Source organism: Oryctolagus cuniculus, chromosome 11 (genome assembly GCF_051225735.1).
Source record: "Oryctolagus cuniculus isolate XC-2025 breed Fujian yellow rabbit chromosome 11, ASM5122573v1, whole genome shotgun sequence".
In the NCBI taxonomy this organism is placed as follows: Eukaryota; Metazoa; Chordata; class Mammalia; order Lagomorpha; family Leporidae; genus Oryctolagus; species Oryctolagus cuniculus.
In genome coordinates this window covers 3,781,932-3,843,840 of record NC_142877.1, presented here as the reverse complement: position 1 = coordinate 3,843,840, position 61,909 = coordinate 3,781,932, and the positions used below count along the sequence as shown (strand labels likewise).

The 61,909-nt window shown below is 58.2% G+C and overlaps 1 protein-coding gene across 4 annotated transcripts; it reads left to right on the top strand.

The window, feature by feature from the left end:
* The first annotated feature begins 1,273 nt into the window (after nucleotides 1–1,273).
* On the top strand, nucleotides 1,274–49,693 carry VAPB (VAMP associated protein B and C). Of its 4 annotated transcripts, none has more exons than XM_070051394.2 (6): nucleotides 1,274–1,566; nucleotides 28,522–28,674; nucleotides 41,007–41,110; nucleotides 45,752–45,832; nucleotides 46,955–47,134; nucleotides 49,443–49,693. In XM_070051394.2, exons 1-6 carry the CDS (start codon nucleotides 1,509–1,511, stop codon nucleotides 49,599–49,601), a joined length of 735 nt encoding a protein of 244 aa, XP_069907495.2. In that variant the 5' UTR covers nucleotides 1,274–1,508; the 3' UTR covers nucleotides 49,602–49,693. The 4 variants fall into 4 exon arrangements, with proteins under 4 accessions (XP_069907495.2, XP_089163087.1, XP_089163086.1 ...); XM_089306960.1 differs by lacking the exon at nucleotides 1,274–1,566 and adding an exon at nucleotides 17,847–18,187; XM_089306961.1 differs by lacking the exon at nucleotides 28,522–28,674 and having other exon boundaries at nucleotides 1,368–1,566.
* The last annotated feature ends 12,216 nt before the right edge of the window (nucleotides 49,694–61,909 follow it).

Sequence of the window (61,909 nt, the reverse complement as noted above, 5' to 3'; positions counted from 1 at the left end):
CGAGTGTGTAAAGTAGAATTAGAAAAAAAGTCACCTCTAAAGAAGCAAGAAAGGAGAGGACAAAACCAACCAACAAAGCCCTCAGGACAAACAGAAATGACCATGGTAGAAATACAGTCCAGGCATTCAGTGACTATAACAAGTGTTAGTGGTCCAAACGCTCAAGCTGAAAGACAGAGATGATTTTTTAAAAACACCTTTATTGTGAAGAACGTGGAGCACACAGAGAAGTGGGGAGAGCAGCATGAACAGCGCTGGCGAACCGGACAGGCGGGGCCGGCCGAGCGCACCCGGGACCGGGTACCCGACAGGCACCGCCCGAGGCACCCGGGGCCGCGTACCGGACAGGCGGGGCCGGCCGAGCGCACTGGAGCCCGCGTACCGGACAGGCGGGGCCGGCAGAGCGCACCCGGGACCGCGTACCGGACAGGCGGGGGAGGCCGAGCGCACCCGGGACCGGGTACCCGACAGGCACCGCCCGAGGCACCCGGGGCCGCGTACCGGACAGGGGGGGCCGGCCGAGCGCACCCGGGACCGCGTACCCGACAGGCACCTCCCGAGGCACCCGGGACCGCGTGCACAGGGGCCGTCGGGGTGACAGAATGAAGTGGCTCTAAAGGCAACAAGGATGCCCAGCGTCCACTTCCGAGGGGACGCGGATCTGGGCCCCGGCAGCGTTCAGCCACGCACTGCGTCTGCCTCTCCGCACCCGGCCACGGTCGCGGGGTGCAGATCTGCCCCCTCTTAGCCGACGGCTTTTCTACACATCTGTTACATGTTTAACGCACAGTGGCTTTTACGTGAAAAGCACCCGGTAGAGCGGCGGAAAACGAGCGGGCAGTAGCTGGCAGTTGGTTGTACCTCGCCCGGACCGCGCACTTTCTAACAAGTTCCTCCCCCAGTGTTCACAACCTCGGCGCCTGGCACCGCGGGAGCCAAGTGCAAGTGTGCATTAACTGTCCCCGTCCCGCTGGTGGTCGCCACGGCCGGCCCCCAGCGGGCCGTCCACCCGCAGCCTCGGCCCTGGACTGCCGGCCCTGCAGGGCACCCTCCGACCCCGCCCCCGAGCGCCGCCAAGCCCCGCCCCCCGAGGCAGCCCCGCCCCGCGCCGGTGCCGCGCCTGCGCGCCGGCCGCCCCCCCCCCCCGCGGGCCTCCGCGCGCGCAGCCTCTGGCCCCGCCCCCCGGAGCCGGCGCAGGGCGCAGCTTCCCGCGGCCCGAGCCAGCCAGCCGGCCGGGTGCGTGCGTGCGTGCGTGCGTCGCGGCGTGCGTGCGTGCGTGCGTGCCGTGAGCTCGCCGGGCACCGCGGCCTCGCCCTCGCCCTCCGCCCCTGCGCCCGCAGCGCGTCGGCCGCCCCCGCCCCGCCCGCCGCCCCCCGCCGCGCCCGGCCCGCGCCCCCGCCGCGCCCCCGCCGCGCCCCGCTCTGTCGCTCTCCCGGGGGGCGCGGCCTTGGCGCTCGCGGCGCAGGTGACCTCTCGGGTCTGCTGGCCGGAGGTGCCCGCCGACGACCATGGCGAAGGTGGAGCAGGTCTTGAGCCTCGAGCCGCAGCACGAGCTCAAATTCCGAGGTAAGCCCGAGGCCGCCGCCGCCCCGCGCGCGCCTCCGCCCCGACGGCGCCGCTGCGGGGCCCGGCCGGCCGGCGGGGGCCTTCGAGGCCCTGGCCGAGGCCCGGGGCTGCGCCGGCCGGGAAGGGGCCGCGGTGCGCGGCGCCAGCCTGGCCCCTGCTGCCCGGCCCGCTGCGGACAGCCGCGGGGGCCAGGCCGAGAGGACCGGGCCTCGCCAGGCGCGGCCGACGTCCAGCACGTGCCCGACGGCGCGGTGCAGGCCCTCCTGTCCCCAGGACAGCCTGGCGCTGGGCACCAGGAAGCCGCGAGCCACACCTCCCCCGTGGGAGGCTCCCGCGCGGGCCGCTCCGCTGTCACGCGTTCGTGTCCGTGTCGCGGGACCTTGTCTGACCTGGCGTTCCCGCCCAGCGCACGTCCTGGGCGTGGGTGGACAAGACGGACGAGGCCTCCGCCCTCGGAGCGCTCCCCGGCCGCCGCAGGACACCGGATCCCGGGAGGAAGTGGCGCTGGCCGACTGGACAGGTCGCCGCTGCGTCGCCGTGGCCCGGCCAGCAGCGGGGGCTCCGTCAGGCGTCTGCGCGGGGCTGGCCGCGGGCACCGGCTTCTGTGGCCTGCGGTGCCCAGTTGGCAGACGGGGCACGTGGACCCCCGCTTCGGAGCGCGCACTGCCCGTTGTGCTGCCCGACCCCTGGGCCTCGTCCGGAACTGTGGCTGCTGGAGTCCCGGTGGAGCGTGGAGTGACCCCGAGGTGGGAGCCCGCGGCGGCCTCGCGCCTTCGGTGGGAACCCAGCAGAGGCCACGGGGACCCTCGCCCCGCGGCCTGCGGCTGCGCCTGCGCATAGGGCAGACGTTTAGGGGAAGCCACGCTTTCCAGTTGCGATTTTTTTTTTCCTGGGAGTGAGTGAACTGCAGCTCCCAGTCAGCCAGCGCCGCTGCCGCGCGTGTTTCTGCACGCGTGGGGTGTGCGGGGTCCGGCTCCGTGTGCGCGCGCGCTGCCTTCGTTCGGTGCGTCTGGGAACGGGTGAGGCAGGCCAGGCAAAGCCGTGACTCGGGTGCGCCCGAGATAACGTTTAGACCCGACCGTGTCGTCACCCGACGTTGGGTCCCTCCGGGCGAGCGGCGTGTGGCTTGACCTGGCGAAGGGGCCTCGGGACGGGCGTCCAGGGAGCCGACGCGGACGCGACGAGCTGTCTGCGGTGCCCGGGACAGCTGGCCTGTGCGCCCCTGGGAGTTGGCGCCTCCGCGCCTGCGGTCCACGGACGTTTCCCGAGTGCCTGTCCCACGCCAGAGGAAGCAGGACTGCCCCACTCGCTGCCCCCAGCGCTTGAAGTCAGGAGGCGGCGGTGGTGCGGCCATGCGAGGTGGTGCCGGGTGCTCCAGGCCATGCGAGGTGGTGCAGGGTGCTCCGGAACCGGGGCCGTCCGAGCTGCGCTGCGCGGGCGCAGTGGAGGCAGGCGGGACGTGGGGGCCCTCCCGCGGGGCAGGGGTGCCGAGTCAGCTGGTTTCCTGGGACACGGCGGCGTTCCCATGACGGCGGCAGAGGACACCTGTCAGGGTTGCAGGACGACGTGCACACAGGGCTGGTAGTGGACAGGAGGTGCCGCTGCTGTCCAGGGGGAGGCGACTCCCCCCACCCCCGGCCCTGGTGCTGTGTCCTGTGTGACGTCACGGAGACAGGCCCTGGTGCAGAGAACTCCAGTTTCTGTCCCGGTTCCTCATGTGAAGATGCGTGAGCTCGGGCTGACCAGGTCACTTCCAGCGCCTGGTGCCACTGGTGACTTACGGGGTGACACTCGAGGCGGCCCTGTCTCCTGTGGAAGTTTGGAGGGAGTCGCGGTAGAGGTGTTACCCTGCTCGCAAAGTGCGTGGTTCTGTACGGTGGTCAGCCGTTGTATATTACAACCCTGGAGGTGGTGGGCGGTGGCTGAATAATATCTATGGAGGTCAGAGGTCAGCGGCTGTATATTACCGTGTGGAGGTCAGTGGTCAGTGATTGTATTATACTCTGTGGAGGTCAGAGGTCACTGGCTGTATAATACTCTGGAGGTCAGAGGTCAGTGGCTGAATAATATCTATGGAGGTCACAGGTCAGTGGCTGTATAGTACTCTATGGAGGTGGTGGTCAGAGGCTGTATAGTACTCTATGGAGGTTGATGGTCAGTTGTATAATACTCTATGGAGGTCAGAGGTCAGTGGCTGTATAGTACTCTTTGGAGGTGGTAGTCAGCAGCTGTATGATACTCTGGAGGTCAGAGGTCAGTGGCTATATGATACTGTGGAGGTCAGAGGTCAGCAGCTGTGGAATACCTTATGGAGGTGGTGGTCAGTGGCTGTATAATACTCTATGGAGGTCAGAGGTCAGTGGCTGTATAATACTCTATGGAGGTCAGAGGTCAGTGGCTACATGATACTGTGGAGGTCAGAGGTCAGCAGCTGTGGAATACCCTATGGAGGTGGTGGTCCTGTGGTACCGTATGGAGTACTGGAAGCACAGGGCTGTAGAGAGTGCCAAATGCCCAGTGCCCTGTGCAGGTTGGCAGGTGTGTGGTGCTATACGGAGGACTGAGTGCAGGGCTGCACATTGTTGTAAAGTACTGCAGCGAGTACTGAGTGCACAGTGCTGCGGAAGTGGTTTGGTGGCACAGTACTGTTCACAGCATTGAGTACAGAGTGCTGTGCAGAGTGGTGGTTGTAGACAGCTGGTTTCTCACTTCCACTGTTCTACCTGGAAGGCGTGGCAGTGGACGGTGATCTCTGTGGCCACAGGCTGACTGATGTCACGGTGGCCAAAGTCACTGGATGCTTTTGCCAGGAAAGTGGCCGAGAGAAGGTGTGGGGTCCGCCTGCTGAGCCTGTTAGCCTGTGACTTGAGAAGAGGCGTCTGGTGCATGTGTGAACCACGTCGTGGGCCTTTTGTTTGTTGGGTTGTTGTTTTAAACTGAACAGCAGGACGATAAAGTTAGAATAAAGACTCAGTGCCTGGGGCGGACCCTGGAGTGTAGTGGGTTAAGTTGCCACCTGCAGTGCCAGCATCCCGTATGGGCACCGGTTCAAGTCCCAGCTGCTCCTCTTCCGATCCAGCTCTCTGCTGTGGCCTGGGAAAGCAGTAGAAGATGGCCCAAGTGCTTGGGCCCCTGCACCCACGTGGGAGACCTGGAAGAAGCTCCTGGCTCCTGGCTTGGGATCTGCGCAGCTGTGGACATTGCAGCCACTGGGGAGTGAACCCGCGGATGGAAGACCTCTCTCTCTCTCTCTCTCTCTCTCTCCGCCTCTCCGCCTCTCCGCCTCTCCGCCTCTCCGCCTCTCCGCCTCTCCGCCTCTCCGCCTCTCCGCCTCTCCGCCTCTCCTCCTCTCTCTGTGTAACTCTGACTTTCAAATAAATAAATAAATCTTTTAAACAGTGCCCTAGCCTGCTGTGTGGATAGAGCATTCGTTTCAAGGTGAGAAGTGGCACCTCTAACGGGCCCCTTGCAGGCTGCTCGAGGTGACAGTTCTGAACTCTGGCCCTTCACCCCGATGGATCCAGCCTCTTCTTTGCACCCCCTATGTTTATTTTCTTTTTTTTTTTTTATTTTTATTTTTTTATTTTTTGACAGGCAGAGTGGACAGTGAGAGAGAGACAGAGAGAAAGGTCTTCCTTTTGCCGTTGGTTCACCCTCCAATGGCCGGCGCACCGCGCTGATCCGAAGGCAGGAGCCAGGTGCTTCTCCTGGTCTCCCATGGGGTGCAGGGCCCAAGCACCTGGGCCATCCTCCACTGCACTCCCTGGCCACAGCAGAGAGCTGGCCTGGAAGAGGGGCAACCGGGACAGAATCCGGCGCCCCGACCGGGACTAGAACCCGGTGTGCCGGCACCACAAAGCGGAGGATTAGTCTAGTGAGCCACGGCGCCGGCATGTTTATTTTCACTTACTTGAAAGCAGAGCGACAGACAGATCGTTCATCTGCTGGTTGAGCCCCAGATGTCTGCAGCAGCCAGCACTGGACACCTGCTTGGGATGTCTGATTGCAGGCAGCGGCTTTCCTCGCTGTGCTACAGGCCAGCCCCGAATCCAGCGCACAGGCTGACTTTGCTCAAGAAAGTGATAATTTTTAAAGGTTTACTTCCAAAGAATACTTTTTTTTTATTTTTAAAGATTTTATTCATTTATTCGAGAGTAGAGTTAGAGAGAGAAGGCAAGACAGAAAGGTCTTCCATCCGCTGGTTCGCTCCCCAGATGGCCGCAACAGCCTGAGCTGGGCCGATCTGAAGCCAGGAGCTTCTTTCGGGTCTCTCACGTGGGTGCAGGGGCCCAAGGACTTGGGCCATTTTCTGCTGCTTTCCCAGGCCACAGCAGAGAGCTGGATCGGAAGTGGAGCAGCCGGGACTTGAACCGGCACTCGTATGGGATGCTGGCGCCTCAGGTGGAAGCTTAGCCTACTGCGCCACAGCGCTGGCCCCAGATAGTGGTAAGTCAACTGCCTGTCGTTCATCTTCTAAGTGAAGCCTAAGCTGAGGGTGTGGGGTTGTCAACCATCACATTCTGAGCATAGGGGGTTGTCAACCATCACATTCTGAGCATAGGGGGTTGTCTACCGTCACATTCTGAGGGTAGGGGGTTGTCTGCCATCACATTCTGAGGGTGTGGGGTTGTCTACCGTCACATTCTGAGGGTGTGGGGTTGTCTGCCGTCACATTCTGAGGGTGTGGGGTTGTCTACCGTCACATTCTGAGGGTAGGGGGTTGTCTGCCGTCACATTCTGAGGGTGTGGGGTTGTCTACCGTCACATTCTGAGGGTGTGGGGTTGTCTGCCGTCACATTCTGAGGGTAGGGGGTTGTCTACCATCACATTCTGAGGGTGTGGGGTTGTCTGCCGTCACATTCTGAGGGTGTGGGGTTGTCTGCCGTCACATTCTGAGGGTAGGGGGTTGTCTACTGTCACATTCTGAGGGTGTGGGGTTATCTACCATCACATTCTGAGGGTGTGGGGTTGTCTGCCATCACATTCTTTCGGACACTGGGAATTTGTGTGCTTAAATTTAAGGCTGTCCCGTAAGATAGGAGAACACAGATTTACGTGACCTTGAAGATCAGTGTGCTGCATTGCTGATGCAGGAGAAAGGGGAGACCTGGCGGCTGCGTGAGGCTGGCCCTGCTCCGTGGTTGCTCCATCAGACACACGAAACCCTCCACACCAGTGGGAGCTCCTTCAGGCGGGAGAAGTTTCTGGAAACCTGTGGCGTGTGTGTCAGTGTGGTTGTCCACTGGTGCTGTGTTCTAGCTCTCAGGCCTTCCAGGGCGTGATCCTTTCTGTCTGTCTCCTGCCTGGGCCCCCACGTGTTCATCACAGAGAGCTTGGGGGAGTCACCAGGCGTTTGACGTGTCTCCTCCACCTCCCCTTCAGTCAGGGTCCTTCTGTGGCAAATAGTGCGTCTTCTGGTTCTCCGGATGTTGTCCAAGTGCTGACACCCCCCAGGCAGTAGGTGGTCACAGAAGAGTCCGCACTGGTGTGAGGGGTGGACCCACTGAGGATCCATTCACCTTTGCTGTGTTCAAAGGCTAGAGCGTTGGCCTCAGGAAGCCTTGGGTGGCGCTGCCGGTGGTGAGTAGGGGTGTCAGGTGCGGTAGTGCCTGTGGGGTGGGGAGCTCGTCTCCGCGCTCCAGAGGTCAGGAGTTTGGGCGCTGTTCTGCGTGAGGAAAGCGGGCTTGGAATGGTTCATTCAGCCCCCGAAGCTGACATGTGATTTAAGATTGGGAAGATAACGTCTGAAAGCCTGTGGACTGGCCGTTCTGTGCGGTTCTGTCTTCTGGGTGCTGAGTGCACCATCCGTTCCTCGGCTTTGTGCAGCACTGGTCCTGTTACCATCCCTGGTCGCAGGAGCGGACGGCTGTACGGCACAGCCAGATGCCAGCAGTGCGCGGAAGGGTCTGTCTGGTGCCGCTTCAAACCGTGCTGGGCAGATCCCCTTCCCTTACTCATTACTGACCGGCTTGGCGTCACGGGCACGCTTCAGTCTCGTGGCGCTGGGTTTACTTCTGAAATCGCGCTCCTGGAGGAGCTGAGCTAGAGGCTGACTGTTCTGCTGCCTGCTCCCTCCATTTCTTCTCACGGCCTGAGGACGCAGCGGGCCGTGGGGGGCCTCGTGCTCGGGTCTGGGAAGGGGTGCTGTCCTCGGGATGTATGTCGTGGGCACGTGCCGCGCAGTGGCCACATGTAGGCATGGCTTTATTAAAGTAATTAGTCTGAACTGGTGCTTATTAGAGAGCTGAACTCTTAAACAGTGTCACTGTCTTTTATTTATGAGAAGTATCTAGCATCTTTCCTTCAAAATACTGTGCACTTTGACCTGATAGTGTTACCAGTAAGCAGTTGGAAGTGAGGGGAGGGGCAGGGGAGTAGATTGCATTGGTTATCACTCACATGCTGCCCCCAGGCTTGATTTCCCGAACCTGGAACTTGAGTCTCTACATAAAGAATTACCCCCAGGTTGCCTCCTGTGGTCCCCGTTTATTGAAAAATGTGCCGAGCTGCGGAGGCCCCTGATTTGGAACAAATGAGCAGAGCTTTCAGCAGGATGAGGGGAGACGGGCACAGAGTGCCCAGCTCCATTAGTCACGACAAGGTGGCCATCGAATGCCTTTAATAAAGCAAAATAAAATAAAAGCCTTCTGCACCTGGGTTGCCTTCCGAGCGAAGTTGCATTGTGGCTTCCAGGCGGCTTCCTCATTTCCTGTCATTTCGGCCCCTTGCTGGCAGCATCCACGAGGCAGAGGCAGAATGGCTTCGGCCCTCGTCCGGGGGTGCGTGGTGCCTCCATCAGGGGCCGCACCTGATGGCCCGGCGGTGGCTTTACGAGAAGGGGCTGTTTGAAGAGCGCGTTCCGGGGGCCGACAGAATTACCCAACTCCACGTCATCTTAAGGTTGTTGAAAAACACCCGTGTGGCAAAACAGCATCTCTAGAAATCTGTTTGTTTTGTCATGTTTATTTTTAGGTGTGTTGACTTATATGAAAAGCGGAATTCTAGGGGGTGGGTGGGGAGACATATTCCATCTGCTGCTTCACTCCCCAGATGGCGGCCACGGTGAGGGCTGGGCCAGGCCAAACCAGGATCCCAGAAGGCCATCCAGGCCTCCCACGAGGGTGACGGGGCCTGAGCCGCCCTCCACTGCTTCCCAGGCACGTCAGCAGGGGCTGGGTTGGACGTGGAGCAGCCAGAGCGCGAACCAGAGCTCACGTGGGATGCTGCAGTCGCGGGCAGCACCCTCACCCACCGTGCCACCCACGGGCCCCACCCACGCCCGTCCGTTTCGCTGTTAGCGTGTTCTAACAAGCTGGTGATGTCCAGAAACCTCCTTACGGTGCTCTGTGGGGTGGTTGGGGGTGCTGTTTAGAACGCGGTGTAGTCGCACGGGGAGCCTGGAAATGATTTCTTTTAATAACGTTAATTGCACGAAACTGTAAAACTACAGAAATACACTCCTAGGACTTCCCTTCATCCCTTTGTTATGGGACTATGTTTCCCAGTTTTTATTCCAAGTTCTTCCCCCCTCATGAGATAAGAATTCAAAGCAGAGGCATAAAAGATGTGCACAGACGAGAGCGGGTTTTATTTACAGTGAGAGAATGAGAGTACATTCAAGCGTGAGTGTGGGAGACCTCACGGGGAGTAAAACTGCCCACGGAGAGTGCAGGAGGAAGAGAGGGGCCAATAGGAACGGCAGAGAAAGGCCAGCAAGTCCCCTTTGTCGGGCAGGGGGTGGCCCCCTCATTGGATATGCAGATGGGGTGGAGTTTGGGCGTCGTTCAGAGTGTGTGAGGTTTTCTGGGAGTTTCCCTGTGGAGTTCAGCTTCCACGTGTTCATCATGACACCTGCTTGCCAGGCCTGGATGACACAGGTGCATTGTGGGAGTGCAGGTGTACTGAATTGACTGGCAAGGGGGTGGAGCTACATACATGGCTGCTAGAGACAGACACTGTGGGAAAATCTTCCAGCTCATTTTTTCCCAAACTTCCTGCCTCTTCCTCACAGGACTTTGAGAAGGGTTATTAGCTGTTTCTGTTTAGCGGGCTGCTATCTCTGTCCATTTGTCTCAAGTCATGCCCCACTGGGCTTTGGTGTTTGTGCGTGCCCCTGTGGGCACCTGCAGGACTGCTGATGGCCGCGGGTGGCCTTTCGGTGGGCTCCTGTGCTCTTTGCCTGTTTGAGAAATAAGTATCTTGGGCGAGGCGCAGTTCAAGGCTGTGCGGCTGGCAGCTCTTGGCAGTGCTGTGGGGCAGTGGGCTCCACCTGGGCCCTGTACCAGGCCTGACTGAATCGCTTGTGGCGAGGCTTAGCGCCCCAGGCATTCAGTTCCTTGGGCTGTCCTTCCAAGCTTTAGGGTGCCCAGCAGGTGGCTGGCAGCACAGGGCTGATTGGCAGGCACGGCGTGGGGTGGGGTCCAGAGTTACAAGCGGTGCTGACGGGCGTCTTGTCCTGTGAGGGTGCCGAGGAGGACCAGGGCTTGTGCCAGGACGTCTGTGGAGTGTGGAAGAGCATCAGTTCCCAAGACTTATTCTTGTGAATTTTTAGGAGGGAGTTCTTACCGTAGTTTGAACAAGTGCAGACTGACGAGTCCGGAGAGTGCGATGGTTTACCGTGTGAGTGCTGGCTCACGTGCACCTCGGCTCTGGCTGGTGGTTTCGTGCATCTGGTGAGTGGCTGGTGGCTCTGTTGCCGTGCCTGTGCGTGACTTACTAATGGGAACGGGCGCGTTCAGGGTGGTGCTCACTGAGGCAGAAAGCCTCCATGAAGGCCTTTGCAGGTGCACCTTGAACTCTACGAGAGCGAGCGCGCCTGTGGTCCTAGGGCCTGAGAGCCAGCGCCCGGGCAGAGGAGCAAGGCTGCATCGTTGTATAGCTGGAGACTCCTCTCAGACCGTGGAAGAGTCAGACTGAAGGGGACCACGCGAGCCCGCTTGCTTCATTCTCGTTCATTCTGTATGAGATGAGCTGTGGGAAGCGTTGTTCACTGATGACGAGAGCCCGGGCCCAGGAACTGGACGTGCCTTAGAGACGTGTGTGGGTGCAGTGCCTGCAGGTGTGACCCATGACCCCCTCTGGGGATTTGGGACAGAGGTGAGAGGAGGACTGCACACAGACGGTAGGACGGAGAGAAAGGAGAGGAGCTTAACCGTACGGCCTCACTGACACCTGGCCGTGGAGTGCGCAGTCCTCTGGGACGCTAGTGTGTGACTGTGGTCAGCGTGAAAAAAATCTTTACCAGTCCTGTACTTTTCCCCGGGAACCTGTGTCCTAACTTGGTCACTTCTAAAGATTTACTTACTTGAGAGGTGGAGTTACAGAGAGAGGAAGAGACAGAGAGGTCTTCCATCCTCTGGTCTGCTCCCCAGGTGGCTGCAATGGCTGGAGTTGGGTGGATCTGAAGCCAGGAGCCAGGAGTTTCTTCCAGGTCTCCCATGGATGCAAGGACCCAAGTATCTGGGCCATCCTCCACTGCTTTCCCAGGTCATTAGCAGAGAGCTGGATCTGAAGAGGAGCAGCCAGGACATGAACCAGCGCCCAGGTTGGGATGCTGGTGCCGCAGGTGGGGTCTTAGCCTACTGTGCCACAGCACCTGCCCCTCTTGCTGACTATTTATTTATTTATTTGAAAGTCAGAGTTACACAGAGATAGGAGAGGGAGGGAGGGAGAGAGAGAGAGGTCTTCCATCTGCTGGTTCACTTCTCAGTTGGCCGCAGCAGCCAGAGCTGCGCCAATCCGAAACCAGGAGCCAGGAGCTTCCCCCGGGTCTTCCACGTGGGTGCAAGGGTCCAAGGACTTGGGTCATCTTCTACTGCTTTCCCAGGCCATAGCAGAGAGCTGGATCGGAAGAGGAGCAGTCGGGACTAGAACCGGTGCCCATATGGGATGCCGGTGCTTCAGGCCAGGTGTTAACCCGCTGCGCCACAGCTCCGGCCCCTCTTGCTGACCTTTTTTTTTTTTTTTTTTTTTTTTTTTTTTTTTTTTGACAGGCAGAGTGGATAGTGAGAGAGACAGAAAGGTCTTCCTTTTGCCGTTGGTTCACCCTCCAATGGCCGCTGTAGCCAGCGCGCTGCGGCCGGCGCACCGTGCTGATCCGAAGGCAGGAGCCAGGTGCTTCTCCTGGTCTCCCATGGGGTGCAGGGCCCAAGCACTTGGGCCATCCTCCACTGCACTCCCTGGCCACAGCAGAGAGCTGGCCTGGAAGAGGGGCAACCGGGAAAGAATCCGGCGCCTGGACCAGGACTAGAACCTGGTGTGCCAGTGCCGCAGGCGGAGGATCAGCTTAGTGAGCCGCGGCGCCGGCCTCTTGCTGACTTCTGATTGTGAATCATTGCTTTGTTTTTTAAGATTTATTTACATGTTTGAAAGGTGAAGCAGTAGAGATCTGCCGTCTGCCGATTCACTGCTCGAATGGCCATGATGGCCAGCACCAGCCCGGGCCGAATCCTGGAGGTCTATCTGGGTTTCCCGCTTGAGTGTCAGAGCACTTGGGCCATCTCCTGCTGCTTCCCAGGCACATCAGCAGGGAGCTGGGTTGGAAGCGGTGCGGCCAGGATGGGAGCCGGCACTCCCCTTAGCCGCCAGCATTGCCCCTTAGCCTGCTGCACCGCAGGGCGAACCCCAAGTAGTTTACTTGTTAGTGTTGAAAATCGTGTGGTTGGTCCGATGGTGGTGTAGTGGGTGAAGGCACCTCCTGCGACATGGCATCCCATATGGGCACCTGTTTGTGTCTCAGCTCCTCCACTTCTGATCCAGCTCCCTGCTAGTGGCCTGGGAGGGGCAGTAGAAGATGGCCTGGTGTTTTGGGCCCTGCCACCCAGAGTGGAGACCCAGATGAAGCTCCTGGCTTCAGCCTGGCCTAGCGTTGGCCATTGCAGCCACCTGGAGAGTGAACCAGCGGGTAGAAGATCTCTCTCTGTCTCTCCTTTTCTCCAACTCGTTCAAAATAAATCATTTCTTAAATTATGTGCTAATATTATCAACTTACACCTACCTTCTACTCCCTATTCCAAGTCTTCTGCTTCTGAGTATGTCTCATGTGAATGATGTGTTTCTGGATTATTTGTGTACTGTTTTAGCCTTTTAGTCGCATCATTCAGCATATATAGTCCAATAGGAGGTGGGCAGGCGTGGAATGGTACTCCCTGAGAAGTCAGCGTCGTCATGTCTGTTGCGGGCTTGAAAGAAGCTGAGCCCGGGACCTGCAGAGTTTGCACCCCGGGCTCTGGGTCCCTGCAGCCAGGAGGTGCCCATGCCTCGCTCTCGGCTACCTCCCCGTCCTTGCTTTCCTCCCTGCAGTGGGAGGAGCTTGAACTGCACACCTCGTGGTGCTCCTGGCAGGTCCAGCCTGAGACCTGGGCAACTGATGTTTGTTTTGGGGGAGGAAGGCAGAGCTGGTGGGGGTGGTCGCTGGCGCTCGCATGCCCCGCGGCACTGCCGGTGCTTGGTGCTGGCGGCTGCTGGAGGCTGGTTCTGAGCCCTGGTGCTCCTGTTTGGAAGCACCCTCCTGCTGGCCTTTCGTGCGTGTTCCTGGAGGTGCCCTGAGCAGACTGCTGTCCTGCCTCAGGACGGTGCCCGTGTGTGCCGCGTCTCATTCTCTGCTTTGTCTCCGCTTCAGAACACAGCTCCAGCGGGTTTGTTCCTGCGTTTCCCAGGAGAGACTGGTGGGCTGTGTTCTGGTTTATCCTCACACGCGGAAGGGGTATCCTGGGGTCGCCTTCAGTGTTTCCTGGGATCGTGCGCAGTGGAGGAGTGCACAGGAGTCAGAGGCAAAGATCTGTCCTTGTGGAGGCTTCTGGGAATCCTCGTTCTGGTGGCTGAATGGAGTGTTTCACACAAATGTGCCTGCTGGGTTCTCTGGAGGTCTGGACCTGCACCTTTGGCCTGTGTGGCTCACTCTGCAGAGAATCCCACACCCAGAACTTTGCACCGGGGGTCCCATTTGTCACGAGTGCTTCCTTCACCTGTGACTGTGCTCAGAGAGGGGCATCGGACAGGCAGCCCCTGTGCGCCTCTCAGTTTGTTTCTTAAACGTTGCTTTTGTTGTCTTTCTCCTTGGAAGCAGGGTTGTTTCTTTTTCCTTCTTTATATACCTGGCATTTATCACAGTGCTTCGTAATCAGTCATTTTTTTAAAAGATTTATTTTATTTATTTGAAAGACAGAGTTACAGAGAGAGGTAGAGACAGAGAGAGAGGTCTTCCATCTGCTGGTTCATTTCCCAGTTGGCTGCAATGGCCGGAGCTACGCCCATCCAGAGCCAGGAGCCAGGAGCTTCTTCCAGTTCTCCCATGTGGAAGCAGGGGCCCAAGGTCTTGGGCCATCTTCTACTGCTTTCTCAGGCCATAGCAAAGAACTGGATCGGAAGAGGAGCAGCCGGGTCTTGAACCAGCGCCCATATGGGATGCCGGCACTTCAGGCCAGGGCTTTAACGTGCTGTGCCACAGCACCGGCCCCTAGTCATTTTTTTTTTTAAGCTTTTCTTTATTTATTTGGGAGGTATAGTTACAGACAGAGGGAGAGACAGAGAGAGAGGTCTTCTTCCATCCTCTCGTCCACTTCCCAAGTGGCCGCAGTGGCCGAAGCTGAGTCCATTTGAAGCCAGGACCCAGGAGCTTCGTCTGGGTCTCCCAAGCAGATGCAAGGGGCCCAAGGACTTGGGCCATCTTCTACTGCTTTCCCAGGCCGTAACAGAGAGCTGGATTGGAAGTGGAGCAGCCGGGACATGAACTGGTGCCCATATGGGATGCCAGTGCCACAGGCAGACGCTTAACCCACTGCGCCACAGCCAGGCAGTCGTTTTCACTTAACATCCCATGGTCTCCTCCGTGTCTCCTCCACTCTGGAAAAGAGAAACTGCTCCTGCCACAAGTGTACCCCTGCAGCTGCCCCCTTCACCCTTCTCCTTCATGTAACAAAACTCTGCGACGAGCAGCCTCCGTCTCTGTCCCTCCCACCCTCTCCCCTGACGTCCCCTGACGTCCGCGATGGCCTCAGCGTCCTGTCTCCCGTGGCATCTGTGTGTGCGCTGTGGTGTTGGCTGCCCCGCCGTCCAGCTTGTTGACACTATTCCTTGGCCTCCTGCTGGCTCCCCTGTGGCTACTGCTGCCCCCTCCTCCCGGTAATCTCAGGTTATAGGTTTCCTGCATCTCTCTTCTCCCCACTGGTCACCGCTCTCTGTCGCTCAGATTTGCCCTCTGCCCCAGGGCGCTCTTCCTCCAGTCCCTTCTCTTTCTCACCTCTCCTGGGTCTGACCCCAGCCTGACCCAGGCCCTGCTGTGGGTGCTGACGGCACTTTCAGAAATCTGAGCATAACTCTTTTTAAAAAAGATTTATTTTATTATTTTACTTGAAAATCACAGTTAGAGAAGGCGAGGCAGGGCGGGGGTCCTCCATCCGCTGGTTCACTCCCCACTTGGCCGCCGATCTGAAGCCAGGAGCCAGGAGCTTCTTCCAGGACTCCTATGCAGGTGCAGGGTCCTAAGGACTTGGGCCATTTTCTACTGCTATCCCAGGGCATAGCAGAGAGCTTGATTGGAAGTGGAGCAGCTGGGTCTCGAACCGGCGCCCAGATGGGATGCCGGCACTGCAGGCCATGGCTTTACTCACTGCGCCACAATGCCGACCCCTAACTTTACGTTTTTTAACAAAGCCTGGCTGGTCACGGCTGCCTGCCGTCCCTCTCCAGCCTCGTCGTGGTGCGTGTGTGCACCTGAGCCTTTACTGCTGACCACAGGGCTCTCGCGCGTGCTCTTGCACCACTCGGAGCCCATCTGTTCCCCTCCTGCTTCCTCGCCCCCTCCTTTTGCCTCCAGGCCCAGCGTGGGCTTCAGGTCAAGGTCACCTTCCTGACGCGTCCCGGTCAGCTGGTGCCTGTGCCCTGAGCTCCCACACTTACCGCCGGGCGTTGTGGCAGGCCCTTGGCTCTTCCCCTCGCATCCCAGCAGCCAGCACAGTGCGTGGCAGGGGCGGGTTCTTAGGGAGTTCATGTTCCGGTAGTGCAGGCCTCGGGGAGAGGAGTGGAGGTGGGGAGGGGGAGGGGAGGGGGTGGACTCTGCCTGACGTGGACACAGTGTGCTTTGTGAAAGAAATATTTGGAAGTGCTGCCAGGTGCCGGCTCGTGCCTCCTTCCACAGCGAGATGCTGGCTGCCATCTCCCAGGCCAAGGCCACCTGCTTCACCTGACTCCTGCCCGTTACCCCCGTTGGGCAGCTTCCGTTTTGGGGGTCTTGGGTCGCGCCTCCCCTTGATTCCTTCCTGTGCCTACACTCTTGCTTGCATTGCCACTTCCTAAAGACACCTGTTCTCCAGACCTTGCCCACCAGCGTGGACGCCCAGCCCCGCCACACTAATTCAGGTAGGCAGTGAGTCTTAGTCACTGTCTTAGTTGGCACCTTCCTTTCCTTTCTCAGACCACACGCCTTCACTGAACCCTCCGTAACTCACCAGCTCATTGACTTCTGGTGATTCTCTCTGCCTCACAAATTAATAAATCACCCACCAAATGCCCCGACAGGTGAGTCTAGACCAGGCCAAAGCCAGGAGCCAGAACTCGCCCCAGGCCTCCTGCATGGGTTTCAGGAGCCCACATTCCTGACCGTGCTGCGCTGCCTTCCCAGGCCCATCTGCCGGAAGCTGCACCAGAAGCGTGCAGTGGTGGGGGTTTAACAGGCTGTGCAGCCCGGGATGTAGGCATCCCAAGTGGTAGCTGAACCCGTGTGCCTGCCCCACTGCCTGCCGCCTCCATTATGGGCTGTGGACATCTTCATGGCTCTGGCCTCAGTGTTCTGCGGTGAACCGTTCCCCATGTGTTCTCTCATTAATAATCCTTCAGCAGGGGCTGGTGTTGGGGTGGCATGGGTTAAGGCACCGCCTGCAAAGCTGCTGTCCCCTGTGAGTGCCGGTTCTAGCCCTGGCTGCTCTATTTTGATTCAGTTCCCTACTAATGGCCTGGGAAAGCAGCAGAAGATGGCCCGTGTGCTTGGGCCCCTGTACTCACGTGGGAGACCCTGATGGAGCTCCAGGTTCCTGTCTTCAGCCTGCCCCCGCACTGGCCATTGTGTCGGGGAGTGAACCAGCGGATGGAAGATTCTCTCTTTCTCTTTGTAACTCTGCCTTTGTATATCTTTTTAAAAAAAAGTAACCCTTCAGCTCCCTGTTTGACACAGAAAACTCCCAACTCTGTGTGTGGACAGGCCTCAGGGTCGCTGGGCGTCGCCTGCTGGGTGTGGACAGGCCTCAGGGTCGCTGGGTGTCGCCCGCTAGGCATCCTGCCTGTGTGGTTGTCATAGAAACTCAGACTCCACCTGCTGCACACCGCATTCACGATTTATCCTCATCTGAACGTGGCCGATGTGTCACCCAGGTGGGCAAGCCACTGGCTCAGCTCATAGCTGCCTCCCTCCTTTTCCCACCCCTCTAACACCTACTTGGTATTATTTTTATTACTTATTTTTTCTTATTTAAATTTTTTAATTAAATTTTATTTATTGTTTGAAAGGCAAAGGCAGAGACCCCTCCTGTCTGCTCCCCAACGCCCACAACACCTGAGGCTGAGCCAGGCTGAAGTCAGAGCCTGGGACACCATCCAGATGTCCACGTTGGTGACAAGGACCCACGTGTTGGCGCCGTCACCTCCTGCCTTCCAGAGTGTGTACTGGCAGGAAGCTGGAATCAGAAGTGGAGCGGGACTGGAGCCCGGGCATTCTGATACAGAATGTAGGTGTCCTAACCACTGTGCCAAGTGCACACCCTCGTCAGTCCATGGACGTCAGCAGACGGGGGCAGGCTCTGGCCTGGCGGTTAATGTCTGACTACACCTGCGCCCACACCAGGACAGCTGGGTTCACTCTCAGGCTATGGCTTGCAGACCCTGGGGGCAGCAGTGATGGCTCAGTGGAGTTCCTGCCGTGCGCATGGGGACCTGGCCTGAGTTTCTGGGTCTGGCTTGGTTCAGCCTGGGCTGTTTAGGCACTGAGAGGGTGACCCAGTGGGTGGGGGCTCCCTGTCTGTACCTCTCAATGTCCTGTGCCCAGACGTTCGTTTAAGGATATAAATGCGTCAGCACAACCTGCCTTTTGCGCCTTCGTCCCACGGCCGTGTCCCCTCGGGGTGGTGGAGAAACACTGTGTCCCAGATCTGTCTCTGACCCTTTGAGTTACCCTGTGTCCTGTTCCAGAGATGTTTTTCTGAACTGAAATCTGATCATATCGTCTGGTTCAAAACACTTTGGCTCTGCAGATTTTACAGGTTCATGTCCAGGACTCTGGCCACCACCAGAGCCCTGCAGGATCGGGCCAGCCTGCACCCTCCTGCCTCAGCTCCACTCACCTGTGCTGTAGCCGTTGCACTGTGGCCTGAGGGGCTCCGGGGGGCCCAGGGCAGGGCCCTCAGCCTGCGCGTCCGCCCAAGCAGGGCCTGCAGTTCAGCTCGCGCCCGCCTTCGTCCGCTGCCTGCCCCAGGCCCTGTGCTGATGTGTCCACGTTTCACTTCAGGTGGCGCTCAGTGCAGTGAGAGAGTGTGCGGCCCGGCGCGGGGAGTGTGGATCCTGGATCTGCCACCTGAGCCCCTCACCGTCGGTGAGGTCTCTCACCTTTCACACATTGGATTCTTCACTCCGAGTGCGTTTCTTCGGGGTCAAGTAGTCAAACGTGGCTGACACATGTTAGCTGACCGCATGTTTGATAATGTCTCGAAAAGATGTATTATTACGATGCCTCAGCCCCGGAGATCCTGGGTTCGTGCTCTGGGTGGGCTTCCGACGGGGGCTCTGCAGGTGTTTTTGCTCGTTCTGGGTGGGAGCATTGGTGCCTGTTTCTTCTCCAGCTTGAGAGCCTAGCACAGAACCTGGGCTGCGTGTTTGTCAGTTATTTACTGTGCACCTGCAGTGTGCCCGGTGTTCTGGGTACCTGAGAGGCCCAGATGAGAAAAACTGTTCTGGTGGGCAGGGTGGACATGCATGGTGCGGTCAGGTAGTGGGGGGCTCAGAAGAAAGTGCAGGATGACAGGGCTGGGGGGAGGGCAGAGGGGAGCGCCACCTCCCTCCAAGGCCACGCTTGAGGCCTGTGTAAAGAGGGGGTGCGGTCGACGCAGACGTCTGAGGGAAGAGCACTTTCCCGACTGTGGGAAGGGCAAGCGCATGGTCGTCGGGTGGCAGGGAGCTTGGTGTGTCCGCGGAGCAGCAAGGGCGTTGTGCCTGCCCTGGAGTCCTGGACACGCGGGCCAGAGGAGCTCGGGGAAGAGGCAGGCGAGGGCAGGGGCCCTGGGTTTGTTGTGAGATGGGGAGCCTGGAGGATCCTGAGCCGTGGTCTGTTCTGGGAAGACTGGCTGGCGTGGGGAGTGGGCCGTGGGAGAAGCGTCGGGTGGTGTGGTGTCTGAAGCTGGGGGGTTATGGTAACCGGGATCGGAGCGGGGGAGAGGTGCGCAGATCCTGCATCTGTTGGCAAGATGGGGCCGACAGAACTTGCTGCTGCGTTGGGTGTGGGGGAAGCGGGAAGCCGAGGCCACAGCAGCTGGGTGAAGGGTGAGGACAGGCAGTGAGTCGGGGGTGGGGGGTGGGGGGTCTGAATGCTGTTGGCACACGAGACACCTGGGGTGCAGAGGGCAGGGAGGCAGTGGAGCCTGCAGCTCAGGGGAGAACACCAGGCTAAGAGAGGAATGTGACGATCATCAGTTTGTAGTTGGAACCCAGTACAGGAGGGAATAATTTCTTCCGGCTGGAGAGGCTGGTAAGCCCTTCCCAAGGAGGAGGCACTTGGGAAACCGGAGAATGAGCACGGTTTCCGAAGGCAGAGGAAGGGGAACGTCGAAGCTCTCTTCCGTCCCGCTCTCGGCCTCCTCCCGGCCTCTTGTGGGCTTTGTTGAAGAAGCTGCAGACCTGCTGGGTAATCTCTTCACTGGTACAGCCACTGGGTTCTCTGTTGAAAGGAAAACCAGACCCGATTACCCCAGCTGAGAAACCGCGGTCTGCTTTCTCTCTGCACACACTGAAAGCTGCAGTTGGACGGAGCTATAGAGCGCTGAGCTGGCGGCTCCCCGGCTGTCTGGAGGGAGCCAGCGTGGGTTGATTTGGTGCGCGACGTCGCCCGCCGTCTGTAGTCCTGAAGGTGGAGCATCTGGGGGCTTCTCACGTCTGCTGATGCCGACACCGTGTGCTGCTTGACCTGTTCGCTGTGAGACGGCGGCCGCGGCCCCGAGGAGTCGGGCCCTTGCTGTTTCGCCGCTCGTACTCCTGACTGGGACACGATTGCTCCTCTGGACTCATCCTGTTCTGTATGAAAAATGAGTCATGTTTCACCCCACTATAGGTGAAATTTTATTTGGAGTAGAAGATAGAGTATCTTTTTGTTTATTTTTGTGATAATCACAAACTTTGGTTTTTTAAATAGGGCAAAATTACTAGATTTTGTTAGCCAATGGGATAAAGATTGTGCATTTAAAATTTTGATTTAGTAAGTCATCTTCAGCTCCTTTCGGAACTGACAGGTAAATTTCTGTGTGAGATCTCACTGGACTGTAACACGTCTTAGTGCTGGTGTAAGTAGAATGACGAAACTCTGGTCTTACACAATGCTTTCAGCCTATTTTTTTATTTTTATTTTTTTCTAATTTTGCTTATTTATTTGAAAGGCATACTGGCAGAGAGGGAGAGGTTTTCCTTTCATTGGTTCACTCACCAAGTGCCAGGGCTGGGCTGGTCGGAACCAAAGCCAGCGGCCAGCAGCTCCATCCAGCTCTCCCGCATGACGGGCAGGAATCTGAGCCCTGGGTCGCTGTTCCTTGCCTTCCCAGGTGCGTTAGCAGGAAGCTGGATCTGAAGTGCAGCAGCCAGCACTGGCACCACCGCTCTGCGATGGATGCAGCTGTCCCGAGTGGAGCCTCGCCGCGCTGTGCACCACACCTGCCCCGTTTCTCTGTTCAGGAAAAAGAAGAAGAAAAGCTGGTATTCGAGAGAGGTAGTCCAGCATTGATGTCCAGAAGGGTGGACGCTTCTGGGCTTTGCAGTGCGGGGACCAGCCCTTGTCAGCGGTGCAGCTGTGTTTGTCTCCAGTGAGAGCACTGCTGCTCAGCCTGTTTCAAGTGGGAGCCTTGCTCTTTGCCGAGTACACAGGATCACCATCAGCGTCGGCTTCCTGATTTCCAGTGACTTCACAGGCCGGATTCCAGTGTTTCTGTAGACCCAAGGCATTCTGGGAAGGAAGAGAATGATTTCAAAACAACATGGTCTAGATTTCATATACACTGTAGGGGGTTTCTTTTCGTGGCCAAAATAATAATAATAATAATTTCAAGGCCTCTCTGGTCCTTTCTCCTTGGAAGATTTTAGCATGAACTGACTCCATTCTGTTCCCAGTGTAGGATCATGGGGTTCACTTCACTTGGTTTTGACACTATGAGGTGTTTTTTTTTTTTTTTTTTTTTTTTTTTTTTTTAAGCTTTATTTATTTTACTTGAAAGGCAGAGCTAGGGAGAGACAGAGAGAGGTTTTCCACCTACTAGTTCACTTCCCAGATGGCTAACAGCTGGGCCCGGGCCAGTCGGAAGCCAGGAGCCAGGAGCTTCTTCCGGGCCTCCCGTATAGTGCAGGGGCCCAGGGACTTGGGCATCTTCTCCTGCTTTCCCAGGCCACAGCAGAGAGCTGGATGGGAAGTGGAGCAGCCGGGACTCAAACTGGTGCCAGCAGGGGATGCCGGCACTGTAGGCCATAGCGCCAGCCCCAACACTATCAGTTTTGGAAATGCATCTAATTCATTCATTTCAACGTTGTATAAATTCCTTCAGAAGAATTGAGCATGTTCATTCTATGTAGAGGTTCTTATAGCGTCTGAATACTGACCACACACCCGTCTGCTAGGCTGCAGGTGTCCTGGGTTCCCAGGTGGGGAGCTCTCCTGGGTTTGACCCCGCCCTTCGTGGGTGCCGGATTACACTCCAGCGGATGCCTTGCGTCCGGCGTTTCCACCTGAGCAGGTGGCAGCGGCCGAGCGTTGGTCCTGTCCACCCTGCAGAGCAGGAAGGCAGCCTGCAGGGTCGGTGTCGCCTGGGGTCAGCTCCGCTGGCTTCTGCTCCAGTGACGGCGGTGGATGGTCTCAGTTGCTGGATGCCTCCCAAGGATGGAAGGCAGGGTCCTTTATTAGTGTGGGACGCTGGGTTCTAAGGTGTCTTTAGGAAAGTTGCGTGACTGTGTGTGGTTTCAAAATAGAGCCGTGTAATTAGGCTCTGTGCTGAAATGTTGGAATGCAATGTTTGCCATTAAAAACACATCAGTTGCAAAGCTTTATTTTGGTTACTGAAGCATTTATTTAATGTGTGAGCTATCAATTCAATCAAGAAAATAGCTTTTTTAAAAAACACTTCTCCAGTGTCCTTACTCCTGAATTCATGATTAGCTCACCCTCTGAGTATCTGTTACTGTGACATTTTTCTTTGATTTCTAAGGAAGGGGGCAACTTAAAAAATGTATCATCGAATAATTACGATGACTGTACTGTTTTGATGCAAGTGAACATTCCGACGGCCTTCAGCCTGTGTGTGAGCCACACAGATGGTGATGGCTTCAGATCCAGGCTTTGAAATAGGCGTCTGTCTGCAGCAGCGTGGCGGGGTCAGAGTTCGTGAGCACACACTCACCGAGCCCGTCTGCCACGTCGTCGCTGTCCCAGGTTGCGGGGATGTGGGGAGCAGGGTGGGCGTCCTCGAATGTACGAAGATGAAAGAAAGGGTGGTTTGGCCAGGCAGGGCGTGAGGGAAGGCCCAGTGCCTGGGTGCGTGTGGACGAGGGAGTGCGTGCAGGAGGAGCGCAGCCGTGTTGATTCGGCCACTGACGGAGCCCACACGCGAGAGGGCCAGAGAGGAGCGGACGGGTCTGGGCAGAGGGCTTAGGCAGGGCAGGGGGCAGTGGACACCTTCTAATGAAGATGGACCACCACCGGATGACGAGGCGTCCAGTGGCCGGGGACTGCTCCCGCCCCCTTGGCACAGTCCCATTGTCTCAACAAAACCCATCAGAAGCTGTCGACTTCTGGAGACAGATGATTACCTTCCCAGAGGTAATCTTAGTTTTTGGAGGGTTGTGAAGAGAGATAAGGTGTGTTTGCAGGAATATAGAATAATACAGCTCTGTTTATGCACACTGCAAGACCGATTGCAGAGTGAGCGTCTGGTAGACGGTACGTCAAGTTGGTGTGTCGCTTACGTGGTAGCACACGGAGTTTGAGCGTCAGAGTGTTGTCGCTCCATCAGGAGATCAATACAGAGGAGGATATGTGTCTGTGAGGGCAGAACTGCGTGGACTCGGGAGGGAGGGAGTCAACTGTAGAACAGCGCGTCTTCATTCTCCCTGCGCGTGCGCTCGCTCTCACTCTCACACACACACTCTTTTTTTTTTCAATCTCAATAACATTTAATAGCATATGGGAGTGGTGCTACCAAAAGTGAATTAATATGAAAGATCAAATACATTTTTAAAAAAAGACGATTGGTTCATAGCAAAGGTGAGCAGGATGTCCAGTCCCTGATGCCCCACTCCCACACTGGCAGCCCCCCACGCCGCGGTGGTCCACTGGCGAGTGAACCCACGGTTTCACCATCATCAGGGCACTCTTGGCGGTGGTCGTGCTGTGGGTTTGGACAAATGTGTGATGACACAAAGCCACCATCACAGCGTCAGACCACGTCGTCCCAGTGGCCTGCGCACCAGCCGCCCGCACTCCTCCTGTCAGCCCTCTGATCTTCTCGCTTTCTCCATAGCTTTGCCTTTTCCAGAAAATCAGGTGGTTGGACCCACGTAATCTGCAGGTTTTCTCATTGCCTCCTGAGGTTCCCCCCGGCCTTCCCGTGGCTCTCCGGGTGTGCCGCAGTCTGTTTACCCGTGTACAGACTCGGGGACATCATGCCCGCTCCAACGCTGCCGAGCGCGTCCACATGCCGGTCCTTGTGTGGACGTGAGTGTTCCCAGTTCCTTGGAGTCGGTGCTGCGTCGTGTGGCAGCAGTGTGTTCAGTCTCTAAGAAACTCCCACGCTGCCTTCCTGGGCGGCTTACCCTGGTGCCTGCTCGCCCTTGCTGAGTCAGAGGTCCGGTTGCTCCGTGTCCTTGGCATTTGGTGGTGTTGGGTTTTATTTTGGCGTTTTCTGATGGGGAATGGTTGAACAGATGGGTAGATGTGTGCCTGGGCGTACAGATGAGGAGGCCAGGGCTGAGCTTTGAGTTTCTTGGGAGGCTCTCATAGGATTTTTTTTTTTTTTTTTTTAAGATTTTACTTATTTATTTGAAAGGCAGAGTGACAGAGGGAAGGGGAAAGAGATATCTTCCATCCACTGGTTCGTTCACCAAGTGGCCACGACACCCAGAGCTGTGCCGATCTGAAGCCAGGAGCCAGGAGCTTCTTCCGGGTCTCCCACATGGGTGCAGGGGCCCAAGCACTTGGGCCATCCTCCACTGCTTTCCCAGGCCACAGCAGGGAGCTGGGTGGGAAGTGGAGTGGCTGGGACTCGAACCGGTGCCCACATGGATTGCACTCCTGCGCCCCGTGTGACCGTTTGTGGTTGGTGGGAGGTGAAGCCTTCAGTTACTTTTTGTGAAGCTGATACATTTCCCGAAGGAGAGAGTCTTGCTTTAATCTTTTCCTCCAGTGCAAGGTTAGAGAAGAGCATGGGAATGTTTACGGATTTAATGGGCATCTTTTTCTGGAAAAACTTCCTGTTTGGTGGGCTTATCCATCTGTTTTGGATGAGATCTTTCAGCACCTGGAACCTGATCTCAGTGTCAAGAAGTCCGCTGAGGGCTGGCACTGTGGTGTAGCGGGTAAGGTCCCGCCTGCAGTGTCGGCATCCCATATGGGCAGCAGTTCAAGTCCCGGCTGCTCCACTTCCCATCCAGCTCTCTGCTGTGGGAAAGCAGTGGACGATGCCCCAAGTCCTTGGGCCCCTGCACCCATGTGGGAGACCCAGAGGAAGCTCCTGGCTCCTGGCTTTGGGTTGGCATAGTTCCGGCCTTTGCCGCCATCTGGGGAGTGAACCAGCGGCTGGAAGACCTCTCTCTCTGTCTCTACCTCTCTCTGTAACTCTGTCTTTCAAATAAATAAAAATAAATCTTTAACAAAAAAATCTGCCTGTTTTCATTTTTCATGCCATGCAACTTTCAGCTACAATCTGCCTTCTAAAACAGGTCAGCTCTCGGCTTTCCTGCTTCCCTAACTGCACAGGTGACCACGCCGAGCTCTGGGGCGTGGGGAAGGCGGGGAAACTGTCTGTTTCCTGCACAGCCGTACCAGGGACCTGAAGAAAGAATCAGGGATCCGCGCTCACTTAGGACCTGAAGAAAGAATCAGGGATCCGCGCTCACTTAGTGGATGTTTAGTGACCGTCTGTCACACGCACAGAGATGTTCACAGGTGGACATACACTTAATACGGACATAGCGAACACTGTTCACCTGTTCAAAAGAAGACTAACAGTTTCAAAGAGGTTCCCAATTTCCCCTAAATTTGTGTTGCATCATTTTTTTTACCCTCCTGTTTCACATTTTAAATGCTTGGTTTCCGTGCAGCCATTACCTGAAGTAAGGAATAGGAGATTAGCGAGGAAAATGATTAAAAGGTTGTGTTGCAAATCTAGAGACACAAATCACTTTCCTCATCCCTCCCAAGAAAAAATTCTGACTTTTGGAGTCGATTTCATTTGTAAAATTGGCTCTGTACTTTATAAGCAGTGTTTAAATTCATCGGTGATTAATGTGCGTGCTGGTGCCGTAAAACCCCCTTTTTTACATAAAGCTGTGATGGAAATGGCAGTTTCAGGAAATGAGAGTGACTAGTGAAAACCTGAATGAGGCTCCTAAGGCTTTTGTGTATTCTGATTCATTAACACAGAGGCAGAGGGGAGCACCAGCGGGCTTATCTCCCATAATGACTCCAATCGAACAGAATTCATTTTTAATAAGTCCCCGAGGACATGGCCCCGCGGGCGGAGCAGAGGGCCGGCCTGTCTTCCTGGAGGTGGTGTTTCCCTGAGGACGGCCCAAGGAGCCCTGACACGCGAAGCCCAGGGCTGAGAGTTGAAGGAGGCGTGTGCGCTGTTCACGGCACCTGCTCTGCTGGCGTTTTTAACCAGGCCACCTGCTGCGGCCTCCTGTAAGGTGAGGCACCGTTTAGACTGCCGGGTCGCAGGTGGACCTGGGGATTTTCCACCAACAGCTTGGTGTTCATGGTAAAATTTGATGTGTTTCTGTGGAGAGGCCCCTCAGAGAGGAGAGGCAGAGACGGAACCGCTCCGTCCAGCAGAAGAAACCCTGGCGGTCTTGGAGGTGCCCGAGGACCTTGGGGAAGGCTCCGTGTTCCGGAATGGGCGCCTCGGGCTCTGTCTGGAGAGCGCTGAGGCTGGGCCCTGGAGCGCTGCAGGCTGCCCTTGGTGCCCTGGTGCCCTGGCTTTGGGTTTGAAGGGCGTCGCTTTCCAGGTGTCCCATGTGTCCCTGCCTCCTCCCCTGCCCAGCCATGGGACTGCTGGAGCTGGGGCCGCGCGTCCAGGGGTCCGTCCTCTGACGGTGTGGATGTGAGGGCTGGGGCGTGCGTGCGCGGCTGTCCCCTGCTGCTTCCTGACTCTGCAGAGTTAGCCCTGAGTTTAGTTCTCCTGATGGCTTTTCTGTGCCCTTGCTGAAGTGACCCCCTCCTCGCTGTGAGTCAGACTGCGGCGTTGGAGAGAGGAGGGGCAGAGGCACAGGGAGCTGCGGCCTCCCCCCCCCGCCCCCCGTCCCCAAACACCGCTTCTGCACCCTGGATCCTGTTTCTCCCTTGGTGCCAAGGTACTGATGCGAGGGTGGTGCCTTGGCGGCCGCAGGGCAGCTGCAGTCCTCCTGGGCCTGAGCACCGCTCTTAGCAGCGTCTGGTTCTCCCCAGGGGCTGACTGGCCGTGCTGGTGTCTGTAGGTGAGCTGCCGGAGCCGATTCCACCGCAGCTGCGTCCCGGCGGCCTCCAGCCTGGCCCCCAGAGATGCTTTTGTAAGCAAATTGGGCGTTTCGTTCTCGGAGGTGCTGTCACGCAGGGAATGAGACAGCCTTTCAGCTGAAGTAGCCCAGTCTAGTAAGAGACCCGGCAGTGTGGTCCATGTGCTGTGCCGCGACCTGTGCGTCCCTCAGGTGTCCAGCCAAGTGCCGCAGCAACCGCAGGCCGCCTGGGCGGGGCGCAGCGCTCGGGCCCTGTGGCTGACAGAGGCAGAGACCTGGGGCCAACGGCAAACGCTGCCGCAGTCGGGCCCCTCTCCGTGAACTACGGACGTGAGCGTCGGGGGAGCGCGGTCACGCCGTGGGGAGCTGTGGCCACAAAACGTGGCCCTCACCCCTGGGCTGAGCACACGAAGCGTGTATGGAGGTGGTGGAAGCGTGTGTGTCGTGCGCTGCTCTGCCAGCTGGGTCCAGCTGGGTGCGATTTTCAGTGTTTACCTAGTATTTCTGCAGACAAAATGCGTACACGAATGTGAACATTGTTTTATGCTCAGATCCTCCCCTTACTATCACATCAATCACTTGGGAACAGATTCGTGTTTTCATAAATAAGCCTTGTAGCGTAACTGGCTGTGGTTTATTTGATTTTTAAATGGAGTCCCTGTTCCATTCTCCCTTTCCGCCATTATTGATTTCTTCGTTTGTGTTAGAGTTAAACCCGCGTCAGATTGAGTTTTCACACCCGAGCCCCTCTGGGAAGCAGCCTGGGAGCTCAGTGTTGCCGAGCTGACCCGCAGGTGGCTGCACCGCGGAGGGTCAGGCGCAGTCCTGTCTCGGGCGTCAGGTCCCGCGGCAGATCTGAGGGCGCAGCTGGGGGTGCCTTTGTTGGATCCTGGAGGACAGCTGAGCCGGTACCTGTTTGTGCACAAGCACTAACTCTCCACACCATCCTTTCTCCTAAAGGACTACAGGGCGGAGTCACAGAGACTGAGTACATTGCAGAGGGGCGGAGTTGGGCCCCCTGCCCAGGATCGGGGTCTACAGGAGGCAGCCTCAGAGGACTCCCTGCTGCCACTCCGCCCCCACCCCACCCCAGCGTGTGTGTTTGTGAGCGCATGGCTGATGTGGAGAATCTCCCCTGTTATTAATATGCTGTCACTCCGCCCCCACCCCCACCCCGGTGTGTGTGTGTGTGTGTGAGCGCATGGCTGATGTGGAGAATCTCCCCTGTTACTAATATGCTGTCACTCCGCCCCCACCCCACCCCGGTGTGTGTGTGAGCGCATGGCTGATGTGGAGAATCTCCCCTGTTATTAATGTTGGTTTCCTCGGGGAACAAGAGAAAGCTTATTAACTTCCTCCTTATACATCTTTTATTGTTTGGTTTGTTTTAAGAAGCAAGTTTTACCTTTTTAATTAAAAAATCTAATAAAGTCGGAAATGAATAAATAATAGTCAGGAAAACTATCCCGAAGGCACCGATCTTGGTTCCCGTCTCCCAGGAGCCTGGGCCTCCAGCGCTGGGCACGCTGTCTCAGCTGCGGCTTGCCCTGCAGGGCCCGGCGCTTCTCCCACAGCCCCCTGACTGGCCCAGCAGCAGCTCTGCGTGGACCCCTGCGCCTCTGTCTCCCCTGCCCCTGCTGCTCCTGGCACACCCTGCCCTTGACTGCCCTCTGGACCCAAGTGGAGTCCTGTGTGTGCTCCCCGCTGTGGGAACCAGTGTTTGGCAAAGGGAAGAACTGGGTGGATCCTAACTGCTGCTAACTGGCATGGAGGCTTGGACAAGTCCCTGTCTCCTTGTGTCAGTTTCCTCATCTGCAAGACAGCAGGAATCGTGGAGTTGGGGTTTCGGTGAGGGGCCGTGTGTGGGTCGCAGTGAAGGACTGCCAGCACCCGCAGCCCATCGCTCCCATCTGTCCCTGTTAGAGGACTTCGGCTCTCGCGTCTCCCCTTAACCATGTCGCGTGGTCCCCGGACCGGAGACTGGCCGATCCAGTCAGCCTGTGTCTCACTCCGCAGGGCCCTTCACCGATGTCGTCACCACCAACCTGAAGCTTGGCAACCCGACAGACCGGAACGTGTGCTTTAAAGTGAAGACGACGGCCCCGCGCAGGTACTGCGTGAGGCCCAACAGCGGGATCATTGACGCAGGGGCCTCCATTAACGTGTCTGGTAGGTACAGAGGCCAGAGGTGGAGGGCGGGCCCGCGGGCCCCAGAGCCGGCCTAGAGCAGAAGCAGGGTGGGCGTCTCCCCCACCCGCGGTTCAGGAGCTCAGGGGGTCCTCTCACCGTTTGTTTTCCATCTTTTGTTTGCCTCTTTGTTTTAATGCTCACAGCCTTTGCGCCCCAATAGTTGGAGGAAAATTAAAGTGGTAACTTGAGCCTTGACTTGAGAATGAGTGTGGTGTTCACTCCCGCCCTTTAGCAGTAGGTAGGCAAGCGCTACTGAACTTCCCTTTGTGGGAGAACGTGAAATGGAGTTGTTTCCTCACGTAAGTGCGCGCTGTTCCCAGGGGCTGGCTCCGGCACTCCGCCAGTCGTGCCGGCTGAGGGAGCTGGGGTGCCGTCCGTGCGCACGCTGCGCGTGGCCCAGCCCTCGGAGCCCTGGTTCTGTCTAGGAGGCCACGTGTTTTCCCAAGTCGGACTTCGGAAAGGTGCAGGGAGAGCACTCAGGACTGGATTTCAGAATTGGAGAGGTATAAGGATGGCTTGGAGTTTTTAAATGTCTTTCAAAAATGAAGTGCACGTGTGGCTCATTAGAACTCCTGGAGCCGGGCAGGAGCTTCGGGGAAGTCTGTATTTATCCTTTAAACCTTGGTGACTCGGGGTCACAGAGGCGCCTGTGTCCTTAGACGCTGCTGCTCATTTTAGATGAGTTCCTGCTGCCTTTTCCATGATAGAGTTTGACTGTGGTGCATTTAGCTTACTCGTTTGACACCTGAAAGAAAATGATTCACCTCTCTGGAGAGGTGGGAGGTGTTTCATTATCTGATCATTTCTGCAGGTCTTGCTGCCTGCAGCCACTGGTCTCTCCTTAGGGTGCACCCACGCCAGCTCTCCCCGCCGGGAGCTTCTCCCTCAGGCTGCGTGAACTGCTCTGGGCTCTGAGAGGTCAGGAGGTGGCAGCCGGCAGTGGCCGAGGGGCTTCTGGGTGCTGGCACCGCACTTAGATGAGCTCCTGGCGTTTCTGCCACCTGCTCTGTGACTGGGGCGGAGGAGGAGTGTGGTGGCTGGAGGGTCAGGAAGCCAGCGAGCGCGCGGTTGCCCGGCCGTGATGCGTGCTCTGGGGAAGGGGCGAGTCCCAGCCCCCTCCCCCGTCGGGCTTCAGGGCTTTGTCTCCCGCGAGGGTGATGAGGTCTGAGTCCCCTCGTTTAATTGCTTGTTTCCCTTCTCGATTTCCTGTCCATGTGAAATTGGAGCCAAGCTGTCAACAGGTGAAAGTCAGATTCTCACAGCAGAGGGTGGGAGCGGCCCGGTTTCTGACTGGAGTGGTCCCTGCAGGGCTTGGACAGCGCAGGGGTGCTCCTGGTGCTAAACACAAGTGTGCGTGTAGTCAGAGAATCCAGTCCTCTCCTGTTCCCACGTTGGCTTTGCTGTGTCATTGGCTGCTTAGGGAAGACCAAGGTGGCATGCTGTGACTTCCCTGCAGAGCAGAGGGCGAGGCGTGGAAGCAGGCCGTGGCCATTCAGGCCACGTGGTGGCGGGCGTCTTGGCCCAGGGCTTTGTGTCAGCAGAGCTGGAGGCTGGCCCCTCACAGATCAGCTTAACGTAGAATCTGGGGATGAAGGACCTGAACAGTAACTGTGGAGCCTTCCCGTAGCTGAGAGGAGGCGCTTTTGTTTTTATTGTATTTAGCTCAGTGCCTGAGGGGAAGCTGCCTGTGGCCAGGGGTCCTCGCATCCCTAGGATGGGGCGGCCTTGGGACAGAAGGCACTGTCCTGTCCACAGGTCCTCTTAAATGCAGCTGTGCAGCGATGTCGTGCTGAGTCTGTGGAGTGCCCAGAGTGCTTAGGGAGAGGGACTGTCCCCAGCTTCCTTTCTCCCCAGCTGCGTGCAAGGCTGCTGTGCGCAGAGGCCGCCGGCTCCGGCCAGTCTGCCGAAGTTCGCAGGTTCTCATTCTCTCACCTGGGAGGGGGGCGGGTGGCTGTTTGCTCAGAGAGCACAGATGTGAGTAGGGTGCCTTGTTCTAGTTTGCGGACGAGCTGGTTTCTGGAGAAGACGGATTGTATAGTATTTGAATTGCCTTCTAGAACTAAATTAATTCCATAACTTTCCTAATTTTGAGAGGAATGTCATGTTTTTTCTTCTATGATATGTCTTTATTTTATCGTGAAAAACTACTAGTAAATTTTGAAGCTCTCTGTAAAAAGGTGGCCGTCAGATAAAACACAGCAGGCTGCGCCCTGCCTACCCTCCGCGTCACAGCGTGCCCGGGAGGATGGGACTCGTGCGTCTCTTCCATTTCCCAAACCCTGGGATGTGCTGGCTGCCAGAGAAGGTTCCAGATCATTCTCTTACAGAGAGGCCAGGACAGGGAGGGAGCGGGGGGGGGAGAGGATGAGGGTGCTGATGGCGTGCGTCTGCTTCGAGGGCAGGCACAGGGATGTGGGTGGGGACAGGGAGAGCGACGACCCTGGAGCGAGGCCCCGTGAGCGCCTCTCAGCTTGCAGGTTCACCCGACATCGAGGGGCCGCCGTCCGCCTCAGGACGCAGGCTGTGACCGGCACTGCTCTTTTCTTCAGAGCCTGGGTTTCCGAGAAGCTTGCAAGGGCAGGCACAGCCTGCGTGCGCTGCGTCAGGACGTGGTGGTGGTGGGGAAGGGACTTTCCCAGGAAGGGCTGCAGGATCCGGGATCTGAGGTCCCGGTGTGTGCCCGTGGGCCGGCAGCAGCTGTGGCTTTAATAGCCCCGGGGCCTCGGCGTTGGCCCTGGCTCCTGTGATGGACCGTCTACCTGGGATGGTTTTGAATTATTCAGATCTGGACCTCAGCAAAATAGGCACACTGAACTGGAGATTGGAGGAGAGGAGACTGGATTTTTCCTCCTGAGATTTCAGATGCGAGGAAAATAGAACTTCGAATTAATGAATTGTTTGTGGCAGTGGGGGTCTCCCTGTTTGTCCTAGCTTTGCAAAATTAAATCTATTTTTCGAACTGTATGGAGGGGATATTTTGAAGGCAGATAATTTCTGACAGTGTCTTTGTGGTGAGCCATTAGTGGTTGTGAAATTTTTTTTAATACTGAGTTTAATAATGAGGGGGTTTTCCATTAATATGCCAAACCACGTTTGCCAGCCGATACGGCAGGTGAAGTGGTAAAGTTATGGGCCCATCAAAAATACTTACGCTTCCTGTAGCACAATATTAAGTTTAATATTTTTATAGCCTTCACTGAATTCTAATTTCACTAAAGTAGCAAGCATGCTTCCATTTGCGGTTCAGTTACGCACATTGGTGGCCCGTGTACCAAGCAGAGTAGAAATGCAAACATCGGGGGTGGGCTGGGACGAGTCCTTCAGGATACCAGTATTCAGGTGCAGGTACCTTTACCAAGTGAACCCTGGGAGCTGAAGACGGATTAGACACACACTCACAGTTTTCCTGGTGTCTGAATCTGCTTTTACTTAGAGCTCACAGAGTCAGGAGCTGTGTGCACCCTCACAGAGCCCTCGTCGGCACCGTTCTCAGTCCCACTTGGAGCACAAAGTTCTTCCGGCGGAGTCCCAAGGACGGGGGGGCGTGTCAGCAACTCTTCAGATGGAACGGCGGCCAGCCGCTGTAGCTGGGCAGTGCTGGCGTTGGTGAGGAGGCGGCCAGCCGCTGTAGCTGGGCAGTGCTGGCGTTGGTGAGGAGGCGGCCAGCCGCTGGAACTGGGCAGTGCTGGCGTTGGTGAGGAGGCGGCCAGCCGCTGGAACTGGGCAGTGCTGGCGTTGGTGAGGAGGCGGCCAGTCGCTGGAACTGGGCAGTGCTGGCGTTGGTGAGGAGGCGGCCAGCCGCTGTAGCTGGGCAGTGCTGGCGTTGGTGAGGAGGCGGCCAGTCGCTGTAGCTGGGCAGTGCTGCCGTTGGTGAGGAGGCGGCCAGTCGCTGTAACTGGGCAGTGCTGGCGTTGGTGAGGAGGCGGCCAGCCGCTGGAACTGGGCAGCGCTGGCGTTGGTGAGGAGGCGGCCAGCCGCTGTAGCTGGGCAGTGCTGGCGTTGGTGAGGAGGCGGCCAGCCGCTGGAACTGGGCAGTGCTGGCGTTGGTGAGGAGGCGGCCAGTCGCTGGAACTGGGCAGTGCTGGCGTTGGTGAGGAGGCGGCCAGTCGCTGTAACTGGGCAGCGCTGCCGTTGGTGAGGAGGCTTTCCAGACACTGCTGCCTCAGGTTGATGGGACTGTCTGGTGGCCCTGGGCCAGCCAGCTTTGGGCAGCAGCTCTGGGGCGGGTAGGACCAGGGTGTAACTGCACAGCACCCACAGCTGGAGAGGCCGGGCATTTGTCCATCAAGTGCTGACTGAGCGCGCCCGGGGAGTCTGGGCACTCCGTGGTCTCCGTGGTCTCCGTGGTCTCCGTGAGCGTTTGCTGTGGAAGTCCCTGACAGGCAGAGCTGCCTCGTGGCTGGTTTCCACAAACCAGGTTACTACTCAGAAAGGAGCAACTCACATTCATACGTAAAAGACAAAGAGATTCTGGTTAAAAAGAAAATTACTAACAAAATTCCAACTTAATTGTCTTTCGAAAAAGTTTTTTAAAAGTTTATGTTCATTTTATTTGAAAGGCAGAGTTAGAGACAGGTGGAGAGAGATCTTCTTTCCATTGTTTTAGTCCGCAAATGCCCACAACAGCCAGGGCTGGGCCACAAACTCCATCCGGGCCTCCCCCGTGGGTGGCAGGGACTAAGTGCCTGAGCTGCCGCCTGCTGTCTCCCAGGGTGTACCTGAGCAGGAAGCTGGAATTGGGAGCAGGGCGGGACTTGAACCAGGTACCGATACGGAACGCGGCAGCCCAAGCAGCGATGAGTGAGCTGCTGCACCAGACACCCAACCCTGACGATGTTTTTTCAAGTTTACAGTGATATTTGGGTTTCAAAGAAGAATTGACTGTGACACAGTTTATTTATTCTTTACATTTTCAAATAGCAAGAAGACTTTTTTTTTTTAAATTTTATATTTGAGAGGCAAAGTTACAGACAGGGAGAGAGAAAGGTTTTCCGTCCGCTGATTTACTGCCCAAACGATCCAAAGCCAGGAGCCAGGTTCTCCTATGTGGGTGCAGGGGCCCAAGGACTTGGACCATCTTCTACTGCTTTCCCAGGCCACAGCAGAGAGCTGGATCAGAAGTGGAGCAGCCAGGACTCGAACCCGTGCCCACGTGAGATGCCAGCACTGCAGGCGGAGGCTTAGCCCACTACGCCACAGCCCCAGCCCCAGCACGGAGACTTCTTGAGTACATTCAGTGCATCCTACTTAGCTGAAAGGAACTCCAGCTCTGTGACAGAGAAGTGCAGAGCAAGCAAAGCAACGCACAGCGATGTTCTTGTCACTCGTGGCACACTCGGACACTCGAGGGCACCTCAGCCTCGTGCTGGAAACGCACGGCCCATCACAGGGGCACAGCGGACGCGCAGGCAGGCGTGTGCAGAGAGCAGTGGCGGGAGCGCGCGGGCATGTCAGAGAGGCACGGTGTGTAGGCCCCCGCGAGCGGCTGCGGCAGGCGTTCTGCCTGCAGCTCAGGAGTGATCGGAGAAAGGCGTGTGGCGTTCCGCCTCTGTGTCTAGTAGGAGTTGGGACAGTGTGTTGGGTTTTTGAACAAGATTGCTTAAAAAAGTATTCAGAAAATGGGCGCGTGCACGTGCTGGCTGCCCGATGCCCGTGTGTTGCGCCGCCCGCCCCGCGGAGGGGACGCAGCCGTCGGGCAGCTCGCCTGCCTGTCCAGCAGGAGCGGGCTGTCTGCCGCAGAATGCACGGAGACAGCTGGGGTTGGCTTGTGTGTAGATACGTGGGGCTGATGTCTGCTGGCTGGCTTCATCACGGGCCCCTGAGAAGGTAGCTGTGGTCTGCACAGAACGTGTTCACACTCGGACCAAGGCAGCAGCTTCTAGCTTCAGGCTGGAGCTCTCTCACCTCCTGGTGGCACCGCTGGCTCTCTGTGGACCCCGAGTTCTGGTTGCTGGCTGGGTGCATCTGTAATCAGGTTCCAGCAAGCTGAGACCCTAGTGCACAGCGTGGTGGGGAACCTCTTGATAGGCAGGCCGTGTGAGGAGCGGGTGGCCGCGGCTGTCCTCCGTGCGGGCTGCCCTGGGAGACCTGCAGAGGCGGTGTGATTCAGGGTGCTCTGAGAGCTGGTGGAAGGTGAGCGAGCGCCCGAAACGCCCCATCCTGCTCTCAGTGCACTGGAAGCGAGAGGCAGGCCCGCCGGGAGCGGCTTCCTTCCACCCCCACCCCGGCCCTGCCAGCTCAGGAATGCCGCGGGTGGTCCTGGTGGCCTGGGCTCAGCAGGCCCCCAGGCGGCCACACGGGAGCTGCAGGACACCTCCAGCCCTGCAGGGTGTGGCACAGGCTGGAGCAGGGTGAGGGAGAACTGAAAGGAATGTTCCAGGTGGGGCTGACGGTGGTGAGCGGAGCCTTTGGTAATCGCCAGAGAACGTCGCTGGGTCCAGAGATAAAGGGACTTGGTGTGCGGACTCTCGGTCCAGGAGAGAGGCCTGGTGTTGGGAAATAGGCAGTAATCTGTCAGCACCGGCTCATGAAGCGCTGAACTGACGGCCTCTTACTTGGAAATAGTTTCTTTATAGATAGAGGAGAGTGACAGAGAAAGGGGCAGAGATACAGAGAGATCTCTCTTCATTAATTGACCCCCATTTGGCTGGAGAGGTTGGACCAGGCCGAAGCCAGGGGCCCTGAGCTCCCTGCATGTCTCCCACATGCGTGACGGGGGCCCAAGTACTTGCGCCATCATTTGCTGCTTTCCCAGGCTCATTAGCAGGAAGCTGGATCAGAAGCACAGTAGCTGGGACTTGAACTGGCACTCTGACGCAGGATGCCAGTGTCGCAAGCGGTAGCTTCATCTGCTGGGCCATGACATCAGCGCCCAGGAAATAGCTTTTTTGTTGTTGTTTTTCCCTTTTCTAGGCGGTTTTGGTCAGAGGAGTTCGTGTGTAAATAGGTGCCGGGGGAGGTGAACCTTCTGGGGCCTGTGGGGTGCACATGCAGGGTCGCTGCGGTGGAGAAGTGGGAGAACGTTGGGAGGCATCTAGCAGTGAGTTGGTGGAGGCTGTGAGACATTCTGAAGACGGGGCCCCGAGGCCGAGAGAGCAGGGCAGCTGCCGTGTGCCGTCCCCGTGGTGCCGGGCCGTGCGCTCTGCCTGCGGCGGCTTCGGGAAGCGGCAGTGACTCGAGTGTGTGTCGTGAGCGGCACGTGTTGGTTCCTGCTCTCCTGAAGCGAGTCCCGTCTGGCAGTGTGCACGGCCGTAAGCACCTGTGCCCCTCCATGTCCCAGGAGCACATGTGGTAAGGCTCCACGCAGCTCCGGACTGTTAATTGGTTAAGTTGGCAGTAGTGAATCAGTTACCTGTTAGAGTAGTATTTTTAATACAAAAATAACTTCAAAAATAGTAGTGAGAAGACTGGCATTTTTTTTATACTTGCGTGCATTTTTCTTTAACATTCGTTTTTACAGAAGATGGCTTGGCGTCTCGTCTGCTTTGGCATCCCATGGTGCTATGTTGCTTTGGTGAAGGTATGTGAAGTGGTTTAATCACAGCCAGTAGCTGTAGAGGGGAGACGTTCCCTGTGGTAGCGCACCAGCGCCTCACAGGTGGTTCTGCGAGGTTCTGGTGCAGTGTGGAGTCTCCTCTACAGCACATCTGTCTCCTGTGTTTGGGATGCTTTTTGTGAACCAGGTGTGGGTCCTTTGGAAAACACTCCCTGAGCTGCACGGATCTCCCACGTGTTGACATACTTCGTCATGCAGCTTCAGATACTTGTCATTTACTGCCGTCCCCACTGATGTCCGCAGGGAAGTCTTAAGTTTTTGGAAAACGCACAGCTTTTGGGGGCAGATGCAGGTTTTCCATGTTTATTAGTTTTGCTGAAGAGTGTGAATTTGTCATTGGCAACAGCTGCTGTAAGTTGTTTTCTTCATCTTTGAGAACACCCATGCCGTGTCCCCAGGTCCTAACAACCAGGCTTTGTCAGTCGGTGGTTCTTTGAAGCGGAAAAGGTGTACCTTGGGGAGAGCACCTGGCTCAGCTCACAGCCCCCTCAGGTGCTTTCCCAGAGACGGGAGGGGGCCTGCTCACCTTCAGGCGTTAAGAGCACGTGTGGTCAGGGTGGAACTGTAGTCAGATTACAGCTTTATTGCTTCATCAGGAATTTTTTTTAAGATTTATTTTTCTTTGGAAGTTGAAGATAAGGAGAGGGTGCACGGAGGGGAGGGAGAGAGTGAGAGAGAAAGGGAAAGAAAGAGAGAGATCTTCCATCCATCCACTGGTTTGTCCTCCCAATTAGCTGCAACAGCCAGGACTGGGCCAGGCCAAAGCTAGAAGCCACGTGCTGCGTCCCAAGTGGGAGGCAGGAGCCTGGGTACTGGAGCCATCGCCTGCCACCATCCAGGTACATTAGCAGAAAAGCTGGACTGGAGCAGCAGGCAGACTTGCACGACACGTCAGTGTGGGGTGCCAGCAGGCAGTGGCTTGCCGTGCCGCCCCGCCGGCCCCAGGGATAGGCTGCTGCTTTTCCCGAAGATGTACTTACTGATTTGACAGAGCTGCAGAGGGAGAGGGAGAGGCAGAGGGGGAGAGACCCGTATGCGGGTTCACGCTCCAGGTGGCTGCAATGGCTAGAGCTGGGCCAGGCTGAAACCAAACGCTTCCTTGGGGTCTCCCAGGTGGGTGCGGGGGCTCAAGCACTGGGCCATCTGCTGCTGCTGTCTCATGTGCATTAGCAGGGAGCTGGATCAGACGTAAAGCGGCCGGACTCAAACTGGTGCCCATATGGGATGCCAGCGTCACAGGCAACCGTTTACCCACTGTGCTGCAGCACAGGCCCCGAAGAGGTTCTCAAGTGAAACTGACATTTTAAAAGTTGGAGTGTGGAACAGTGCAGATTCGTTCAGTTCCACAGCCTTGATCCGTGTTGCTTGGCACCACTGGTTCACTGTCCACACCCAGGAAGGCCTGCAGTCGTGTGATCTGTGACTGCCATCACAGTCATGGGGTCCACCTGTGGGCATCTGCAGACCTCACTTTGAGAACCAGAGACGTGGCCATGTGATCTGGAGTCAGGGACTGGTGGAGGTTCTGGCTTCATTGTCAGATGCCAGCATGCCACCCAAGGAGGCCACTTGGCTTTCTGAGTGCTCACATTCGTCTAGGAGAAGGGACGTGGACAGCTCTGATGCATTGCCGCGAGGATGAGTGGGGGGACTGGAGAGGAATGGGCCTTCCGTGCTCCCTGGGCTGTGAATGGTACCAGGAGAGGGAGGTTCCCTCTCTACCCCGGAGGCAGCGTCCAGGTGTTGGCGATGGGGAGGTGGGCGTGGTGGGGGCTGAGGAGGAAGGGCCGGTGTGCGAGCGCTGGGCAGAGTGCCCAGCTGCTCTGCCGCAGGCGGGGGCAGGAGTGGGCAGGCGGGGGGCAGGAGTGGGCAGGCGTCCTGGAGTGGTTTGTTGGCTGCCGCCTGTTGTGTGGCCGTCAGTTCTTCGTGTTCCGCCTTCTTGCAGCACAAGCCGTGTCCGCCTGAGGCTGCTCTCACCACCACACCTGCGCCCTGATCACGTCCTGGGGCTGTGGTCCAGTCGTGGTCCTTTTCTTTCTCAGACTGAGACTGGGATTCAGCCGAGCAAGACCTGAAATGTTCAAAGCTAAGTTCAGTCTGACTTAAACATGAATGTGAGCAGTGAAGGCTGTCCTGACTCCAAAAAAGAGTTCACAGTCCCACCCTGGAAGGAGCACAGCACACGGGAAGACACGGGCACCGCACACGGGGAGACACAGGCACCGCACACGGGAGACATGGGCATGGCACACGGGAGACACGGGCATGGCACATGGGAGACACGGGCATGGCACACGGGAGACATGGGCACGGCACACGGGCACGGCACACGGGAGACACAGGCACGGCACACGGGAGACACGGGCACGGCACACGGGAGACATGGGCACGGCACACGGGAGACACGGGCATGGCACACGGGAGACATGGGCACGGCACACGGGAGACATGGGCATGGCACACGGGAGACACGGACACGGCACAAGGAGACACGGGCACGGCACACGGGAGACACGGGCACGGCACAAGGAGACACGGGCACGGCACACGGGAGACACGGGCACGGCACAAGGAGACACGGGCACGGCACACGGGAGACACGGGCACGGCACACGGGAGACACGGACACGGCACACGGGAGACACGGACACGGCACACGGGAGACACGGACACGGCACACGGGAGACACGGGCATGGCACACGGGAGACATGGGCTCCTTGGTGTTTCTTCCTCCTTGCAGTCCTGGGGTCGGAGAAGACACGCTGTGCCCTCCACACATGCCCGTGGTGTTGACTGCAGTCTGGCCATTTGTCCTTCAGGTTAGATGTCAAGCCCAGGGATGTGACGGCCCATCCACAGGAGAGCGCTTGTCAGCCCAGTGGTGTCCGAGGAGGCCAGCACTGTGGTTACACTGCCACCTGCGGTGCCTGCATCCCGTGTGAGTGTCCGTTTGGGTCCTGGCTGTTCTGCTTCTGGGCCAGCTCCCTGCAGATGAGCCTGGGAAAGCAGAGGAATATGGCCCATGTACCTGGCCCCCTGCACCCGTGATACACCAGGCTGGAGTTCTAAGCTCCTGGCTTCAGTCTGGGCCAGCCTATCTGAGGACTAAGTGGTTGCAAGATCTCTGTCTTGTTCTGTGTTTCTATCTCTGTCTTTGTCTTTCTCTTTCTCTAGTAAAAAGAAGTTTTTAAAAAGAAAGCCACTAGTGAGGGCCGGATTGTCCAGAGTGCACCACGCCTTTGTGCCTGCAGGCATAGGATTCCGAGAAGAGTGGCCCTTGTTCCTAAGTGGCTTTCCTTCTCTCTGCCGATGGTTACACTGTTTGGATTTTGAGGTTCAGACCAAATGTCCTTATTGTAGTTACCCTTGGCTAGACGCTGCATTGTGTGTGTGCAAGGTTTGCTCTTCAGTGTGCATTGAATTCTGTCCTGTAGCTCAGAGCACTCTGCTGAGTGTTGTGGGCGGCCGGTGCTCTCGGTCTGATGTGTGGGGAGCTCATAATGCACCTTCTTTGTCCTGCATCTCCCGAGGCGGGGGAGGGAAGCTGGCGTTTTCTGTTCCCCATCAGTGCAGATCCCGGAGTCCCTGTCGTGGGCGTGTCCAGTGGGGTGCAGGGGCCGCCGGGAGTCAGAGGTCTCGGCTGCTTCCCCTGTGGGGCCTCCGGTTTCCCCGGCGTGGACCAGCCGTGGACCAGGGCTGAAGACAGTGCCCTTCCCTGGCCGCCCGGGACCTTGAGTGCTGGCCTTGGGCAGTGTCGAGATGAGCTTCAGAGGACACTGAGGAGCACGGGACGGGGAGCACTGCCGGCGGGAGGGACCGAGGACGAGGACGAGGAGGTCCTTCGGGGCGCCTGCCGGGAGCAAGGGCTCGCCTGGCAGGCCGCTGGGGCCTGGCTTTGCCCTCTCCCCAGTGTGACCTCAGGCATAGCGGGTCACTTCTCTGGGCTTCAGAAAGTGGGCATCAGAGTCACACGGCCTCCTGACCCGAAGCCCGGAGCCCCGTTCTGGCAACACCACGTGGAGGTGCCAGGTCCCTGCCAGCTCCCGCCTAGAGGCAGGGCCCCAGGAGGCCTCTCCCGCAGGTGGAGCTGTGTTTCAGGGAACCTCACTAGATGAGGGCTTAGCCCAAGTCCTGCAGCAGACAAGCTTTTAAAGCGGCCATCATTTCGTCAGCGGGGCAGGCCCTCGTCTACCCTGTGGGAGAGGCTGAGGGCAGCGGAGGCTGTGGCTGTTGCTGGTCCACAGACCCCTGGTGAGGGTGGGGGGTGTCCTCCGGGTGCCTGCGAGGAGCAGGGGCCGTGAGCTGTGGGTTTTCCTGTGCTCTCTGCATATCCTCCTGCTCTGGTGGCAGCTTTGTGTTTCAAGCTTTACCTTGATGAACAAGGAGGAAATGGGGTGGAGAGAAGCTGAAACAGTTCCTTCCATGTTCCGGATTGTTCTGTTGCTGTTCTGAAAGGTGCTTGGAACAGAAGCAGGCTTGTGGTTTCTGCCTCGCCCGCCTGCCCTCCGAGGCCTGCCGCAGGGTCGAGGGTAGGCTGGAGGATTGAGAGATGCACAGCTGGGAGCCGGAAGACCCAGCCCTGCCCTTCTGCACCGGCTCGGGGAAGGTGCGGTCACCGGCTCCCTCAGCGCTGGCCCGAAGGCTCAGATCAGAGGACGCGGGCAACAGCTTCCCGGGCACAGGACAAGCACTAGCGTGACGAGTGGCGCGGATAACCCAGCTCTGACCCTCCTAATGAAATATTTTCTTTCTCAGTGATGTTACAGCCTTTCGATTATGACCCCAATGAGAAAAGTAAGCACAAGTTTATGGTTCAGTCTATGTTTGCTCCAACTGACACTTCTGATATGGAAGCAGTAGTAAGTACTGAATGCTTCTTACTTTTTTCAGTAATAATCGTAACAAGCCCAATTAGGCACAGAATGGCGGGTGCATGCGTGCCAAAGCGTGAAAGTTGTGTGCAGGGGAGCGGTCTTCTCAGGGGGGGTGTGCTTTGACTGCCTGTGATAACACTCTATTCTGTGTCCTGGAGCACTGTGTTTCTCTGGCTTGCAAACTCCGTGTGCTTCAGCAGTCGCTTGCCCTCACGGCTGTGTCTCGTGTGAGTGGGTGCTCCCCCTCTCCTCTCCTGCCCCAGGAGGGCTGCGAGGGCCCCCGTCTCCCCTGTCTCCCCTTGCCCTCACGGCTGTGTCTCGTGTGAGTGGGTGCTCCCCCCCGCCCCAGGAGGGCTGCGAGGGCCCCCGTCTCCCCCGTCTCCCCCGTCTCCCCCGTCTCCCCCGTCTCCCCCGTCTCCCCCGTCTCCCGTCTCCCCCGTCTCCCCCGTCTCCCCCGTCTCCCCCGTCTCCCCCGTCTCCCCCCGTCTCCCCCGTCTCCCCCCGTCTCCCCCCGTCTCCCCCCGTCTCCCCCCGTCTCCCCCCGTCTCCCCCGTCTCCCCCGTCTCCCCCGTCTCCCCCGTCTCCCGTCTCCCCCGTCTCCCCCGTCTCCCCCGTCTCCCCCGTCTCCCCCGTCTCCCCCCGTCTCCCCCGTCTCCCCCGTCTCCCCCCGTCTCCCCCCGTCTCCCCCCGTCTCCCCCCGTCTCCCCCCGTCTCCCCCGTCTCCCCCGTCTCCCGTCTCCCGTCTCCCCCTGTCTCCCCCCGTCTCCCCCGTCTCCCCCGTCTCCCCCGTCTCCCCCTGTCTCCCCTGTCTCCCCCCGTCTCCCCCCGTCTCCCCCCGTCTCCCCCGTCTCCCCCGTCTCCCGTCTCCCCCTGTCTCCCCCTGTCTCCCCCCGTCTCCCCCGTCTCCCCCGTCTCCCCCGTCTCCCCCGTCTCCCCCTGTCTCCCCCGTCTCCCCCGTCTCCCCCGTCTCCCCCGTCTCCCCCGTCTCCCCCGTCTCCCGTCTCCCCCTGTCTCCCCCGTCTCCCCCGTCTCCCCCGTCTCCCCCGTCTCCCCCGTCTCCCCCGTCTCCCCCGTCTCCCCCCGTCTCCCCCCGTCTCCCCCCGTCTCCCCCCGTCTCCCCCCGTCTCCCCCCGTCTCCCCCCGTCTCCCCCGTCTCCCGTCTCCCGTCTCCTCCCGTCTCCCCCCGTCTCCCCCCGTCTCCCCCGTCTCCCCCGTCTCCCCCTGTCTCCCCCCGTCTCCCCCCGTCTCCCCCCGTCTCCCCCGTCTCCCCCGTCTCTCCCGTCTCCCCCCGTCTCCCCCCGTCTCCCCCGTCTCCCCCGTCTCCCCCGTCTCCCCCGTCTCCCCCGTCTCCCCCGTCTCCCCCGTCTCCCCCGTCTCCCCCGTCTCCCCCGTCTCCCCCGTCTCCCCCGTCTCCCCCGTCTCCCCCGTCTCCCCCGTCTCCCCCGTCTCCCCCGTCTCCCCCGTCTCCCCCCGTCTCCCCCCGTCTCCCCCCGTCTCCCCCGTCTCCCCCGTCTCCCCCGTCTCCCCCCGTCTCCCCCGTCTCCCCCCGTCTCCCCCGTCTCCCCCCGTCTCCCCCGTCTCCCCCCGTCTCCCCCGTCTCCCCCGTCTCCCCCTGTCTCCCCCGTCTCCCCCGTCTCCCCCGTCTCCCGTCTCCCCCGTCTCCCCCTGTCTCCCCTGTCTCCCCCTGTCTCCCCCTGTCTCCCCCGTCTCCCGTCTCCCCCGTCTCCCCCGTCTCCCCCTGTCTCCCCCTGTCTCCCCCTGTCTCCCCCGTCTCCCCCGTCTCCCCCTGTCTCCCCCTGTCTCCCCCGTCTCCCCCGTCTCCCCCGTCTCCCGTCTCCCCCGTCTCCCCCTGTCTCCCCTGTCTCCCCCTGTCTCCCCCTGTCTCCCCCTGTCCCCCGCTTGGTCCCAGTGCGCTGCTGCCTTGTTGTTCCTCCCTGCGTTCTTCATTTTCCCCCTTGCTTAAACACATGTTCAGCTGTGTGTATTTTTGGTAAAATTAAAATGACTTCATTTTTTACAAAATAAATAAGTGATGTTACATTTTTGATGTTTCTGGGAAAAGATTATAATGGAAATTCTCTCCGAAGTAAACTTCACACACAGAGCATCCTGGTGTTCTGAGCATGGATCGCAGGCCATAGACAAGACGTGCAGTGCCCAGCGCCCCACGGCCTGGCAGGAGGGCAGCTCTGGGCTTCCTCTCGCCGAGTGTCACCCAGAGGCTCCTTTGTGGAGCCTTCTCCTGCCCGGGGTTGCCGCACAGTGTTTCCCCTTGCACTTGGAGCATGACTGACATCTCCGTTGATGGTTAACTTTTGGAGAGAGAATGAAGGCAGAGCCGGTACTTTTGAGTTTGAGAGAGATCTGTGGTAACAGGCCGTCCACTGTCCGTAGAAGATTATTGGGCATTCGCCAGCTCCTCTGTTTCCTGGACTGTGTTCTCTGCCTCAGCCAGCATGTGGTCGAGGAGGTTGGGGGCACACAGGAGACAGCGTCCGCGGGCACCGGCGCCTGGCGTGGCCGCGCGGCCCTCTCGCTGCTGACGCCGAGTCCTGCCTTCTGCTAGCGCTGTGGCCTTGAGCAGCTTTCATAACTTCTGTGGTGTTGGTTTCCCGGTGAAATGAGGCTAAAAATACAGCCCGCGCGGCGAGGATTAAGTGTGCCGGGTGCTTGTTCTGTCTGAGTGCTGCATGTACGTGGACGGTCACTCCACAGGCTCTGTGACTTTTATGAGTCCAAAAGAAATTTTAGACAAAATGTACTGCAGGAAATTTTGGAAATACACAAATGAACACAAACTGAAAGTGATTTGTGATTCCTTCACACTGGGTCAGAGCAAGCACTGCCTTGTGCTTTTCCTTATTTTTAAATGTTTTTATTTTGATGCACAGAAAGGTGAAAACACAGCGCACTGACCACTCCTTACAGCCGCTGCCTCGACTGACCCTTTGTTAGTATCCTGCCACCTTTGCTTCCTCTCTGTCATAGGCTTTCTTTTCTTTTTAGAAAAGATTGATTATTTGAGAGGCAGAGTGACAGGGACATACACACACGCGTGCACACGCACACACACGTGTGTGCACAGACATCTTCCTTCCCCCAGTTCCCTGTCCAAATGCCCACGACAGCCAAGGCTGGGCCAGGCCAGAGCCAGGAGCCTGGGCCTCTGTCCTGGCTCCCACAAGGAGGGGCCCAGGCACTTGGGCTGCCACTCGCAGCCTTCCCAGGAGGGAAGCTGGGTCAGCAGGGAGCTGGGTCAGCAGGAGAGAAACTAGAACGCCACCACCATTCTGAGTGGGACGTGGGCGTCCTGAGTGGCCTGCCCCTCTGCGCCTGCAGTTTCTGTCCTGTCGAGCCACTTGGGTGTAGAATGCAGACATCAGGACGCCACCCCTCCGTGCGGCCGTGCAAGAGCAGCTGCTTCCGTGGCCCAGCGGGGCTGTCCTCGCTGCGAGGAGGCGCCTCACTGAGCGTGATTACCTGGTAAACGGGGCCACAGTCAGCAGCATCGAGTTACGGCCAGAAACGGCCCTGGGCCCTTTCGGTTCCAGTGGAGGACCCCAGCCCACTTTGTTTCCCCTGCTCTCAGGCCGTCGGCATGCGGCCGCGTGGCTCGTCAGACGCCCGTGTCCCCGCGTCCCGTGCTCCTCCGCGACGTCCTCGTGACCAGTCGAGGCTGCATTGTTCTGGGCAGGAGTATCTGTGGGTGGTGGCACATGGCCCTCACCCGAGGAGGCGTGTCGTGGCACTGGTGCTCCCTGCCGCGGTGCCTCTGGCACTGCCAGCCCCTGGTGTCAGTATTTGCCCCCGTGACTAATTGGTGATCCGTGATCCTCTGAGTCATCAGACACAGACCATGCGGCCGGCCAGCAGTCTGTCACCGGTGAGTCAGCGTCCGGCAGTGACCCCACGTGTGCTTAGGGTGCACACGCACTGTGCTGCGCGGTTTCTCCTCGCAGTGTTCCGGGACGCCCCCTGGAAGCTAGGGCTCTCCGGTGTCGGTGCTGTCGCCTGCCTGGCAGCCCTGCGGCATCACATTGGCAGCCGGTTCCCTGGTCGTGGTTCTCGGCACTGGTGTTGCCTGGGTGCCTCCTGGTGGTTGGGGGTGGGCGTGAGGGTCTGTCTCCTCTCTGTGTCATGGCCTTGCAGTTGTGCTGGCCTGTAACTCAGAACAGCGGTAAGCTGGGCGTGACCCCCCTCAGGCTGGTGGGAGTGGCGGGGGCCCTGCCGAAGCCGCTCCCCGACGTCTGTGCCAGCTGTCCCTGAAGGGCGTCCCCCGTGAGGAGACGCTCACGTGCCCTGGTCGCCTGGACCCTGTGCTGGAGATCGGCCAGGGCTTAGCGGGCGGCAGTGTCCTGCAGCTGTGCCCCGAAGACCAGCCCGGGCTGCGCGGCCTGCAGTCAGGGGCGAGGCCTCGGGGGTGGAGTCCGTGTGCGGGGAAGCTGGCGCGTCTCATCTTCTCATCCTGTCGTGTTAAAAATGCTGAAGTGTCAGCAGACTCAGTTCTGTATTTGATACCATCAGGGCTGTCTCATTCAGTGTTTTTCTGAAATTGTCAGTTAGAGGAAGAAATTATTCTTCCAGCAGCTTTATAATGTCCTGATTATGAAATTTAAATTGTTTTAGTGGAAGGAGGCAAAACCGGAGGACCTTATGGATTCAAAACTTAGATGTGTGTTTGAATTGCCGGCAGACAATGATAAACCAGTAAGTATACCGATAGTTAATGGAAATTGAATGTTGCAAGCTGATGCTTATTTGCATACCATCTCCTGCAAAACCTCGATTTAAGTTGGCAAATTGTTTTCTTCCTCTAATGTATGAAGAAGAAAAAAATAAGCTGAGGTCAACAAACAAGTGGGCCTTTCGGAGAGCGGCCCCCGGCCGCGTGAAAGGGCAGCTGGTGGAGACAGTTTTCCCCTCGGGACTGCAGCCTGTTGGCTGGCTGCGGCAATGTCATAAATCCCTGAGTGCCCGTGTGGCTTGGCAGAGTTAGAGGTGGCGGTAAAACCGCAGACGAGACCCAGCCACGGGCCGCTTTCCCCGTTACCGTGGTCCTTGGCGGATGCTGTGCAGTGCCCAGGACCCCTGCCCAGTGCCGCCTCTCCAGCCCCTCGGCCCCGCTTGCCCTTTTCAGCCCCATCTGCTTCCACGTTAGGGTTCCTGGCCTCTCGCCGGTGACCGTGGGGATGCTGCACTTCCGGGCCGGGCTGGGGTGCCGTCCTGAGCGCTGAGAGATGTTCAGCAGCCTCCCTGGCCTCCACTCATTAAAGCCCGGCAGTGCCCGGCAGTGCCCCGTCGTGACAGCCAGGAGTGTCTCCAGACGTGCCCCAGGACGGTGATTTGCCCCTGGACCCGCAGAGCACTCGCGCGGGCCCCCACTCCAGCCCTGTCCTCGGTGAGCTCAGGAGGGGCCGCAGCCCTTCCCAGCAGGGCGTTGCTGGGGCTCAGCTTCTGCAGATGCCAGCCTTGTTCCACCCTCTCCCTGGGCTCCACCCCTGCCCGCTGGGCCTGGGGGTGTGCAGCTCCTGTGGCTCAGGCTTCGGAGCTTGCACAGTCAGGATTTGATGGTGCAAAATCCACAGCCCTTCTCTCTCTCTTTGCAGTATTGGTCTCAGCCAAACTCCATGGTGTGTCCTTGTCCATGATTGCTAGGGCCCTGTTGCTTTCGACTGTGAAGTTACTAGACACAGTGATCCGTTTTAGAACCAAGCGTGACAGTTCACGGTGTGGATGAAACGCTGCTGCGGGTGGTGTTTCCTGAGAAGTGTAAAAACGTCCTCTATTACCTGGTTGGTGACACATGGGCTTTTGTTTATTTCTGAACAGCATGATGTAGAAATGAATAAAATTATATCCTCCGCTGCTGCGTCAAAGTCAGAGACGCCAGCAGCGTCTAAATCCCTGACCTCTTCTGTGGACGACGCCGAGGTGAAGAAGGTTATGGAGGAGTGTAAGAGGCTGCGAGGCGAAGTCCAGAGGCTGCAGGAGGAGAACAGGCAGTTCAAGGTACCGCGTCCCCCGACGGTCTGCGAGGGGAGGGCACAGGGCCTGGCTGCCAGATGAGGCTCCCTGGTTTTGGCTTTTGTCCATTTTAACTCGGGGGGCGGGGCGGGGGGCAGGTTTCCTGGCTTCCTCAGGATCTCAGAAGGATCTGGAACGCCCCCTCGCGTGAAGAACCACTGTCCCCTCAGCAGAAGGTTCTCGACTGTTTAAAAGCTGCTTTAGGAAAAACTGAAAGTAAAATTGGAGGCTAAAAGTAAGACGCCGTTGGTCATTTCGAATGCTTCCCGGGCCCCGCTGCCCCTCAGTCGCTGGGGTGGAGACCACGCTGACTGTCCTCTGCTGCTTTCCAAGCTGAAGACGGCGAGGGGAGCGAGCTGCAGGCTGCTGGCTCATTCCCCGCATGCCCGAGACAGCTGGGGCAGAGCTGGGAGCTGGAACTCAACCCAGGTCTCCCACGGGCATGGCAGGAACTCCAGTCACCTGGGCCAGCACCTGCTGCCTCCCAGGGAGCTGGAACTGGGGATTGAACCCAGGTACTCTGGTGTGGGCTGTGTCTTACCTGGTGCACGGCTGCGGGGCCAACGCCTGCACCTGTGGTCCATTTTAACACAGACGTGGTCCTGACTCGGAGACCAGCAGTGTGAGCAGCAGCGGTCCCTCAGACTGGTGGCGCCGGGTGTTCTCACCGTTTGCAGGAGGTGGGGCTGTGGAGGGAGGGCCCCGACTCCAGCTCGTGGCCGTGGCGCCGGCCGGTTGTGTTGTGGCACGGAGGCCTGTGGTGCCAGTGACCTCGGCCTGTGCCCGGCACAGCGTCTGTCAGGCTTCCATTTGAAATGCTTCAAACGCCACTCCAGCTACAGAGGTCTGCGTGTGCTCCCCACACGGTACTGGAGAGAATATCCTGAACACCTGACGGTGGGTGCTTTGGCTCCACGTCTTAGGCCTGCCCGTGCTCTTGTCTTGACCGTGCCACGCGAGCATGGGACAGGTTTCAGTCTTAGCTGCCGTGGCGCCAGGCGCACAGGAAAGACGCACTCCAGTTGGTCGTTCCGACAGCGGGGCAGGCGGAGGGAAGCGGCTCCGTCTCAGTGCCTCTTCGCAGCTTCTCTCTGCGAGGAGTAGGTTAGGGAGCCGGCACTTGGCTTCTTGGCTGAATAGCTGAGCTAGACCTGAAGCTTCTCCCTAAGTACGTCTCCCTCCAGAAACGGTTCTGCATGCCTGCAAGTGATGGACAGCAAGTGCTGTCACTGAACTGAGATGGGCCGTGCCCCGTGAGCGGGTGTCTAAGATATCATCAGAACAGTCTTGCCGTCGGAAGATTCTTTGTCTTGCCAGACCCTGATTCTTTTGCGCTGGCTCCTTGGGTGTGGCCAACATGTCCCTGAGTCTCTGCTGTGAGCAGGCCCTGTCCTTGAGCTCTGTGGATGGAGTAGCAAGGAGACACTGAGACAGACAGCGGCCTGTCCGGGTGCGAGACGGTCCACAGGCAGAGCAGCGAGTTGCAGGGAAAGTCAGCGTTGTGGGCTCCTCTGCCCGTGGCCTCTGCACCTGCGAGGCGCGTGGGTTGAAGGAGAGGGGAAGGGGGCTGTGGGGTGCAGATGGGGTGGTGACAGGAGATGGGCAGGATGGAAGGCCCGGCCGCAGGCCCCGCGTGCCCTGCTGTCTTGGGCCCAGAGGTGAGGGAGGAGCAGAGGTTCCGCCCCGACGCAGCCTGGTTGTTGGGGGGGGAGAGGGGGTCACTCATCTTTGTATTTGTGAGAAAGAATGTTGCTTTTGTTCATGAGAAGTCCGAGCCTTACATGGAAAGTGCTGGACGTCCAGTCACGGCTGAATACTGCAAACGCGCTGTGTTCTGGTGGGCCGGCTCCTCCCGGAGCGTCTCAGGGCTCTCAGGTCCCCGCTTCCTTGTTCCTGGTGCTCCTCTGTTTCAGGAATCGATGACCAGGGTAGCCTGTTCTCAGCGTGGAGGACAGAGGAATCAGCGCTGGGCTAGGGGAGAGGAGGAGTTGGGAGACGTGGACAGGGTACACATGGCCCCGCTGGCCCGAGACCTCCCTGTAAACCACGGGGAGCCAGGGAGCGCCCCGTGAGGGCAGGGGGCTGGCATCACAGGACAGATGAGGGAAGAGGGCCCTTCCTGGGGGTGAGATACAGGAGACTGCGTGCACTGGCTGACCGCCCTTCCCGGGCCCTGTCTGTCTGGCTGACCGCCCTTCCCGGGCCCTGTCTGTCTGTCTGACTGACCGCCCTTCCCGGGCCCTGTCTGGCTGGCTGGCTGACCGCCCTTCCCGGGCCCTGTCTGTCTCTGCAGGAAGAAGACGGGCTTCGCCTGAGGAAGACGGCGCAGAGCAACAGCCCCATCGCGGCCCTGGCTGCCGCAGGGAAGGACGAGGGTCTGAGTGCCCGGCTGCTGGCCCTGGTGGTCTTGTTCTTCATCGTGGGGGTGATCGTAGGGAAGATCGCCTTGTAGAGGCAGCACGCGGAGGGTGGGTCTACCACGCCATGGGATTTGAATCGATCATAACCTTGTGTAAAAAGAAATTAACCTACGATGACATCTCACAGGTCTTGCCTTTAAATTACCCCTACCCCCCACGTACACACACGCCCAAGTACACACACAAATATAACATACTCTAGCAATCCTTAGAAGGGAGCACTGCGTCGTCAGTGGTCGGGGGATGAGTGGTCTGCATTGACGAGGGAGCTGTGAGGGCTGCCGCAGTGGTGAGGTTTCAGCGCGCTGGGCCTCGGGCGGTGCTGCGAGGCGGGTGCCCCTCCCTGCCTGCCGGTGCCCCTCCCTGCCCGGGTGTCCCTCCCTGCCCGGGGTGCCCCTCCCTGCCTGCCGGTGCCGAGGCAGGGTGCCCCTCGCTGCCTGGCGTGCTCCTCCCTCCCCGGGGTGCCGAGGCGGGGTGCCCCTCCCTGCCCGGGGTGCCCCTGCCTGCCCGGGGTGCCCCTCCCTGCTCGGGGTGCCCCTGCCTGCCCTGGGTGCCCCTCCCTGCCCGGGGTGCCCCTCCCTGCCCGGGGTGCCCCTCCCTGCCCGGGGTGCCCCTCCCTGCCTTGGGTGCCGGCGCTGTGGCAGCAGCCCCTGTGCCTGGGAGCCCCCGCTGCCCACTCCCTCCCTCGGATGCTCTTCCGCGTCCTCAGTCTGTTCCCTGGGACTGGTGGAAAGAGGCGGGCGCCCGGACAGCAGCGTCTCAACCCGGAGGCCCATGCTGGCTGAACCAGCACTCAACAAGTCAACGCTTCGTTCTCTTAAAGGGACCACGCTGAATTACTGTTGGTTCATGTAGTGAAATCGAACTGTTGTTCAGAGATGTTTAATGCATATTTAACTTATTTAATGTATTTCATCTCATGTTTTCTTTTTGTCACGAGAGTGCAGTTAATGCCGTGGCCTGGAAATCATCCGTGCTCCCTCAGGCCCAGGCGCAAAGCTGGCATGGCCTCTGCAGGGCTGTGGCTCCGTCTCCGGAGGCTCCCGCGCGTGGGACTCCTGGGCAGCAGCTGCAGGAGGAGTTTCCGCGTCACAGAGGGGCCTCTTCTGAGGAGTGACGGCTCCGGGCGCCCGTTTCAGCGGAGGCGAGCGGCCAGTGTGCCGGGCAGGGGCTCCCGTCCACGCGGCCGGCAGGGGCCTGAGGCCGCAGCCGCGCTGAGTCACGGCCGGGAGTTTAAGGAGGGAGGAGCGGCAGGCGGGGTGGGGAAGGGCGGGAGGGAAGCTCTCGGCTGATGGGTCTGGCAGGTGGGAGCCTGGTTGGGAGGGCTCCACGGTGAACTCACGACACCGTGGAAGACCAGTCCAGCTCTGTTCAGCTCTGTAGCAACTTAAAAAGAAAAAAAATAAAGCCCCAAATGAAGAGTCCTTTGTCATCTTGTCACGTTGCTCTGTGGGCAGAGTTGCTATCTTCTCGTCACCCTTATTTTGGCATTGGAAGGTTGATTTAAAAATGAGCCCTGTCGTGCCGGGTTCTAGTCCCGGTTGCCCCTCTTCCAGGCCAGCTCTCTGCTGTGGCCAGGGAGTGCAGTGGAGGATGGCCCAAGTGCTTGGGCCCTGCACCCCATGGGAGACCAGGAGAAGCACCTGGCTCCTGCCATCGGATCAGCGTGGTGCGCTGGCCGTAGCGGCCATTTGGGGGGTGAACCAACGGTAAAGGAAGACCTTTCTCTCTGTCTCTCTCTCACTGTCTATAACTCTACCTGTCAAAAAAAAAAAAAAAAAAGCTCTGTCAGTGGGAAACGTGCTGCTCAGTGGTCCCCCTGCACGTGCACGGGGATTCCGGAAGTTCACGGAAAATGCAGTCCAAGGACAAGTTTATTCTGGCACAGTTTTGACATCTGTGCACATGGGGGGTTCCTCAGAGAGTTCCTGAAAAATTCTAATTAGGAAAAGCTCTGGATTTCCAACATTTTTTGCACCAAAATAAAGTTCTCTCTTGAGTCCATTTCTCCACAAGTGAAATGCTGTCTGTGTGTGTCTGTGTGTGTGTGTGTGCGCGCATGCGTGCGTATGTGTGTGGTTGGCTTCGACGGACGCCATGGAAATGCCTGGCTGTGGCCCCAGGCAGGTGTGGGTCATCCACAGCAACACAGCAGCGGGAAGCCACACGCCTGTGTCTGGCGAGCTGGGTCAGGAGCCCGTGGCCTGGCGAGTGGCGGGTCTGTGGTCGGTCTGTGTACTGAGAGCTGCAGGCACTGGCGGAAGTGGCAGGCAGGCCTCGTCCCCAGCGTGCAGACGGGGAGGCTGCCCTGTCCTGCTGTGGGTCGGCCTCTGGCCCCGGGCACCTAGGAAAGCAAGCTGTGAGTCGTGTGCCTTGTGCCTCCAATTTTCTGCAAGTAGCCCCTGCAGCAGGTTGGCCTCTGGCCTCGGAAGGAGTGGTTGGCTGGGCCCGACAGGAAGCGTGGTGCGGCCCCACGGTGCCAGGGCTCGGCCGCGGGCTTGTTCGCAGAGCCTGGGGCAGTGGGTCCCATGCATCCTGCTCTACGAAGCCAGCTGCTGTGCGTGGGCCTGTGGGAAAGTCCTCTGCTGGACGTCTTTGAAGGTGATGCAGTGTTTGGTGTACACTGAGGAAGGTGCTCGGTTTCCCAGACTGCAGACGTTTTGACTGGCTCAGCCGGCAGCTGGTAAAATCCACGGCTGGCTGCTCCCTCGTGCTCTGACGTCCCGTGAGCACGTGCTTGCTCGTGGGCCTGTTTTTCTTTTATTTTTTTAAGATTTTATTTGAAAAAGCATCCGAGGGAAAGGGGAGGACAGCGAGAGAGTGAGAGCGAGCGAGCGCGCTATCTTCTGTCTGCTGGTTTACCCTCCAGGTGCCTGTGAGAGCCGGGACTGGGCCAGGGTGAAGCCGGGAGCCAGGAACTCCATCCGGCTCTGAATGAGTGACGGGCCCATCTCACACGGGACGCCGCGTCACAGGCAGCAGCCTGGCTCACTGCGGCACAATACTGGCCCCGTGTGGGGCTTTGTGACTGGAGGAAGGAAGCTCCCGAGGGGGAGACGCGCAGCGGCCGCCAAGTAGAGGGTGTGCCAGGAGAGGGGCGTGTGGGCGTGTGGGCGTGCCCTGCCCGCGTTCGTGGCCAGTCCTGAGCCTGTAAGGGACTTGCGCTGGTATCTGGGCTGCTGTTTGTGGGCTGGCAGAAGACAGCAGTGCGGGTGAGGCAAGGGGAGATGAAGGTGGCATCGGCAGGGTGAGAGGCAGGCAGTCGGCCACGCCGGCCAGGTGCTGGCTGCTGTCCCCACTGCGCTGCGGCCCCCCCGCGAGGGCTGACCAGCGTCCAAGCCCCAGGCGTGGTGCTGCTCGTGCGGGAGGGGCTGAAGCAGTCCTGTACGTTTTTATTGACTGAGTTCTGTAGATTGATCATTTCAGCTCCCTTGGCACAATACAAAACACCCGCTAAAGACAGCAGGCTGTGTTATTTGTAGTGTGAGGATCCAGCCGTTATTTTTTTCCCCTCCCTAGTTTGCATGTTTTCCCTCGTCTTTAAACTGCTGACACCAGCAGTAATAAATACTGATAAGATCAAAATTGATTTCTACCAGTGGACAGTTTATGCCTAGAGAAACAACTTAGACCTGCGTAACACAGCAGGGGTGGAATGAGGAGCCCGCCGTGACCCGCGGAAGCCGAAACGCGCTCCGACAAATCCAGGGAACGGAGTCGCTAGTGAGACATGAGTGGTCGGCTGGGATGCAGGAGAGCTTGGAGCTAAACAGCCTTGCGCAGTACTTTGGAGACGAGCTCTGTGTGTGCACACGTGTGTGTGTAGCATGTGTGCCGTATGTGAGCGGCTGCACGGTGTCCAGTGGTGCCCATAGCTTTGGCACACACAGATCTTAGCAGACTCGGAACCCACGTCCCAGTACAGTGCCGCCTACCCCCCTCAGCTCCTCCAAAATTCCGACCCAGGTGCAACTTTGTGGTTATGGTCGGTGAAATCCTTGGTGCAGAGAAAGAACTGTTGAGAGCTGGGGTCTTGGGCCTCCCTGCACCCTTGGGCAATGTTTCCCCTGCAGAGCTTCGGGCGCTGTGCCGGAGGGGTCTGCTCCCCGCCTCCCTGCTGACCTGCTGGTGTTCGTGGGAGGCCTCTGCCCCGGGGACAGCTGCCCTCAGCTAAGCTCGGGGCCGAGGGTGGTGTTGCTGGGAACGAATGCTTCCAGAGGTGAGCGGCAGTGGAACTGTTTCCAGAGTCCCCGGAAGAGGGGAGGTGGCCTGCGGCAGGTGCCAGCACACGGGTCTGGCGAAGCCCACAATTACTCTCTGATAACAGGGCAGCTCGGAGCGCACACAGGTGCCCACGGCGAGGGTGCCTCCCTCCCTCGGGGTCTCCCTGGCCTGTTGGCGGTTGGGGGACTTTTTATTTGCTGGTTTTGCCCTTGCTCACAGAACTGCCGTGGGAGGAACAGAGCAGCGACTCTTAGCGCCGCCCCACGCCTGCCTGTGCCACCCGGGTCCCAGTGCCAGCCGTCTGGGCTCAGTCCCCGGGGAGAGGAAATGAAGGCTCCAGGTGAGGCATTTGGCACTGTCCAGGAAGCTCGGCTTCAGCTGGATCCGTCTAGGGAAGATGGGCACTGCCATCTCGCGCCTTCCTGGAAGTGCCCGGGGACTGAGCAGGTGAGCCCTGTGTGTCCCCATGCCTGCCCGGTAGTCCAGGACGCTGGTGCACACTGAACGCACTCCAGACAATGAGGAGGTACCCAATTCCTTCCCTTACTGCTCCTGGGGCGCACACGTCGGGGCTCTGGGCACCGGGCTGCTGGCGAAACTCGGGTGGCCTTGCATAGCTCGTCAATTAAAATGAACGTGAGCTTTCATTAAAACTGGCATCGCCAAAGTGGCCTGCTGAGGTTTGGAAGTCAGCAGTGCGGCCGGGGTCTCGGACCTCTCCTAGACGCAGCACCGGGTCGCTCTGGGAAGTGGGTCACGCGGCTTCGGGGCTTCCGCCGCGAGGGGAGCTCAGCCCCCGAGAGTGCTCAAGGCCAGCGCCTGCGCCGAGGCCCTTGGCCAGCTGCTGCAATGGGGTCCACAGCACTCAGCCACAGAGGTCTCCTTTTAATTTATTTTCATTTCAGAGGTATTTTGAAAAATTTGAAAGACATGCACACACATAAACAGGGATAATAGTGGAGGTGGATGAGTGATTGGATGAATTTAATTACTTCAGGTTTTTCTCCTTAATGGAATTAATTCATTAGAAAATGTCTACATCAAATCTGCAGGAAAAGGAAGGAAAAGCTAGCAACAAAAATATAGCTGTTCTCTAACTTGCCATAAATATTTGCAATTGTGATGCCTTGGAGTGTTGCCACGATGTGGATTGCTGTGATTAAAAGACGTCGGTGCTGTGGGAGAGTCGTTTCTGCTGCTAGATAAATGCTGATGCTTATTTTTAAACCAGGAGACATCGATCCTGTGACAGTGCCTTATTCCGACGGCTTTATTATGCCACGGGACCGATGTCGGTGCGGTCATCTGGCTAATGGACGTGGGTGCGGGTCAGATGCTCGTGCCCCCTCCCCCCACCCGCCCACCCGCCCGCCAGCGCTCTGATGAGGCCCCGCAGCCTGCTGGGGGCTGTGCGGTGGGGCTGCCGCCTCGAGTCTCCTTGCACAGCTGTGCCGGGATTGGGGGGGGTATAAGCCAGGTTACCTGGTCACCTGCTAAAAGACACGGAACACACAGCGTGATGAAGGCCTGGTGCTGAGAGAGGCGGAGCCTTTGTGACTTAGGAGATGAATGACGTGCTTGTGTCGCACGTGAGCTCCCTGGTTTTCCGTGTCACACAGGCAGGCCTGTTCTTAGGAACTGCCTGTCGGCAGCCCCTTATCTCTTGTTTTTAAAAGTAAACTAAATTCAGCTTTTTTAACTCTGGAATGCAGATTCGTTAAACAGTTTTTTTTAAATGTGGATTTAAAGGTCAGAATTTATTGTGTAACGCGGAGACCCTTGTGTACAAGGATTTCCTTTTCTGCTTTGTCCATTCGCTCATTTAGCTGACATCAGTAAGCACCTTCTATAGGTTGGAGTCTGGCCGAGGCACTGGGAAATTAATCAGCGGGAATGAGTTTGTTTTTGTGCCTTTGACGGCTAAGCAGCCTCAGCACAGCCATTCAAGCCCCTACGCAGCGGGAAATGCAAAAAGATACATCCAGTTCCCCTTCTGTGCTAGCGTTTCCTTTTTAAAGACAATTTATGAACCGCTGCCATTTGGAACTTCCTTTACGAACCTCGGAATGATCTATGTAAATGCGGTCGCTGCCCTGGAAGCCGGGGTGGGGGGCGTGTGCTGACTTCAGCGGACGTCAGCATTGTAGGGACTGAGTGTTTAAGAGACGTGTGAGAATGCTTCAGTTTTCATGATTTTCCCTTTGTGTGTTCCTCGTTGTATTTCCTGTTTTGACAAGGAATGCACTGGGAGAAGTGGGCGCAGGAAAGAACTCCTGTCGCCGCACGTTTCGGTTATCTGGCGTGCAGTAAACTCACAGTTTTACAGCTGACTTCACATTTCCCGGCGGGAAGCAGGTGTCCTGCGCCGTCCGCAGCGTGTTCCCACGCGCCGTGCCAGCCTCGCGAGCCCTGCCCTGCAAGTCATAAGCTTGTGTACCAGCCGCCTTGTGTCCTGCTCAGTCAATCCTGTGCTCCCAATGCAGTCAAGGACGCTTCGGGGTGAACTTGTTCCGAATGGGCGGCTTCGGAGCACTTAGCTGTGCTTTGGAGAAAGCCCTGGAGCTCACGGCTCCGCTCTCTGCTGCTTGGGAACAGGGAATTCGCTTAAATGAAAATCATAAATGTTTTGAACCAGCAAGCAGATCCGAGAGATGGCTTAGGTCAGCGACGCTCATTTTGCTGGTGAGGAAGCTTGTCCAAAGAGCCCGCTGAGCCAAGGGGTAGGATGTTCCCGTTTCAGGGGTTGGGGTGGGAGGAGATAAGCCCTTGATTTCCCAGTAACCCCCGCAGGTTGCCCTGCCCCCCTGAAGGTGTGTGGCTCCATCTCCTGTCTGGCCCGTGGCTGACTGCTCTCCATCTCACAGTGTTACGGTGTTACAGTGAAAGCAGTTTTAGTTTCTTTCTGAGAAAGTGAGGAACTGTCAGACTCCACAGGTGAAGAGGAAGGGTGCTGGCGCAAAGTCCCGAGGCCGCTCCCTCCTCCAGAGGTCTGTGCACTCGTGTGCCTGTGTGCACAGCCTTTTCCACGTGTTGGCTGCCGTGTGGAAACACGCCCTGGAGGTCCTTCGAGCACAGCTGCTGCCCGTCTCAGGCCGGTGAGCCGCCTCTCGCAGTGTCTGTTCTTGCTGCTGTAAACACAGCCACAGCCAACAGGCCTGCGAGTGAGCAAGCCCGTGGTGGGCTCCGTTCCCGGAGAGGAACGGGTGGATCCGAGGGAGCCTGCATTTTCAGATCGCATTCCGAAGAGCACCTGGGGATCAGGGCCCCCGCCCGCCACCGCGGTGTCTTAGCTTCCTGACCTTCACTCATCTGAACCGCGCGCGTCCTGCCTCGATTCTGGTCTGTGCTGGATTTGTGCAGCTGTTCATCTGTGGAAAGGCCACGTGAAAACTCCCGCAGCCCTGGAGTGAGATAAGGCGGAGGGCTGGCAGCACCGCAGCGGGCACCCAGGAGTCGCGTTAGCCGCCAGTGAGCACGTGACTGGGGAGTGCGCTGAGCCGGGAGAAGTAGCTGGCAGACTACCGGTGCTGTGACCCTTGACCTCACCCAGGTTGCCTTCCCAGGGAGGTCTCTGTGCCATGGGGCTCATGAGGACCCAGGTGAGGGACACACTCAGCATCCCAGACTGGAAGGTGGTGGTGGTCTTTGATACACTCAGATGTAAGATCTGGGGGCGGGCCTTTGGCACAGTGGCCAGAGCGCTGCTCGGCACACTTTCCCATACCGGAAGGCCTGGGTGCAAGTCCCTGTTCCGTCCCCGATTCCAGCTTCCTGCTGCTGTGTGGCCTGGGAGGTGGCCGGTGGTGGTTCCCTGACTCCCACGTGGGAGACCTGGGTTGAGTTCCGGCTTCCTGGCCCTGGCTGTTTTGGGTGTTCGGGAAGTGTTAGATGGGACAGAGTTTGGAAACGAGCAGAAGGAGCACTTGTGAGGTTGCAGGGCACTCATTGGCCACTGTCTGTGGCCAGCACGCTGGAGATGGCTCTGCTGCCTGGACCTGGCCCGAGGTCATGTAATCAGAGTGGCCCCCTCGGAGCCAGAAGGCATCCCCCGAGAGTGCACTTTAAAAAAAGAAGGGCAAAAATTTTGGAGAGGTTCAAAGTTGCTGCTGGTGGGAACTTAACTGGAAAACCATCTTGTGCCACTTGGAGAAGGTTGAGTGAACGTGAACTGGGCAGGAAGAGGCTTTGAAACCCAGCCAAGAGCCAGGCTTCCACCCTAACCTCCCCCCAGGGGGCTGCAGAGCACAGCGGATGCGAGCCCTGTGCAGGGAGGAAGGCAGCCCGCCCGCACGCAGCCCTTCCCACCCTTCCTCCTCTCTGCCCATCCGCCCAGACCCTGGGGCCCCCGTCTGCGGCCATCCTGCCCCACCCTGCCGTCTCCCCGAGTGGTGGAAGGCCTTGCAGGGTTGGTGGCAGTGCCGTCTCCGCACCTCGCCCTGGGCTACCTCCTCCTACAGGCAGCCGTGAGCGCCTTCCACCGTCCTCAGGCTCCACCTCTGCGTTGCTGAATGATGTGGCCATCGCACTTCGTGTTGATTTTTCCCTGCTCGGTGTGATCTGTTCTTTCCTCCCGGGAAGATAGGGATTTTTCTTAATTCTCCCCCACCCATCCCAGGCCTCCTCCCCTGGCCTGTGGCACAGCCGACTGTTGCTTCAGCTGTCCTGTGACTGTGCGTCCCTTCATTCCCCTGCAAGTTACTACAGTTGAGTATTTGGTTCCCGGGCGCTCTCCTCACACATCCGCTTGCCTCGGGCAGTGTGTGTCCTCAGATGTCCCCACAGAGAGGTCGTTTCATGCTCTTGCTGCCCCCTGGCCTGGCTGCTGCCCTGGCCTGCTGCCCAGTGCTCATCACCACCGTCCTGTGCTCTCTTCTGGGTTGGATCTCTCTCCCGTGCATCTCCAGCCTCCTGTTTTCCTGTTGAACTGCCTCACCCCTTAGCGGGTATCAGAAAGGAGCAGGTGGGGTCTGGTGTTCTTGGGAACTTCACACGCACACACATGTTAGTGTTCTCACCTGCCGGCCCCTGGGGTTGATAGCTGTGCTGGGTATAAAAGCCAAGGTCGACAACTTCTTTTCACTGACTTCCAGCTTCTGCCTTGCCTATTAAAAACTAATTCCAGATCTTTTTTTTTTAATTTGTGGGAAAACTTCAATTTTCAACCTCCTTTTCCTGCTAGCAAATTTATAATTTTCATGAATCCTTTCTTTTCCAGTTGTTACTGTAGCTCGCTGCTCCTCTTAGTGTGTGCAGATCTGTTTCCCCCCTCCGGAGGCAGTTGTAGGTCTTCATCAAGATGCCGTTTTTCTGTGAGAGGAGCAGGAGGTGAAGGTGTTTGATGATTTTCGCTGAGGATGCTGCAGGCCCTGCATGCCGGCTGTCTGCTGGCCACTTTCGGGCTGGTTTGATCTCTGTTTGGAGGCTTTCCCGAGTGCCTGGAGGGGCTTGGACGTTCCTTTGCAGACACGCATGAGCACTGAAGAAGCGATGGGGAGCCTCAGGCGTGGGTAGGATTTCCTGGACCGTGGGTTTCCACGAAAGGTAACTGCACGGGGACTTCACTGACGCCCCTTGGGGAGTTCCCAGCTGCCGATGTCTGCAGCTGCCTTTGTGTGGGTTCCTCTGGAGGGGAATCCGCCCGTGTCCCTCCTGAACCCATCTCTCCAGGAGCCAAGAGGAGAAAGAGGCTGAGCAGTGGCACAGTTTAACGTGTAGGGCTTCGCTCACTGGCCACGTCTGTGACATGATACCATGCTCTGGGCTGTCCCCAGGTCCAGAGGTCCCTGGATTAAACCTTTGGCTTCCCAGAGGGGTTAGGGAGGATCTGGGCATAGAGCCCCTTTTACAGATTGGTCAAGAGTTGCACAGATTCCTCCTGTTTCCAGCCCCACTGCTTCTCCACTTTCTGAGGTGCCCGGGGCCCCGATTCCTCGGTCTTAGCCTCGTCGGGTTCTGAGCTCCAGTCCGCACAGGCTGCTGTCCATGACGAACTGCTCGTCGGTTTTCCAGACCCTGTGTTTTTGCTGACCTCTCATTGGCTCTCTTCTCTCTTTTTTCCATTTAACCATGTGATTTTGAGCCTTTTGATTCTCGCGACTACTTGGGGCTTCAGGGGGAAGCAGAGGAGAAAGCAGGCGTGCCCTGCTCGCCATCACGGGGAGCCCGGAGCACTCCACTGCCCGGCACAGCCCACCCCTGCACAGAGGGCACGTACCAAGCTGTCTTTAGGCAGACGCAGTTGGTTTTAACATAGTGATTTTAGCCTACGTCTTGCTCAGTCCCACCCCCCACACCCTCTTGAGGGATTAAAAAAGCACATTGTAGAAGTGAGAGGAGTAGGTTTATTGATAACCCCTGGAAAATAAATACCGCGTCACGGGAGAAGACGCATCCCCGCCAGAAAGACATCACCGCTGCCTCCCGAGTGCCTTAGCTGCTGTCTCCTCCCCGGCTGGTGTTGGCTCTGGGGGCTCCTTTCTCTGGTGAAGAAATGGAATCCCTTTGGCCAGCGTCACAGCTCACTAGGCTAATCCTCCGCCTGCGGCACTGGCACTCCAGGTTCTAGTCCCGGTCGGGGCGCCGGATTCTGTCCTGGTTGCCCCTCTTCCAGGCCAGCTCTCTGCTGTGGCCCGGGAGTGCAGTGGAGGATGGCCCAAGTGCTTGGGCCCTGCACCCCATGGGAGACCAGGAGAAGCACCTGGCTCCTGCCATCGGATCGGCGCAGCACACCAGCCTTAGCGGCCACTTGGGGAATGAACCAACGGAAAAAGGAAGACCTTTCTCTCTGTCTCTCTCACACTGTCTAACTCTACCTGTCAAAAAAAAGAAAAAAAGAAATGGAATCCAGTGGGGTGGGGGAGAGACGGGGCTCCCGCGTTTTGAGGGTGGGAAGCCTCGGGGTCCCGGGGGAGGCGTAGGAGCTCCTGGCCTCCCTGGGCTCTGCGTGGCGAGCAGCTTGCTGGGATCCCCTGTTCGGGAGCAGCAGTCGCACTCAACACCATGGGACGGCCCCACCAGCGTTTCACAGCCGCCTCAGGTCAAGGCCTGGGCTCCGCTCCGTCATCACAATGCCCAGTGGGTGTTAGGAGCTGGTCGCTGTCATCTTGGTGCTTGGAGTCAGCCTCCAGCCTGGATCACCGCCAGAGGGGACCCCCGGAGGGCACCAGACAGGAAGGGGGCCCTGTCGCGGGCTCAGGCAGAGGGCAGAGGGCCTCAGGCGATGAAGAAGTGGACGAGGCGGGCATTGCACACTTCAGGGCTGCTGCGTGGTGAGGGGCTCCTTCCTTCGGGTGGTCAGGTGGGGTGGGCAAGGGCAGAGCTCATGCAGAGACCCCGGGACGGGCAGAGGGAGGCAGAGAACAGCGGAGAGGCCTCGGGGACGCAGGAGGGAGGAGGGTCTGCCGCAGGCTTTCGGGCCGGGTCTCCAGTTTGGCGACAGGCAGCTCGCTCCCGGCGATGGGGGCTCCACGTCACTTCCGGCCCCGCCCGCGTCCACCCCCACCCTGCCAGTGCACAGCCCCTGCCAGCTCCCCTGCAGAAGCTGCGACCTTGCACACCTGAGTCCCGGCTCCCAGGAGACATCGAAGGCCTGGCCCGTGTCACCGAGCCCCGTGCCTGCCCGAGCGCCACTGGGAGATTAAACACAGTCGCTTAAAGAAAGGCAAAGAAATAACTTATTTTGATAACCAGCATCTGTTAGCTAATGGACCTCTGAGAGCTGTGAGCAATTTAAACTTTTTATTGAAAAAAAAAAAAAAAAGAACAGCTCATTTGCTCTCCCGGGGGTGGGCAGCACTGTGAAACTCTCAGCTGCACAGCCTCCCTCCTTGCCAACGTGCCCAGACATGCGATGGCAGACATTAGCTGTTTTGTTGTGGTTTGCGCCAGGGCTGGGTGCTGGCCCGTCCCTCGCCAGACAAATGCTCCCTCTCCACTCGCCCACTTGCTCGCTCGCTCCCCCTCGTGTTGGTGGAGGCTCAGGGGCGATGGGCCGCGGTGTCTGTGTCCAGCCTGCCTCGGGCCCCTCCTTCTGTCCGGCAGCCCAGGAGGAAAGCACCCCCACTTCTGCAGCCTTCACCTTTCCCCTGGGCATCGGGGGGCAGCCAGGTCCGGCCAG

Excerpts from the sequence above, each read along its gene's own strand:
- VAPB (XM_089306960.1), top strand. The coding sequence starts at position 18,040 with ATGTGTCCACGTTTCACTTCAGGTGGCGCTCAGTGCAGTGAGAGAGTG. Across the intron at positions 41,111-45,751 it reads CTTCTGATATGGAAGCAGTA|TGGAAGGAGGCAAAACCGGA; the intron begins GTAAGTACTGAA and ends AAATTGTTTTAG. Across the intron at positions 47,135-49,442 it reads AGGAGAACAGGCAGTTCAAG|GAAGAAGACGGGCTTCGCCT; the intron begins GTACCGCGTCCC and ends CTGTCTCTGCAG.